This window comes from Sorex fumeus, unplaced genomic scaffold (genome assembly GCF_029834395.1).
Source record: "Sorex fumeus unplaced genomic scaffold, SorFum_2.1 ptg000007l, whole genome shotgun sequence".
NCBI classification, from domain to species: Eukaryota; Metazoa; Chordata; class Mammalia; order Eulipotyphla; family Soricidae; genus Sorex; species Sorex fumeus.
In genome coordinates this window covers 50,868,005-50,940,093 of record NW_026606064.1, presented here as the reverse complement: position 1 = coordinate 50,940,093, position 72,089 = coordinate 50,868,005, and the positions used below count along the sequence as shown (strand labels likewise).

At 43.0% G+C, this 72,089-nt stretch overlaps 1 protein-coding gene across 1 annotated transcript; it reads left to right on the top strand.

Annotated features, from left to right (window-relative positions):
- The first annotated feature begins 35,794 nt into the window (after positions 1 to 35,794).
- On the top strand, positions 35,795 to 64,355 carry FBXO28 (F-box protein 28). The gene is made up of 5 exons (XM_056131858.1): positions 35,795 to 36,076; positions 51,516 to 51,625; positions 54,650 to 54,788; positions 61,250 to 61,445; positions 63,254 to 64,355. Exons 1-5 carry the CDS (start codon positions 35,810 to 35,812, stop codon positions 63,646 to 63,648), a joined length of 1,107 nt encoding a protein of 368 aa, XP_055987833.1. The 5' UTR covers positions 35,795 to 35,809; the 3' UTR covers positions 63,649 to 64,355.
- The last annotated feature ends 7,734 nt before the right edge of the window (positions 64,356 to 72,089 follow it).

Here is a 72,089-nt window from a genome sequence, read left to right as displayed (position 1 = left end):
ATGGGGACTGGGGCAGGAGAAGGGGACAATTGTTGGGATCCTTGGGAGAGGGAGGTGGGTACACTGGGAGTGGGTGTGGTATTTGAATCATATGCATGTGGAACCATCATTAACATTGTTGTGAATCACAGAAGCTTGATCAATAGAAAAAGTTTGTAAAAAGAAAAGTAATAGAGCTAGAGCCATACTACAACAGGGAGGGCATTTGCCTTGCATACCGCTGACTCAGGTTCGATCTGCAGCACCCCATATGGTCCCCCAAACACCACCAAGAGTAATTCCTGAGCACAGAGCCAAGAGTAACCCCTGAGCACCACCAGGTGTGTGGCTCCCCCACCATGCACAGAGAGAGAGATAGAGAGAGAGAGAAAGAGAGAGAGAGATAATAAAATAAATAAAGTAGAGTTTGCTCCTGAACACAAAGCCAGGAGTTGCCTCCAAGTCCTGCTAGGTAAAGCCATCAAACCCATAATAAATATATGAATAAATTAAATAGAAACCTGATTAGATCATACCATATACAATGCTCTAATGACTTTTCACTGTTTTTCACATAAGACTATTCTTACAAAGACTCTCTCTCTATATATATATACAAACATACATATGTATGTATATATGCATATACACATATGTATGTATATATGTGCATATATACATATACAGAGACAAAATATAGTCTGCTTGTAATGCTCAAGGGACCCACAACTACTCCTGGTGACGCTCAGCTTGGTCAAAAGGACCAGACAATTCAAGGTTCAGTCCTGGTTCTATTGTGCTAGTTGGGCCCAGGATAGCAGCAACCCTTAAAATCTGCCTCCTCAAAATCTGACCTTCAGTGGTATTTCAGAAGATCCTGGAAGAACTGAAATGCAAATGAGAAGGGAAATAACCTGTCTGGGTATTCCTATACCTATTGCAATTCCTTCTGGGTCCTGAGAGGAATCTCAGCATTCAGTTTCTAATATTCCACTTAAATCCAAAGGCAATGCTGAGGGGATCTGATCCACAGGCAGAGCACACACCGCAGATGGTGAGGGTCTACTACTGGCACCAAGAACCACAACAAAAATCACCCACAAGAGAATGCTGCTGGTTGGAGGGGCAACATGGCTGTGACATCTGTTACCCACTGATCACCTTGATTTAGCTCATCTGGCTAGCTTAGGAGGATGTTCCCCTCCTCTGTCACCTCCATGTGCCTCCATCTGGAAGCTGCACCTGCACCTGGCTGAAGGGCAGTTGACAATGAATGACCTCCCCTGAACACAGAAAGATGATTCTTCAATGCAGGATATAGGGGTAGCTATGTCCTGGGGCTGCACCAAACAAGCTCTCTCAGAGGCAGATATTTCTAGTAACCATGAGCATGGTGAGATTTGATGAATAACAAGAGTTTAAGGCAATGGCTTCCAGAATATCCTGGAATATGCTGGATATGGTGGAAATGAACTGGAAGGCCATTCATCCATTCCACGAATATTTATAAAGCAGCAACTATTTGCACGGTGCTGTGCTCAGTGCTAGCACAACCAAATCCCTCCTATCAAGGACACTTCCGGCCAATGAGGAAGTAAGAAAAACACATATGCAAAATGAAATGAGCCTAGTCTGACCTCACTCAATGAGAAAGGAATGGCTGAGCTACTTTCTGAGAAAGGAGGTTCTCCCGAGCAATATTTCTCAACCTGGGCCTTATGACCCTTCTCATCCCTGCTGCCGCCCCCCTACACACCAAGGGTGCTACAGATGAAAACTCCACAAAAAATGAGCAGGTCACAGGGGGCCAACCAGTCGGCAAGAAGGAAACAAGCCAGAAGAGACCACAATTGGAAAAATGTTGAGAAACCCTGGTCTAGTGAATGGAAAACATTCATTTCTACATGGAACTTGACCACTTACAACCGAATCTCAGCTCTGCCATTTACCAGCCTTGTGACTGGAAGCAAATTACTTTAATCTCTGGCTGCCTGTTTCCTAATCCATAAGGATTAGTGACCTTGACACTCCGTGAGGGTGAGGGATAATGCAGAAGCAAAAGACCTTCTGCCTTGTTTCCAATATGATTAAATGCTTTGCTTTCCTAGCAAGGGCAGAGAACACTTCATATCTGTCATAAACCGCAATTATTAGTCACCCTGACTTAGTCTGCTCAAACAATAAAATCTTGGACAGTTTATGAAAAAAAAAGTGTCCGAAACAGACAATGTTTGTTATGTTGGCATCTGAAGATATGTCACAATTTTTGAGAACAGAATAATCCTCTCAACAAGCTTTTCCTCCACGCATACACACGCAAACGCACAATCGTCGGTAACTTGTGGGGTTTATGGCTTTAAATTCTTATTCTGTTTGCCAAGTCAGGGCTTGGGAAACCGGATTCTGCAATTCTTTGCAAGTCACTGACTGCTTAGGACTGAGTCCTTAGTCAACAGCAGCAGCACCTGCCTCTGGAAAGGATTAAGGGCTATGAAGCACTTAGCACAGTGCCAGGCTTTTTGTTCCATGCTAAAGTGGAGTCACGTGAGTAGGCTTCGAGGGAACTGCAGTTTTTGCTTAAACCTCCCCCAAATGAGTACGATTTGAATTGAAACGAGGGACTGGCATGAGGACAAGGTCACAGTGTGACTGAAGAACACTGAGCTCTCTTCGGATGGAGCAGAGGGTTCTCTCTGACTTGCAGGAGGAGTGGGAGGGGACAGGAGAAGCGCTCTGGGAGTCTCTGTTTTGAATTACACAAGGAAGGTCATGATCTTTTGCTTAATATAATACTTAGTGACATGTGCACATGACTTGCCCATAATTTCGTTCAAAAATCCCATTGTAAACCAGAGTCCCTGTTAGTCCTGAGTACATTTGAAGGTTTAACTTGATGTTGCAAGCTGCCTGAGGCCTTTGTTGAAACCAAAGCTCACTGCAGCTTCCTGCCCACTCCCTCCAGCTCCTGTAAACATCAATGGCTGCTGTTTCCGGGCAATTTGTTCGCAGGCCACAATTGAAGCTGTTTTGTAAACCAATTGCAGAAGCCACAAATAGCTTCTTTAGGATGTCCTAATAGCACTTTTTTCCTACCCATCTTATTTGAGGTCAAACCACTTCAGCTCATCACATGGTTTCTGCTAATGTATCATCATTTCTGTACTTGTTCTAGAACTCTGCCACTCATCTAAATACTGTTCAATCAAGAAACAGAAATCAGAGACCAGGAAAATAGAACTGAGCTTGGTTCTATTCCCTGCACCACATTCTCGCTGCTCCAGCACTTCTGAGTATAACCTCGGAGGGTACCCTGAGCATCACCAGGGTGGTCTTGGTAGTCCCCAGCCCCAAAGGCCCAAACTGCATCCCATCCTTGGCTCCTTGCACTGAACTGCAAGTCTGATTGGCAGAGTATTGCCAGAAGTGGCCCCCAGAATCCCTGAGCATCACTTGGGACGCCCCCATCATCCTTCATAAAGCTAAGTTTATTTATGAACCAATCTAGAAAATAATATTAATTAATATTCTAAACTATTTAACTAAATTATCCTTCTCTTTTGCTTGTACACTTTGTCTTCTAGTCTCTAAATTTCTTTATATTTGATTTTCTAATTAAAAAAATCAATGCATGAGAGAGGGAATGAAAACATTTATAATTTCTCAGTTAAAATCTTTGCTTTCCTAAATCTTTGACACACCCTGATGCTTCTCTGTCACATTTTCTGCCTGTGAAAGGAGCCATACACTTTGTAGTGGTGCTCTAAGAATGTAGTTATTTATCTATAACATTTTCAATTTTCTCAGTAGTTAGATTAGATCACTTAGCTGCATAGTACTGAGAAAAGAGACTTGAGTTCTTGTTCTGACCTTGACACTAGCTCCATTGACTCACTGCTCGCGCTCACATATGCCTACACTCGTGAAACTTGAGTTTTCTGATCTGTAAAATGAGAGATTGGTTTTGTTTGGTTGGTTTCATGGGTTTGGGGATCCATCTGGCTATGCTCAGGGCTTACTTCTGTTTTGAGCTCAAGGATCACTGCAGGGGTGCTGGGATGACAATATGGAGTGCCAGGGATCCAACCTGGTCAACTGCTTGCAAGGGGCCTTACAACCTCTGTACAATATCTTCAGCCCCTAAGGGGATTTCTTAATCTTCTTAGGAACTAAAAAAATTTTTTCACAGATTTTTTTAATCTGTAAAATTAGACTAAACAATACCTAGTCTAGTCCTAATGTCCTTTCCACTGTTAAAACATCATGATTCAAGGCCAGAGTGATAGTACAGTGGGTAGGGTGTTTTCCTTGTACACGGCCGACCTGGGTTCGATCCCCGGCATCCCATATGGTCCCCCAAGCACTGCCAGGAGTAACCCCTGAGCATTGCTGGGTGTGACCCAAAAAGAAAAAAAAATCATGATCCATCATCTCAAGTATTTCAGATCAGTCCAGATGCTCTAAGACAGCCATCATTTTCTGCAGGTCATAGCAAAGGTGGTAGGATGCTTCTGCCAGGCTCTAGGACACTTCTGCCATTTGTTATTCATTCTCTCTCTCTCTTTATTTAATATATTTTTTAATTAAATCACTGCAAGATAAACAGTCCCAACGTTGTCCATGATTTGGGGTATCAGTCTCTTATGTCATTTCCTCCCTTTTGGTGTGGCAGAGCATTGTGACTTGCTGCTGACTCCCAGAATCACAGCCAGGATAATGGACTCTCACTTGATGATTAGGTGCAACCTGCAGTGCAATCAGATGCCAGCCACCTGGAGAGCAGACACCATCCTTAAGCACACAGTCCCCAACAGAATTGCCTGCATTTCCTGCACTTCCAGAACCAGCCACAAGTTTAGGAGGCCAGGGCACTTGCGCTTCAGAACAACAGAAGCAGATCTAGAAAATTCGCCCCCACCCAACTTTATTTTAGTCACAGTGATTTATAATAGTATCAACAATAGAGTTTTGTGTATACAACCCCATAGTCCCTATCAGGATGTCCATTTCCCTCCATTATTGTCACATCAGCGTCCCCCTCGCCCCCATTTCCCCACTACAGTAAGCTCAGGTCTCTAAACCTCAGGTTCTGTAAGCTCAGATTCTGTTACTTTTGACCACGTCTCATTCCTTTACGATGTTTTTATACCCCCAAATTGAGAAAGATGATTTTTTTATCTACTGTTTCTCCTTCTGGCTGACTTTTTGTTCTGTTTTTTTTGGGGGGGGTTTTTTTTCTTGCTTTTTGGGTCACACCTGGCAATGTACAGGGGTTACTCCTGGTTCATGCACTCAGGAATTACTCTTAGCGGTGCTCAGGGGACTATATGGGATGCTGGGAATCTGAACCCAGGTTGGCCGTGTGCAAGGCAAACACCCTACCTGCTGTGTTATCACATGCTATCACTCCTTCCAACTCCATCCACATAGTGCTAAATTGCATGATTTCATCTTTTCTTACAGTGGTACCCAATTGTGTGTGTGTGTGTGTATATATATATATATATATAATAGATTTTTTTAATATATCAGTCATCTGTTCTCAGACACTTATTTCCAGATTTTGTCTAGGTGAATAGTGCTGCAATGAGCACACAAAAGCAAGTGTCTTTTCTTAAGAGAGATTTTTGGGTCTTTGGGGAGATGTCAAGAAGTGGAATTGTTGGATCATATAGTAGCTCAATTCTTAGTTTTTTGAGAAATGTCCATATTGCTTTCCTGAGAGATTGACCCATTGACATTTCCACGAGCAGTGGATGAGGGTTCCTTTATCCTCACATTTTCATCTACACTGGTTAATTTTTCTTTCTGATGTGTGCCAGTCTAAGTAGTGTGAAACAATATCTCATTGTTATTTTGATTTGCATCTCCATTATGATCGGGGATGCAAGCATCTTTTATATAACAATTGGCAATCTCTATGTCTTTTTTGAAGAAGTTCCTGTTCATCTCTTCTCCCCATATTTTATGGGGTTGATTTTGTTGTTAAAGTTTTCTAATGTTTTATGTATCTTGAATAGTAGCCCTTTGATGGTGATGGGAAAATATTTTATCCCAGTCTGTGGAGTGCTTTTGATTCTGGTGATCATTTCTTTTGCAGTAAAAGATATGGAAAATTCTTGGGCCACCCCAGGGGGAAAAGTATGCTGTCCCTCTGCCTGCTCCCCTTAGGTAGCTCGGTGGCTGCCATCCTCCAGAGGCCATTGGACAGTCAGGTTTGGTGATGAGACACGGGGGCCTCATGGGATGGGGGTGGAGCCAGCCCTTTCCTCCCCGTCCCAACAAGACCCCAAGTTGCCGCCCACAAATGGCCTCTCTGGCTCCTGCTCAAGCTGCTTAATGGCCATGATCCCAGAGACTCAGAAAAAAATCTTAAAACCCAGTGACTTTTGGCAGAAATGCGTCTGGACCCCACAGTAGGTTACTGTCACCGGGCCACCCCAGTGGGGGAAGGGTGTTGTCCTTCCGCCTGCTCCCCCTAGGCAGCTCGGTGGCCGCCATCCTCCGGAGGCCATTGCACAGTCAGGTTTGGGCCCTCAGTGATGAGACACGTGGGGCTTCATGGGATGGGGGTGGAGCCGGACCTTTCCTTCCCACCCCAACAAGACCCCAAGTCACCGCCCACAATCGGCCTCTCTGGCTCCTGATCAAGCTGCTTAATGGCCATGATCCAAGAGACTCAGGAACAAATCTCGGAACCCAGCAGGTTTGGGCAGAAATCTCTCCATATTTAATTGTTAAAATTTCAGAATTTCAAAATTGTGTGGCCACTACTGCGGCCATACAACATCATGTTATTCATTACCAGCAATAGAAAACAAATTGTCTACTATTGCCTTTTCAGCAGATCTGAGTGTTGGGGTAAAATCCCAAATAATAATGGTGGGTCTGATGTCGAAATATTGAATGTAATCAAAGTAGAGAGAGAGTAATTTGGAAATCATCTGCCTCACAGGTAGGGGGAGGGTGTGGGATGGGGGTATACTGGGGTTTTTGGTAGTGGAGAATGGGCACTGGTGAAAGTACGGGTGTTTCATTGTATGACCAAGACTTAAACCTGAAAGCTTTGTAAATGCTCTCACAGTTATTCAATAAATAAAATTATAAAAAATGAAAAAAAAGGTGGAATTCATGCCCAATTCAATCAGCCTAATCAGTGGCTGAATAAATAGCAGTACTCCTACATAAAAAAAAGTGCTGAATGAAGAAAAAAAAGATCTTGAAAATTCTTACAACTCTTTTGACTTAAATAATTTATTAGAATAACTCAAAGAACCCATGTAAGTACTATATTAACAATTACTATTCTGTTATAAGAGATAAAAATCAGGACAAGTCAAATGAAATGACACACAGGAAAATATAGGTGAGGGTGCCAAATAGCTTCTGTGTCTTCCTTCTCTGGGATCAGGATGTATAAACCTCCTCATCAATGTAGTCACTTTAAAACTCATCAGAGTTTCAGAGTCCAGAGTTTCATGACCGAAGCATGAGTGGTTTGAACACTAGTCATGAGAATTAACTCAATCTCCAACCCTGTGCCTATCTGGAGGTTCTGCTAAAAATTTCAACCCTCAAAGCTAGTAAATGTGGGTCAGCAGCAGAGCACTTTGCTTGCATGTGTGAGGCCCTGGGTTTAATCCCTTGCATTGCACATGCATGTACACACACGCATGTGCACACACACACACACACACACATACACACACACAATCTAATAGTTGGTCTTATGATCCTAAAATGGCTACTTAATATTAACTCAGATGTGTTCAAGGAGCCCACAATAAAAAAACAAAGGCAATCTTTTTGGTGGGGGGGAGAACACCCTTCAGTGCTCAGGGTCCTCTGAGTCTGTGCTCAGAGATCACTCATGGAGTGCTCCAGGAGTCATCTCTGTGGTACTGGGGAACAAATAGGGGTCTGTGGAATGTGAAGCAAGTGCCTTAACCCCTATACTATCTCTTCAGCATAAGAACAGAGCCAATTTTAAACCTTGGGAATTCTAAGGATTTAGAAACTCTCTCTCAATAACCACTAACAAAGACCAGACACAATCTTTATGATGCAATATTAGATTACAAAAGATTGTGACTTGCATTTTGCTAGGAGGACATACCTCTTACTGACATTGATTAAGCAAGAAACCAAGGGAGGGAAACATGTCAATAACCAGGTGAGAGAGTTTAGAAGTTGATCCTTCCCCAATTGAGCCTTTAGACAGCACCCTTGGTTGAAGTCTTATGAGAAATCAAGAAGAGATCCTAGCTGAGTTATTCCCACATTCCTGACTGGCAGTAACTTTGAAATAGAAACATGTGTGCTTTATTTTGCTAAACTGGGGATAATTTATTATACTGAAATTCATGTGACTGGCTATATTGTAATGTAAAGACAGTGTTGTCCTGGATATAATTATGTGTCCATTAAGGACATTTTGGTCAACAACAGACAATGTGTTTGACAGTGGTTCCAGCAGGCTATATCCAGCCCAGGCGTACAAGATGCTGCAGCAGCTAGGTTTGTGCCATTCAACTCTGATATCCACACAATGATGAAATTGCTCAACAACACATTTCTCAGAGCCTATCCCCAACATTAAGCAACTCATGACTATACAAAGAACCTGGGCAGTTAGAAGAAAGCCAATAGATTTCCTATAGAAAAGCTAGTTGTGAAAAGCTAGATTTGCTTCTATACAGTGGAGTACAATGTACCTGTTAGAAAACATGAAGTCATGAAATTTACATACAAGTGGTACTACATGGAAAGTATCATGCTAAGCAAAATGACTCAGAAAGAGAGGGACAGACATAGAAAGATTGCATTCATCTGGGGAACATAAAGTAACAAAATAGGAGACTAACACCCAAGAATAGCTGAGATAAGTACCAGGAGGTTCACTCCATGGCTTGGAGGACAGCCCCACATGCTAGGGGAAAAGGCAGCTCAGATAGAGAAGGGAGCACCAAATAAAGGGTGTTGGGAAGATCCTCCCAGGATGGGAGATGCATCCTGAAAGTGGACTATAGACCGAACATGATTGCCACTCAATGCCTCTTTTGCAAACCACAGCACCCAAAAGAATAGAGAGAACAAAAGGGAATGGCCTGCCACAGAGGTGGGGTGGGCTGCAGGGGTGGGGGGGTAGGAAGGATACTGCTGGGATCATTGGTGGTGCACAATGGGCACTAGTGGAGGGTTGGGTACTCAATCATTGTATAACTAAAACTCAAGCACAAAACTTTGTAATTCTACAACTGTCCCTCATGGTGTTTCACTAATAAAAAATTTTTTTAAAAAAGCTAGATCTACTTAAGCACCAGCTAGAGGAGCTAGGTGACTTCCTCAGTTCAGTTTTTCATTTTTTGGCTCAGGGGCCATAGCTGGTGGTGCTTAAGGGCTATTTCTGCCTCTGTGCTTTTGGGTCACTCCTGGAAATGTGTAGAAGACCTTGTGGTGCCAGAGATCAAAGTTGGTAAGCACAGCATAAACAAAGCCCATTGAACTATCTCTCTGGGCCCTAAATAACTTCCCTCTAGACCTTAAGTAGGGGCCAGAGTGGTGGTTCTGGGCCAGTGGCCTGTTTGACAGAAAATCATCAGGAGTGATCTTTAAGTCCCCATAGAATTGCTTGGGGTCCTTCCCTTTAAAACAAAACAAAACAAAACAAAACAGAAAGTAAAGACTTTTTTTTTTTTTTTGCAAAGGGAGTCGGGTTGAAGAGTCGGTCAAGAAAGAGCCTTATTCAATCCTTTGGAAAAAGAAGATGGGAGGCATCACCTTTCCCAATCTCAAACTCTACTACAAAGTGGTAATAATTAAAACAGCATGGTATTGAAATAAAGGCAGAGTCGCAGACCAATGGAACAGGGTTGAATATCCTGACACACACCCTCAAATATATGATCATCTAATCTTTGATAAGGGAGCAAGAAATGTGAAGTGGAGCAAGGAAAGCCTCTTTAACAAATGGTGCCGGCAAAACTGGACAACTACTTGCAAAAAATGGGCTCAGATCTCTACTAACACCATGTACAAAATCATATCAAAGTGGATTAACAACCTCAACATCAGACCAGAATCCATAAAATACATTGAAGACAAGTTTGGCAAAACCCTCCACGACCTTGAAGCTAAAGGTATCTTCAAAGATGACACATCACTGGCCAAGCAAGTGGAAACAGAAATAAACAAATTGGACTATCTTAAAGAAAGAAGCTTCTGCACCTCAAAAGAAACAGTGACCAAAATACAAAGACTGTCTACAGAATGGGAAAGAATATTTACCCAATACCCATTGGATCAGAGGTTCATATCAAGGCTATACAAGGCACTGGTTAAACTCTACAAAAAGAAGACATACAACCCCATCAGAAAATGGGGCAATAAAATGAACAGAAACTTTCTCAAAGAAGATATCCGAATGGCTAAAAGGCACAAAATGCTGAAAAAATGCTCTTCATCACTAATCATCAGGGAGATGATTAAACAACAATGAGATATCATCTCACACCACAAAGACTGGCCCACATCCAAAATAACAAAAGCAACAGGTGTTGGCTTGGGGAGAAAGGGACTCTCCTTCACTGCTGGTGGAAATGCCGACTGGTTCAGCCCTTTTGGAAAACAATATGGATGATTTTCCAAAAATTAGTAATTGAGCTCCATTTGACACAGCAATACAACTTCTGGAAATATATCTCAGAGAGGCAAAAGAATATAGTAGAAATAACAACTGCACTTGTATGTTCATTGCTGCACTGTTTATAATAGCCAAAATCTGGAAAAAAAACCCGAGTGCCCAAGAACAGATGACTGGTTAAAGAAACTTTGGTACATCTACACAATGGAATACTATGCAGCTGTTAGAAAAGATGAAGTCATGAAATTTGCATATAAGTGGATAAACATGGAAAGTATCATGTTAAGTGAATTGAGTCAGAAAGAGAGGAACTGACATAGAAAGATTGCACTCATCCGTAGAATATAAAGTAACAGAATGGTAGACTAACACCCAAGAATAGTAGAGATAAGGACAAAGAGGTTTACGCCACAGTTTGAAAGCCAGCCTCAAATCCTGGGGAGAAAGGCAGCTCAGATAGAGAAGGGAACACCAAGTAAAGGGTATTTGGAGGACCCGCTTAGGTTGGGAGATGCGTGCCAAATGTAGATTATAGATCAAACAAATGGCCTCTCAATGCCTCTATTGCAAACTACAACATCCAAAAGGAAAGAGAGAACAAAAGGGAATGCCCTGCCACAGAGGCTGGGTAGGGTGGGGGTGGGAGGATGGTGTGGGCATGGTGGGAGGGATACTGGGATCATTGGTAGTAGAGAATGGGCACTGGTGGAGGGATGGGTACTCAATCATTGTATAATTGAAACACAAGCACGAAAGTTTGTAAGTATGTAACTCTACCTCACATTGATTCACTAATAAAAAAAAAAGGAAAAAAAGAACTTTATTGACCAGCACTCTATATGTTGGAAGACAGTAGACTCAGCTTTCAAAGCCCCGGTCACCTACTAGGAAAGATTTGAACCTCCAGTGGCCAGACCCCAGGATCTGTGCTTTCAAATCCCCCATTACCCTGCTTCCAAATACCTGCATGCAAAAGCCAGAGGATAATTACCCAAGATCCCTTAGTATGAAAGAGTCCCCACACCCATCATATTTCTTACTATTATTTACTTAAACAGTATTATTTATATCCCCCCAAAAAAGATAATGTCTTGATAATTCAATAATACATGGTAACAAAATGAAAATAAAGTCATGTGAGGAAATCTGAATGGAAAGACTATAAGGATAGATAAAATAGAAGGAAAGGGACAGGAGTGATAGTACATCAGGTAGGGTGTTTGCCTTTCACACAGCCTACCCAAGTTTGATCCCCAGCACCCCATATGGTCCCTGGAGCCCTCCAGGAGTGATCCTTGCATACAAAGTCAGGAGTAATACATGAGTACCACAGGGGGTGGCCCCAAAATAAAAACAGAAACAAATGAAAATAGAAGGAAGTTAGAAGGATTTGTTTAATGGTCATTGATGGAAACCACAAATCTGACAGAAAGTCAAAATTCCAGAAGAGAAAGAAAAATGGATAATCAATTATGTGATGTACAGTGACCTCAGAAAATTAAAGCAATTAGTTGCACAGAAAAAGAAGTACTATTCTTGTCAGAAACCAGGGAAGGGAAGAAATTTTCTGCAGACTCACACAAAGGAAGTACTGTGTGTCATCATCATCGCTAGCCACTGAAATATCAATACAAGATTCACACAATGGCAGCCCACTTTCTGCTGATTCATCAACTGACACACAGATCTTAGAGAAAGGAGAGAAATGGAGTGCAATCCATAGCTTCGCTCCTTCCTCTCCACCATCTCTTTCATTTTTGTTTTTTCGTTTGTTTGTTTGTTTGGGGGCCATACATGGGGTTACTCCTGACTCTGTGCTCAGGGATCATTCCTGGCAGGGCCAGGGGACCATATGGAATGCTTGGATGGAACACATCCCAGGTTGGTCACATGCAAGGCATGTGCCCTACCAACTGTACCATTGGTCCGGTCCTCTACCATTTTGTTTTACATTGTTTTCCTTCTTAACTCTTTTGTATTCCTCCTGTTTTCGAATACTGTTTGGTGACTTGACCCATGGTGGAGTTGGGGGGTGGGGAGCAAGTTGGGCAACTTCAGGCTGTCCAGAAATATCAAATACAAAACCACTATAACAAGTATTGTTACAGAAAGGACCGGGGGTGGGAGCCCTGGGAGATGGCTCCTCCCCAGGGTGGAGCACACACATGCTTAAGGTCCTGGGTTTGATTCCTGGCACGAAGTGTGTGTTTGGAGTGGGAAGATGCAAATGGAGACAGCAGAGTATGAAGTTCCCTAAGTAAAATAGCCTCATTCACTTTCACAAACATACCCTTTCTCCCACCATGTAGGACCTGCATTCTGCATTCCCATCCATCAAATTTTATTTTATTTTTTGGTTTTTGGTCCACACACAGGTGCTTAGGACATACTCCTGGCAGCTCTATACACAGAGTTCACTCCTAGCAGTACTTGGGAGACCATATAGGGTTCTGTGGGTTGAACCTGGGTCCGCTATTTGCAAGGCAAGTGTCCTACCCACTGTACTACCATTCCAGCACACCCATCAAATTTTAAATATACTCTCCATGGTGTGAAGCAATAGTACAGGATGGAAGACACTTGCCTTGCACACGGACAACCCAGGTTCAATTCCTGGTATTCCACATGGTCTAAAGAGCACTGCCAGGAGTGGCCAATTCCTGAGTGCAAAGTCCAGGGTAAGCCCTGAACACTACCAGGTGTGGTCAAAAATTTGCTCTCTGGATACCATAGATTCCAACACCTATATCTCCTCCTGTAGCAGCTGCAACATGATGACCCTTTGGGATTTTTTGCTCTCAAATCTAAGTCCTGCAGTATAAGCTTCAACAGCCCAGCTGAAAAATATCCTGCTTCAAGAAGCTGATGGGCACATCTTGACTAACCTCTTGGAACGGTATTTCCTGGATCCCAATGACCTTATAAAATGAAGCTATTATATGTGTAGGGCAGACCTGTTAAAAATAAAATCAGGAAGCCAAATAATATAAAACAAAGACTTGAGTAATTGTTTTGGTCGGTGATCATTCAATCTTTAGTATCATAAACAGCCAAGCACTAGAAGAGAGGCAGGATGAGGTCAAAACAGTGTGGAACTTCTTCCCACAATGGCCTTGAGCAGATCAGTTCCAATGGTTAATGATCTCATTTCCACATTATCATTAGCCTGGACAAGTAATTCTCAAGGGTATAGAGTACCCCGGTCCATCCCCACCATGAGGACATCTCAGAACCTGGAGACTTACAAACAATCCTAACTAGAAATTACACTATGTTGTCTCAGCTTATTCACACTGGAAAAAAGGAAAAGGCATGTTTTTATCTTATTTTTTTATTTTTGGGGGGCCATACCTGACTGTGCTCAGGAGTCATCGCGAGTGGTACTCAGAGGGCAGTGCACTCAAAAGGATCCATTCACAGTGTGTTAGCCCATGTGACTTGTCTGCTCCAATCACCTCATAGCTTCCTTGCTTTTCCATACATTTCCATGGCCTATAGGTCTCCACAAGACCTGCCTCGGAGCGTCCCCCATATCCACAGATTCATAAGCACAAATCTGACTCAGGGCTTGTGACCTCAGTCCTTAACCTTCAAGACTTCATCTAAGACGCCATTCCTAGCCATGCAGTATAAAAAACATTCCTTGTCACTCTTTAGCCCTCAATAATACTATAATATATATATATATATATATATATATATATATATATTCACACCCAGCATTGCTCAGGGGTTACTCCTGGCTCTGGACTCAGAAATTACTCCTGGCGGTGCTTGGGGGACCATATGGGATTCTGGGGAATGAACCCAGGTCGGTCACATGCAATTCTCCCACTGTGCTATTCTCCAGCCCCATATATTGTCTTTTGTTTTGGTTTTTTTTTATTTGTTTGTTTGGTTTTGGGGTTTTTTGGTTTTTTTTTTCTTTTTGGGTCACACCCGGTAATGCACAGGGGTTACTCCTGGCTCTGCACTCAGGAATTACTACTGGCTGTGCTCAGGGGACCATATGGGATGCTGGGATTCGAACCCTGGTCAGCCACGTGCAAGGCAAATGCCTTACCCATGATGCTATCACCCCAGTCCCCCATATATTGTTTTTAATCGCCAAAAATTACAAAGTTATTCATGATTGAGTTTCAGATATACAATGTTCCATCACCAATCCCTTCACCCAGAGTACCCAGTTTCCCTGCTGCGACCCAGCCTGCCACTATGGTAAGCATTTTTTTCTTTTTCTAATTTCCCACTTTTCCCCCTGTGGTTTACAATACTATTGCCAGTAGGATATCGTGCATATCCCTTCACCTCCTTTCACTCCCAGTCGTCGTCCAGACTGACCGCTTCCCTCTGTCATTCTCATAGTGGTCCTTCCCTGACTATATTTTTTTTATCTTCCCTAACTATAAGGACTGAGGTTGGTGCATTTTATTCACTACTATATATCAGGGGGCTGGAGCAATAGCACGGCGGGTAGGGTGTTTACCTTGCATGTGGCCAACCCGGTCACCCAGGTTCAATTCCTCCAACCCTCTCGGAGAGTCGGGCAAGCTACCGAGAGTATCTCGCCCGTACAGCAAAGCCTGGCAAGCTACTCGTGATGTATTCGATATGCCAAACACAGTAACAAGTCTCGCAATGGAGACGTTACTGGGCCCACTAGAGCAAATTGATGAACAATGGGAGGACAGTGCTACAGTACAGTGCTACTATATATCAGGAACCTGAACTAGTACCTGGCACATTGAAGATCTCTACTATATTTCTACTGAATAAATGGAGAAATCCATTTATCTTTCCTTCTTTCATCTCCTATCTCGAATCAATGAAAATCTTCAAACTGACACGATCCAACTCCATCTTTGATTTCTTTCTCTTTGCTGAAGCCTGCAGCTTTTCTGCCCTTTCTCTCCTGTCAAACAGCCCCATCATTCATTTTGTTGCTCAAAATGTTTGCAGTATTCTTTGACTCCTCTTTCTCTCGCCTACCACATTCAATCCATCAAAAAATTCCTCTGTAGATCTAGCGCCAACATAAAGACTTTACTGCTAGACCAAACCAATATCGTCTTTGTCTGGATGGTTAAAATAATTCCTGACTTGTCTACCCCATCTACCCATATCACCCAATGCTCTCCCAATCTTACCTCTACACAGCACCCCTGATCTTTTCAATCCAGACCATATTTCTTTCTCCTGAGAAAACTACAGCTGACTCTGGGGAAGTCTTGGAATAAAATCCAGTTTCCTTCCCATTGCCGGGAAGACTCTGTGATCTCTCTATTACTTCTCACTCCAGCCATGTAGATTTCTTTCAGTGGCTCCAAATACCTGCTGGCCCCAGAATCTTTATATTTGCTATCCTCTTGGCCTGCATTAGTTTACTTTAGTTCATCAATGGGCTGGCCTCTTACCATTCCGGTCATAGCTGAATCCCACCTCCTCATTAATCATCCTAGATTATCCCATCTGAATTAAACTCCGCATCTAAAATTATTTTCCAGGGGAGTTAGCTATGAGGGAGACAACGCTGAAACAATGGTGGAGGGAAGTGGACATCCTGGTGGAGGGTGTGGTATTGGAATGCTTCTTGCAGGAAACTGTATCACTGACAGTATTGAAAATGTTGGTTCCTAAAAAAATGTTTTTTAAAATTATGTATACCCTAAAGGTTTTTAATTAAAAAAAAATTTTGTTGCCAGAATTATGGCCCAGTGGTAGAGCATTTGCCTTTCTATGTGTTAAGTCCTACGTTGGATTTCTGGCATTTCAAATAAATAAATAAATAAATAAGATAAGATAAAATAAAAGTATTCTGTCTCCTTGTTTATGTACTATTTATTCACTGTCTAACTTTTCCAAGAACACCATAAGAATCTACTTTCTCTTGATTGCCATGGACCAGTGAGTACAACAGTAATTGGCATCCAGGAAGTACCCACTAAGCAGATAAAGAGGTCAAAGGGGTAAAGTGGCTCCCCTAGTTCTGTCCCCAACATTGCTGGTTGCCCTAGTGGTCCCTAGCAATAAACTATCAGTCCTGTGCTGCTAGGGAGTACTCCCCCCAAAAAATAAAGATATATATTTATTTCTTTTAAATAAAAAGAGGCAGACATGTTGTAAGACATATACATATTCTAGACATTAAACTGGTTAACAGATTTATACCGATGAGGAACTATTTCACATCCAATATTAGTCATTTTGACTTTTCAATAGTCAAACTCTATAATTTAATAATAATATTCCTGAGAAAACATTCGAGAAATCTGAATGGTGGGTCCAGAGAGGTAGTATAGTGGGTAAGGTTTGCCTTACACACTGCCAACCCAGGTTCAATCACTTGCACCCTATGTGGTTGCTTCCCTGAGCCTACCAGGAGTGATCCCTGAGTGTAGACTCAGAAGTAAGCTCTGAGCACAACCAGGAGTGAGACAAAAAACAAAAAGAAAAACAAGAGAGGGAGAATAAACTTGTCATTTTCATTTACAAATACATCAAATATGAATGTATCATAAAGTGTAGTTTATGTTTTCAATTTTTTCTTTAATGCTGATTCAATAAAATTTATTAGAACAAAATAGGGCCAGAGAAACAGGAGTTAAGGCACTTGACTTGTATGCAACAGACTCTTTAGTTTGTTTCCTGGCCCCGCTTATGCTTACTTCAGCACAGCCAAGGGTCACAATTAGGAGTAAGCTCTGAGCACTATCCAATGTGGCCCAAACCACAGTCCCCTGAGGAAAGTTTTTCACACAAATCACAAAATCACAAATCATCCTGTTATTCGTCGATTGCCTCGAGCAGGCCCCAGTAACGTCTCTTTCATCCTAGCCCTGAGATTATATTCAAGGCTCTTTAGGCGAATGAGCCCCATCATTGTTACTGGTATTTGGCATATTGGGTACGCCACGAGAAGTTTGCCAGACTCTGCCATGTGGGCAGACTACATTCGGTAGCCTGCCAGTTTGTCCAAAGTAGGAGTGAGATAATAAGATGTCATAATAAGATGTCGCGCAGCCACAAATGCGGCCGTGAGGTTGCGGGAGCTGGTTTTTATAGTCTCTGAGTCTTGGCCGTTGGTGGCTGTGACCCCTGACCCCCGCCTACTGGAATTTGGAGGATCTGGGTGAAGGATGCTCGACCCCAATCTGAGTAGGCTTGGAGACCTTGGCCTGGAACCCGCGTGGCTTTGTCCCTCTGCCAGTACCTTCATGTGTGTGGAGAGTGGTCTCAGCATGGTGGTGGCTGGTCCTGGAGGTCTTTGGCTGCCGGAGCCCTGGTCCGGGCGGGGAGGAAAGGTCAACCCGCTCCCCTCCAAGGGGCCCTGGTGAGGACAGCCAGGCGCGGGGGCAGGAGACTGCACTGTTCTCTTCCGGGAGCTGGTTTTTATAGTCTTTGAGCCTTGGCTATTGATGGGATTACACGGCGCCAGGGGGCCAGTTGGTGGGTGTGACCCCTGCCTACTGGAATTTGGAGGATCTGGGTGGAGGATGCTCAGCCCCAATCTGAGTAGGCTTGGAGACCTCGGCCCCGGAACCCGTGTGAGGAAAGTTTTTAATGAAACAAAATAATATACACACTTAGATCATGTGGGCAAGATTCAGCAACAGATGCCTGAAGACAGGGCTTTTCAACTTGCTGGATCCTAAGAATTTCTTAGAATTCTTGCTAGTGACAAGCCATCTTGGATCTAGTGAGTTCAAGCCTCTGGAGGAGGTACCTAAGAATCTGTAACAAGAACTGATGGTTCAGCAACCCTTGATTAAGCAAGGAATGACATCACTGTGACCTTCAAGAGGCAAAGTATGCTTCAGCCCATCAATTGATTTACTCCATAACTGTATGTTCCTCATTCTTCTTCCTTCCCACGAAACAACCTCAGATGACCATTTTATTTGATAAATTTCTCATCTTACTTCTCGTATGAGCTCATGAGGTAGCAACCTTCTCAAGAAACACATGGTAATGCGAAGCCAAACTTGGGTAGCTGAGTGAATTATAGGTAGTGAATAGATTGAGAGATTATCTATGAGCTACGGAGACAGAAGGAAACTATATTTTTTAAAGTGGCACTAAAAACACAGTGATGATAGCCTAGGGAGAAGATAATAATGGGAGAAGGAATTAAATCAGATCACAAAGCAAAGCTACTTACAGGCAGAGAGAAAGGGTCCCAATTTCTTCACTGCCTCCCTGCGCTCAGCCTGGGTTAGAGTGACAGAGACTTTCGGGGACCCTGTTCAAATTTCCTCACCAACAGGGAGACATTACAGCAGAGAAAGCACTTGCCTTGCATGTGGCTAGCCCTGGTTCAATCCCCAGCACTGCATATGCCTCCCCCCACCCCCCACTGCCCAGCCCACCAGGAGTGATCCCTGAACACTGAATCAGGAGTAAGCCCTGAGCAGCCTGGACTTACCAGAAAAAAGCAAATTTAAAAGAAAAAAAAAACAGACCAAATGTTCTGAAGTTCCCCAGGGAGAAACGGAGTTCACTGAACCGTTCCCAATGTATCAGAACATGGAAGGATGTTTTGAGGGCTTGTGTGAAATGAATTGCGATAATGATGGTAGATAACAGGGGCTTCAAGAGGAAGAACGAAGGACAAAGTAGGTCTGACTTCGAGGGAGAGGGTGCAGTTCCTTAATGCCCTCCACTGGACTGGACAAGTGCCTCCCCTACTGTGCACAGTATGGACCCTCCTGGGAGATTAATTCCCTGGCTGCCCTGCTTTCCCGCTGAGTCTTGCACATCCACGCTGTGTGTCAGCCCAGAGCATTCTCGGTTCAGTTGGAGATTCTGGCTCATGTCATCCTCTCAGCAGTCCCTTCTCTACCTCATTCTTGGCTTTCTCTGATCAGTTCTGCCAAGTATTGTCTTCATATACCAGATCAAATGTCCTCAGAGAAGCACATCCCAAAAGGCTGGGCAGATAGATCAAGAGGGAATGTACATGCCTAAGATAGAGGAGTTCTGGAGTCCAGTCTTTGGCCTCATATGGCTCCCCTAGCACTGCCCTGTATAGTGCGGGTGCCCATGGCTGATCACTGAACCACCCAGACTCATCACCGGAAGTGATCCCCAGAACTCCTAAGGACAGACCTTGTGGGACAATTTGCCAAGCTCCTTCAGATAATGGACTGCTGGCTCTTCCTCCCTTGGAGGCAGTTTCTCTAGCTCTACTTCATGTCCTTCATCCCAGACTCAGATCAGCCTAAGAGATAGATGATCTGCACATAAAGCATGGCTGTGTGATGTTCAAGGACTTTGATTACTTGCACATATCGAGTGGTCTGCAGTAGGACCAAGATCAATGCACCCTTAAAGATATCTTCAAAAGGAAGGTAATTTTATCTTTCCTCCTGAACCAATACCACCTTGAGAAGCTCAGAACCTGAGCAGGAAGGCAACCCTTTAAAAGTGTTTAAAATGTTCCTCTCTTGGGCCTCCTGCTTTGATATTCATGTGATTTAGATGATGTTAGAAACCACTGGCGCAAGTTTAACCCCAGGACTTAGACTCATAAATATAGATAAGCAGGTATGTGTATGTTGTGGGGAGAGGGCGCAGTGCAGAGAGAGCTAGGTATGCAGGGGATAAAGCACTTCTGTTGTACGCAGATCACAGATAGTCTGCCAAGAGTGACTTTTGAGCACAGAGCCAAGAGTAGATATTGAGTACAGCCAGTGTGAACCAAACTCTCCCCCAAACAAAAAATTATTCCAGGCATCCCATCTCTTCAGTGTCTGCCATCTCATTTTCTTCCCTGTTCCTAACCTTTGACTCCCATTCCACGCCTCCAATTGTATAATACACCTCTGAGCCTTTGACATTTTCTGTTCTGGCACTTATTAAATTGACTTTGTTCCCTGACTTCCTCCTCACTTCCTAATCTGGCTCTGATATGCTCCTTTTGAATCTTCACTTCTGCTACTAGTGTCCTAAAACATACTCCTCTTGTGGGTGTGAGACACTGAGCAAGAGACTCTGAAGACATCAGAAATGCTGGATTTGGGGGGCAAAAGCAATAGTACAGTGAGTAGGGCATTTCCCTTGTATGATGCTGACCTGGGTTCAATCCCTGGCATCCCATATGGGCTCCTGAGAACCACCAAGAGTAATTCCTTAGTGCATAGCCAGGAGTAAGCCCTGAGCACCTCTGGGTGTGGCCTAAAAACAGAACAAACAAAACCAAAGAAAGAAGCCACTTGCCGGACCAGCTGACAATATTGGATGTGTGTTTCTATCCAAACTCTATAGTACTTTCTTCCTTTTTTTTTCACACCCAGCTGTGCCCAGGGTTTACTCCTGGCTCTGCACTCAGGGATCATGCTTGGAGTGCCAGGAAAATATATGTGTTGTCAGGGATTAAACCTGGGTCAGTCTCATGCAAGGTAACATCGTAACATCTGTGCTATCTCTCCAGCCTTCATCTCTACTCCTGTAAATTTGGACCTACAGGTAAAACTTACTTAGTCTTTAGTCTTGAATCAGAAATACTTTTGGTCTTGAAGCTCTGCGGGTCAAGATTAACATATTTTAGGGCCATATCACTGTGATCAGCCACTCTTTAACCTCACTGTTCTTGTTTAATTCAATTCATTAGCTGTTTCTTAGCATTGCAGGTCCTTAAATAGCACCATTCTAATCAATATCTTTTCATTATAATGTTAATGAGAGGGGAAGAGATTCAGTTCCCCCTTGGGAATTAGAGTAGACTCCCCATCTTCATGGGTTTTCCTCTGGGAACTCGAGCTTTCTTCAACATCCCAGAGATGTTGGGTTCCTCAGGGTGTTGCAGTTATTTAAGTATCAGGGTGAGTATACCCTGGGATGGAAAGGGGTCTCATCCAATGTGGGGGCCACTTTATCTCCTGTGCTACTGGGATAGGCTCTGGTCACCTGTGGCCATGAACTAGAATGAGAGGCTTGGAAAATGAATGGAATAATGGGCAGGATACTACCAAAAGTATCCTGCCCACCTGGCAGAGTCTGGCAAACTCCCCATGGCGTATTCAATATGCCGAAAACCAGTAACAATGATGAGTCTCATTCTCCTGACTCTGAAAGAGCCTCGAATGTGGCACTTTTTAAAATCTAAGGGCTAGGATGAAGGAGATGTTACTAGGGCCTGCTCAAGGCAATCAATGAACAACAGGATGACAGGGATACAGTGATGAATGAATATAGTGTAGTTTATAACACTGAATATAATGTTGACTATAACATTGTTTACCACGATGATGCAGGCACTATAACTCATGTTAACCAAACCATACTCAAGTGTGAGCCACTGGTGGTACAAGTCTAAGACAATGTGTTAATATCAGATTTGCTTACGGGAATAGAGAGATAGGGTAGCCAGTACACAGTGTTGCCTTGGTGGGGCAAATCCAGTCTAGTCCCCAGCACCCTAGATGATCCCCTGAGCTCCGTCAGAAATGAAACCTGAGAACACAGCCAGGATTAAGCCTGGATCAAAGCCAAAGACGGCTTAAAATCCAACCAAATAAACAAACTGAATTGCTTTGGGTTTGTCCAAAGAAATGGGTGATGTTTTGTGCCCAGAAATAAGGCATAAGAATTTAACTGTTGTTTACATCCATCTGATGAAAATGGCTTTTCAGCAAAATGATATATAATAAAATCAATTTCAAGGGTTAGAGAGGTAGTACAATAGATAGGGTATTTGCCTTTCATGTGGCCGACCCAGATTTGATCCCTGGAACCCCATACAGTCCCATGAACTCACCAGTAGTGATCCCTGAGTACAGAGCCAGGACTAATTCCTGAGCATTGCTGGGTATATCCCCCAAATAAAAATTTTAAAATTCCAAGAACCTATCCACAATGTTAACTGTATCATTATGAGCATGCCACAACAAATACTTGAGATACAAACATAAATGAGCTAAGTTTTGTCTTAAGAAGAATTAAAAACTCAAATTTGGAGGCCAGGTAGACAAAAAAAAATGTACTTAACAAAAAATGTTAGTATAGAAGCCAGAAAGATAGTAAAAAGGGTGTGACTTGTCTTGAGCACTGCCAACATGGGTTGGTTCTCAACACCCATATAAGTCCCTCAAGCCCTGCCAGAGTGATCCCTAAGTGCAGAGCCAAAGTGAGCCCTGAGGAAAGTCAGATGTGCTACACACAAACATACACATACACACACACACACACACACACACACACACAGAGCACTATCACACTATTCTCCTATTCATCAATTTGCTCAGGCAGGTTCCAGTGATATCTCCATTGTGACACTTGTTGTTACTGTTTTGGGCATATCGAATATGCCACGGGGAGTTGGCAGGCTCTGCCGTGTGGGGAGAATACTCTCAGTAGCTTGCCAGGCTCTCAGAGAGGGACGGAGGTATCGAACCCAGGTCAGCCACGTGCAAGGCAAATGCCCTACCTGCTAAGCTATCATTTGCTGCATGCATGGCAAGCACCTTGGCCCCTATATTGTCTCTGGCTCTTCAGACAATATAGGGGTCAAGGTGCTTGCCATGCATGCAGCAACCCCAGTTTGTTTTCTGGTACCACATGGGATTCCCCAAGAACTGCCAAGAGTACCTGTGAGCATGGTTGGGTGTGATCCCAAATCCCCCTCGACCCCAAACAAGAAAGCCTCTGCAGTGATCTCCCCACTATAATCTTTTCACATCAAACTGAAATGTGAGCATCTCCACGATGCTTTCCTTGACCCTGCCAGTCAGAACTTGCTCCTCCAACTTACATAGTCTCACACTTTTCATCTAACACTCTTCAAATCTCATAACACAGCTGAATCACTTTGTCTGAAGAACAATGCAGGAAATCCAACTTTTCTTTCCGAGTATACAACTACAGGAAGCTTTGATACAAGGAATAAAGAGGTACCTATTGAGCATGCCGGGCCAATGGAATCAATTCAGTGAATCTATGTGGTGATCAATATTGTGGCCATAATCATACCTTCTCAAAAGTAGCTAACATTATTTATCTTAGTGTCTTCCCAGGACCCTTTGTGTGTAGAAACCAATCAACACTTGCTGAACTGATTGTTGAGCAGGGCTCTCTTTCCCTTGAATCAGAGCTTTACGTGGAAAAAAATGTATCTGAGGGGCCCAGAGTGATAGTACAGTAGGTAGGGCGTTTGCTTGCAGGTGGCCGACCCGAGTTCAATTCCCAGCATCCCGTATGGAACCCAAGCACCGCCAGGAGTAGTTCCTGAGTGCAGAACCCAGAGTAACCCCTGAGCATTGCTGGGTGTGACCCAAAAAGCAAAAAAAAAAAATGCATCTAGGTTGGGTGGCTGGCAACGGTGTGTGGGGGGAGGGGCATGAGGAGGCGGGGTTTCTCAGTGGTGTTTTCTCAGTGATCAGTGCTTGCCTTCTAGGTGGTCTGGGTGGTTATCATGACAGGGAATTTCTCACCTAGTGAGCAGATAGGTTTTAAAAATCACAGTTAACAAATAAAAGTTACTAAAGATGCAGTTGAGAGGCAGAGCACATAATCTTAGGTGTGTGCTGACTGTGGGTTTGATTCCTGGCACCACAAAAACAAAACAAAAACACACTTCCTGATTTCAAAAACTTACCACAAAGCCACAACAATCAGGGCCAGCAAGATAATACAGGAGTTAAGTTGCTTGCTTTGCATGTCACTCTTAGATTCCCATCACAGCATACGGTCCTCCAAGCATGAACACAAGTGATCCCAGAGTAGGGAATAAGCCACGAGCATCTTGGATGTGCTAATCAAAACAAGTGGAATTTGCAAAAAACACACAGGCCCAAGGAAAAGAACAGAGAGCACAGATATTAAATCCTTAAACATGTAGTCAAATGTTTCTCAACAGGGTGCCAAGAATACTCAAATAGAGAAAGGCTAAGCTCTTCAAACAGTTCTAGGAAAATGAGATATCCACATGTAAAAAAAACAAAACAAAAAAAATGAAGTTGAACTATTACCTTATACCATCAAAAAATTAACTCCATATGAACTGAATATCTAAACAGAAACTCTAAAACTTTAAAGCCACTAGAAAAAAAATACGTGGGAAACATCACAAGAGAGTTTGCAATAATTTCTTTTTTTTTCTTAAATTTTTATTAGTGAAACTCCATGAGGTACAGTTGTAGACTTACAAATTTTTGTGCTTGGGTTTCAGTCACACAATGATCGAGTACCCATCCCTCCACCAGTGCCCATTCTCCACCACCACCAGTCCCAGTATCCCTCCCACCCCCATCCCCCCATCCCACCCTACCTCTGTGGCAGGGCATTCCCTTTTGTTATCTCTCTCCTTTTGAGTGCTGTGGTTGCAATAATTTCTTGGTGATGACACTCAAAGGCCAGGTGACAGAAAAAGAATAGATAAACAGGACTGCATCAAACTTCAAAACCTCTGTGCAGGTGCAGAAGAAATAGCTCAAAGGGCTGGAGACCACTCTTTACATGAGGGAGACATGGGTTCCATCCCCACCACCACATGATCTCCTGAGTACTACTAGAAGCAACACCCAAGCCCCAAGACAAGAGTAATGTCTCTAACCATTAATGAGCGTGGGCTGCCCCTCTCACAAAAAAAATAAATAAATAAACTTCTATAGATCGAAAGACACAATCAATACCATGAAAAGACAATCTACATAATAGAGAAACTATTTGTAGATATCATATCTGATCAAGACTATCTATCCAGAATATATAAGGATCTACTACAACTCAACAACAACTGATAACCCTATTAAAATCTGGGCAAAGGACTAGGAAATAAATTTTCCAGATGATATACAAATGGCCAGTATGTTTATGAAAATATGTTCAATATGACTAATCAGGAAATGCAAATCAAAACCACAGAAGACATCACTTCACACCCATTAGAATGGCTGCGATCCAGAAAACAGAAAATTGCAAGTGGGGAAGTGAGTGGAGAAATTGAGAGCCTGATATACTGTTGGGAACATAAATTGGTGAGCCTGTAAAATGTGCAGCTAATTTGGAAAGTGGTATGGCAGTTACTCAAAAAATTAAAAAACAGAATTACCTTATGATTCAGCAATCCCACTTTAGGATATATATCTAAAATAATTGAAGGCAGAAACTCAAAGAAATATTGGCACTTCCATATGTGAAGAGCATTACACATTACAGCAAAAAGAAAGAAATCGGTTCACTGATAAATGAATGAATAGACAAAGTGTCATAAACATATACAATAGAATATTCTGCCATTTTAAAAAAGAAATTAATTCTGGGGCCTGGAGAGATAGCATAGCGGGTAGGGTGTTTGCCTTGCATGTGGCCGACCCGGGTTCGATTCCCAGCATCCCATATGGTCCCCCAAGCACCGCCAGGAGTAATTCCTGAGTGTAGAACCAGGAGTTAACCGTTAACCCCTGTGCATTGCTGGGCATGACCCATAAAGGAAAAAAAATAGGTTAAAAAAGGAAATTCTAAAAATAAATAAATAAATAAATAAATTTTTTTAAAAAAGGAAATTCTAATACGTGCTGCTATCTTGGGGCATCCTATTAATTAAAATAAGCCAGTCAGTAAGTCATTTAACAATTGGTACGATTCTATTTGGGCTGGAGCGATAGCACAGTGGTAGGGCATTTGCCTTGCGCACAGCCGGCCTGGCCGAGCCGGGTTCGATTCCTCCGCCCCTCTCGGAGAACCTGGCAAGCTACTGAGAGTATCTCACTCGCATGGCAAAGCTGGGCAAGCTACCCGTGACGTATTCAATATGCCAAACACAGTAACAACAAGTCTTACGATGGAGACCTTACTGGGCCTGCTCGAGCAAATAGATGAACAATGGGAGGACCGTAACCATGACCGATTCTATTTACATGAGCTATCTAGGGTAATAAAATGTGTAAAAAAAGGAACATAGATTGGTGGCTGCCAAAGACTATCGACTGAGGTTTCAAAGTTGGGAGAAAGGAGTTGTTTAATAGACAAAGCTTCAGTTTTGCAAGATAAAAAGTTCTGGAGATTGCACAATAAGAATATACTTAAGTAGAGACTAATTATCCTCTCTCAGAAGAGAGCATAAAACGACTTGCCATAGCCATGCTGCTGGACCCTGTGCCAGACTTTCTTTCAGGGCACCCTGGAGTGGGATGGGTGAGGCCCCTCCCCGCCCCAAGGGACCCAAGCCCCAACAGCCGTAAACCTCCAGAACTCAACTGCCGCCAGGCTCAAAGCCACTCTTCACACACTTGGGCCAAGCCTCACCCATGAGTGAACCTATTCCTGGACATCTCATACTTCACACCACTCATATTCCAAGAGTAGCACACCACATTTGATGGGGTTTAAAGTAGAAGGCAACCAACCTTAGAAGGAAGCATATAGATATATGTATATGTATATGTATATGTATATGTATATATAAGCACACAAGACTCAACTCTTAGCAACATATTAGTAATCTCTTATAGAAGGGCTTAATGGTCCCTAGGTGAAATACAACAATCTTCACACACTCTCCTCTAAGGAAAGATTTTTGGAGCATTTTCAGCATTTTATTCATAACAAACAATACAAAATATATTATTTCAGTTCTGCTTTGGGGCAGGGGTTGGGGATGTTACTTAGGGAGAGGGGCACACCTGGCAGTGCTCAGGACTTACTCCTGGCTCTGTGTGCAGGGATCACTCTTTGTGGGGCTTGAGGAAACATATGGGTTCTGAGGATCAAATCCATGTCAGCCATGTGCAAGGCAAGCACCCTACCCACTGTATAATCACTCCAGCCCACAATATGAAGATACTTAGGGCTAGAGAGATAACACAAATAATACAGTGGGTAAGGCTCTTACCTTGCACATAGCCAACCAGGATTCAATCCCCAGCCTGGCACAGTTTGCCATATGGTCCCCTAAGTACCGCCAGGAGGGATCTCTGGGCACAGAGCCAGGAGTAAGCCCCAAGTAACACTAATTGTGGCAGAATAATAAACAGGAAAAAAAATGAAAATAGTTAAAACTACTGTACAGTATATCAAAAACAGTAAAGGATCAATTTTCTGCTATGTATTTTTTTAAATTAAAAAAACAGCTCATTTCAAGCCATAGAAATATTATGCATCAGTTAACATGTAGGAAAAACAATATCTGGTCTTAGTATCTCCTTTGTGGTGTGTGTGTGTGTGTGTGTGTGTGTGTGTGTGTGTTGCAAGGTATCTAACCTAGATTTCTGGCATGCAAGGTATGCATTTTATATTAAGCCACATCCTCAGCCCTTTACATTAGAATAACACATCCCTAGCACTTTACATAAGATGTGCCTTACAGAGGAAAGCAAGTTTTACTTATGTAAAGTGCATCCTCCAGCGGAGCTACACTTGAATACTTTAGATCACTCTTCACAATACCTTACTGCACCCAACCCAAACCCCAATATGCCCACTGAGCAGGGAAGCACAATAAGGGGGTCAGTAGCATGTGCAGGGCTTGCATTGCATTATATTTAATTGCCTCAAACGTCTTTAATCCAAAAGTCTTCAAAACTACTAAGCAGCTGTTTCAGTTGATCATATTAACTTTTTGACATAAAAAGAAAGTAGGCAATGATACTTGTATGGATATAAAACTAGAGACACACATTGTTCTTTGGAAGGGGACACACCCAGTGACACTTAGAATTATTCCCAGCTATATGCTGGAATGGGGTGGGGGGCTGGAGCTGTAGCACAGCAGGTAGGGCGTTTGCCTTGCACACAGCCAACATGGCTGACCCACGTTCAATTCCTCTGCCTCTCTCGGAGAGCCTGGCAAGCCACCGAGAGTATCTCACCCACACAGCAAAGCCTGGCAAGCTACCTGTGACGTATTCAACATGCCAAACACACTAACAAGTCTCAAAATGTTACTGGGCCCGCTCAAGCAAAATTGATGAACAACGGGAGGGCAGTGACAGTGGCAGTAATTATGGGCTGGAGTGATAGCACAGTAGGTAGGGCGTTTGCCTTGCACGCAGCAAACATGGCCAACCAGAGTTCGATTCCTCTGCCAAACACAGAAACAAGTGTCACAATGGAGACATTACTGGGCCCGCTAGAGCAAATCGATGAACAACGGGAGGACAGTGACAGTGATAAGCTGGGGATAGGGGTTTTACTTCCCATAGTTCTCTGGGGACCATGTGGTGCTGAGAATTTGCTGTCGCAAAGCGCATATGCCCTAACCTGTTGAGCTCTCTCTCAGGCCCCAATTTACAGATCTTAAATTGCAAATGCCCCCCATCCTTGAGACCAGTACGGGGGTGCTATGGTAGTTTGCTCATATCAAGCCATATTTAGAACCCAACACTTCTCCAAAAATTTCGAAGATTTATTTAGGTTACAAGGGTTTGCTTTGAATGGAAAGCATTAAAAATAAACATAGATTACACTAATTGAAACAAAGCAGCCATTTGTTTTTAATTTTTTCTCCATTAAAAAAAATGTGCGGAGAATTATAGGGCGCTGGTCCAATACAGAGGACAATTTGAACTAGCTGGCTGGCAGGAAGTGGTTTAAATTGTTTCCAAAGTTGCTGTTCTGTTGTTTAAATCAGTGGTCAGCCTGCCCTAAATGTTAACTAGTTGACCACATGTGGAGAGATAAGGCACGAGAAAGACTTTTCCCATGCCCAAAAACCTTTTCCCAAAGGCTTTTTCAAGAAAAACAAAACTACAAGTTATCTAATGGGTTTTTGGGAGTAAGTTAGGGAGTAAGAATTAAAATTGAAAAGCACTTTCATTGTGTTTCCTTTATAATAAGCATCTGCACAGTATGTTTTGTTTTCTTTTTTTTTTCCTTTGCTTGTTTGTTTTTTGTGGCAACACCCAGAAGAGCTCAGGACTTATTCCTGGCTCAGGGATCACCCCTTGGTAGTACTTAGGGGGCCATATCTGGTGCTGGAGATCTAGCCTGGGTGGGCTTCATGCAAGGCAAGAGTACTTTAGATCACTATACTAGCATTCTGGTGCCTCTCACAGTATATTTAAAGCACAACTTCATTTATAGAAATAGGATTTCAATTGAACCTATCAATAAAACATTTAACGCTATAATAGAAGATGAACTAATTTCAGAGGCTAGAGAGATGGTATAGCAGGTAGGGCTTTGGAAACAATTTAAACCACTTTTTTCTACCCCTGGTCCCAAACCCAAAATTAAAAAAAAAATCCAAGGATATTATTTTATAAGATTATAATAAATTATAATCTCTTAACCAATTTTTCTCATGATTGCAATGTTATTAACTTCCTTCCTTCTGCCACACCCAACTCAGAGTTTACCCCTGGCTCTTCCCTCATGAATTACTCCTAGTGGTTCTCATGGGACCTAAGGGGATGCCAGAGATTGAACCCAGGTTAGTCACATGCAAGGCAAGCATCTTACCCGAAGTACTATTTCTCAAGTCCCATCTCTTTAGCTTCTTTATTATTTATTTGTTATTTATTTCTTTTTGCTTTTTTGGGTCATACCTGGCAATGTAAGGGGTTACTGCTGGCTCTGCACTCAGGAATTATTCCTGACAGTGCTCAAGGGACCATATGGGATGCTGGAAATTGAACCCGGGTCAGTTGTGTGCAAGGCAAACGCCCTACCCACCGTGCTATCGCTCCAGCCCCTCTTTAGCTTCTTTAAATCAGGCATAAATAAGGCATAAATCTTTAGTCTTTGACCTTCATAACATACATAGTTTGAAGAATAGAGGCAGTTACTTAGATTTGTCTTCCTCAAGTACACTTTATGCTTATTATACTCAACACAAGCTATACAGGTTATTCCCCTATAATTCTATATTATGTTTGTTCTTTTCAGGCCATCACATTAAGAGACACATGATGTCCACTTCTCCCAAAACACTTGATGTTAATGTTGATCACCTGCTCAGTTGGCGTCCACCATATTTCTAAATTGTAGATATATTTAGCTTTAAACTTAATGTGTAACTTATGGAAAATTATTTGGGGCCTATGTAAATACTGAGTTTAATATCATGCCTTTACTATTTTTAGCTCTTTTCAATGGCTCTTAGTATTATTATTTTTAATTTTGGGCGGGAGGGTGGCACATCTGGCTGTGCTCAGGGCTTACTCAGCTCAGCATTTAGGAATAACTCCTGAGAGGTTCAGGAGGCCATATAGAATGCCAGGGATTGAACCAGGGTCAGCCACATGCAAAGCAAGCACCCTATCTGCTATTCTATCACTCTAACCCCCTCAGTGATTCTTCTTATCGATATATTTTATGTTTTACTTATAGGGGCCTTACCCAGCAGTTCTCTGGTGCTAATCCTGACTCTGAGTTCAGGAGAGACCATGGGCAGCACTCAGGGGGACCATATGTGGTAGGAGGTATAAAATCCAAGTTACATTGCAAGGCAGCTTCCTGAGCCCCTGCACCACCACAACTCCGCTCCAATAATTCACTGTCACTATCCTCCCGTTTTTCATCGATTTGCTCGAGTGGACCCAATAACATTGTGAGACTTGTTATTTGTTTGGCATATCGAATATGTCACAGGTAGCTTGCCAGGCTTTGCTATGCGGGTGAGATACTCTTGGTAGCTTGCCGGGCTCTCCGAGAGGGGCGGAGGAGTCGAACTTGGGTTGGCCATGTTGGCTGTGTGCAAGGCAAATGCCCTACCTGCTGTGCTATTGCTCCAGGGCCTGGAGCCACACTCAGAGGTGCTCAGGGCTTATTCCTGGCTTTGTGTTAGGGGTCACTCTTGTTGAGCCTGAAGGAACATGTGCCACGCCAGGGATCAAACTAGGATCTGCTGCCCCTATACTATCTCTTCAGCCCTAATTTTATTATTTTAAATTTTAAGATCTCATGTTTTTTAAGATAGTCATAAGTTTAGGAAACTATCACCATTATCATCCTCTAAAAAAAAAAAGATGGGGGTATGGTGCCGCCAGCAGGTCAATCTGTACCTGTGAGGCGAGTGCATCAGCAGCCTCATGGCGCCTTCAGACTTCCAGATACCCCAAAATTGCTGCTGTGCCTTTGGCCAGACCCCAAAAACTGGGGGCAAAGTTTACCAAGAAAGTAAACGGCCAAAAGTTAGGTATGTGGGAAACACACCCACAAACCACCTCCGGCTCAGCTATATAATTGGAGGCAAGGCCTCTTTGGTTCCTGATTGAACTGCTTAATGGACATGATCCCAGAGACTCAGAAACGAATCTCAGAACCCAGTGGCTTTAGGTAAAAATGCGTCTGGTCTCTGCAGTAGGCTACCGGTGCTGGGCCAACCCAGGTGGGAACAGGTTTCGTGCCTTGGCCTATTCCCCCTGGCGGCCCAGTGGCCGCCATCCGTCTGAGGCCACTGGATAGTCACATTTGGGCCCCCAGTGACGAGACACACAGGGTCTCACGGGATGAGGGTGGAGCCGGGCTTGTCCTCCCCACCCCAACGAGACTCCAAGTCATCGCCCACGAATGGCCTCTCTGGCTCCTGATCAAGCTGCTTAACAACCATGATCCCAGAGACTCAGAAACAAATCTCAAAACCCAGTGGCGTTTGGCAGAAATGCATCTGGACTCCACAGTACGTTACTGTTGCTGGGCCACCACAGGGAGGAAAGGGTGTTGTCCCTCCGCCTGCTCCCTCTTGGCGACTTGGTGGCTGTCATCCTCCAGAGGCCATTGGACAGTCAGGCTTGGGCCCACAGTAACGAAACTTGTTGGGTCTCACGGGATGAGGGGGGGAGGTGGAGCCGGGCCTGTCCTCCCCACCCTAACGAGACCCCAAGTCATTGCCCACAAACGGCCTCTCTGGCTCCTCATCAAGCTGCTCAGTGGCCTTGATCCCAGAGACTCAGAAACAAATCTCGAAACCCAGCGGCTTTTGTCAGAAATGTGTCCGGACCCCGCAGTAGGTTACTGTCACCAGGCCACCCCAGGGGGGAATGGGTGCTGTCCCTCCGCCTGCTCCCTCTTGGTGACTTGGTGGCTGTCATCCTCCAGAGGCCATTGGACAGTCAGGCTTGGGCCCGCAGTAACGAAACTTGTTGGGTCTCACGGGATGGGGGAGGAGGTGGAGCCGGGCCTGTCTTCCCCACCCCAATGAGACCCCAAGTCATCGCCCACAAATGGCCTCTTTGGCTCCTCATCAAGCTGCTCAACGGCCATGATCCCAGAGACTCAGGAGCAGATCTCTAAACCCAGTGGCTTTTGGCAGAAATCCCTCCAGATTTAAGTGTTAAAATTTCAGAATTTCAAAACCACATGGCCCTACTGCAGCCACACGACATCATATGTTAGTCATAACAAGCATAGAACACAAATTGTCTATTGTTGCCTTTTCAGCAGATCTAAGTGTTGGGGTAAAATCTTAAATAATGGTGGGTCTGGTGTCGAAGTAGTGAATGTGATCAAAGTAGAGAGAGTAATGTGGAAATCATCTGCCCCGGAGGCAGGGGGAGGGTGTGGGATGGGGGCATACTGGGATTTTTGGTGGTGGAGAATGGGCACTGGTGAAGGTATACGGGTGTTTCATTGTATGACTGAGACTTAGACCCAAAAGCTTTGTAACTGCTCTCACGGTGATTCAATAAATAAAATTATAAAAAATGGAAAAAGGAAAAAAAAAAAAAAAGAAAAGCCCTGCCCACATTAGCAGTTTTCTTCTTTTCTTCAAATCCCTCCACTTTCTCAAAACCACTTTCTAGAAACTTCTATCTCTATGTATTTGATGATCTATGTCATTGCATATAATAGGAAATTGTCACCAGTGGGAGATGTGGTTCCCACCAGGAATAGTAGGATTCCCTGTGTGGCTAAGTGCGGACAGAAGCACTCTACTGCTTTTTTCACTACCCACCTCCTAACCCTGGGAAGAGTCTGGGAAATCCAGGACTGATGAGAGCCTGTGATGAGTACCTGTAGGGTACAGACCTCACCTCCCACCATCCCCAAGAGGTGGTCATGAGACCACACCTGAGCTCCACTTGTTCTGCCCAGACAGGAGGTGATCCCAGCCACCTGATTTCTCAGGGATTCTTGGAACCCACTCTGAAGTGAAGAACTACTCTTGCAGGAAAGAAAACTCAGTCCTACATCTTACCCAGGCTTTCCAGGAACTTCACTTTTCCTCCTAAAAAAGAAAGAGATGAACTGTGACATAAAACAAGTTTATTTGGGAACTAGGGAAGATAAAGAGAATAAGATACATGCTCGTGGGAGAACATGAGTTTCTCAAGAGTGGAAAAAGTTCAGGGTAGTTTTTTCTGAGAAGTTGTGTTTGGATATTTTCTGTAACTGCCTTTGCCCTAAATTCTTTTTTTTTTCTTTCTTTCTTTTTTTTTTTTTTTTTTTTTTTTGGTTTTTGGTTTGTTTTTGTTTTTGTGCCATACCCATTGATGCTCAGGGGTAGCTCCTGGCTCAGTACTCAACAATCACTCCTGAAGGTGCTCAGGGGACCACTGGGCTGCTGGGAATAGAAACCAGGTTGGCCATGTGCAAGACAAGCACCCTACCTGCTGTGCTATCTCTTCAGCCCCTGTCCCAAATTCTTTACACAAGTAGGAGTTAATAGGGCTTTTCCTGAGCAAAAGCATGAACTTCTGGTGGTTCATTCTTGAGTTCTTTTTGCAGCCTTGGCCCATGCATTCCTGGTTCTTCTTCCCAAGGATCCAGCTGCCTCTCTGAGTTTTTCATCGTTTGTAACAGCTTTTCAGGCTTCTCAGATGGGTCTTCAGTCTTAATGGCTTTCATGCCTTCGAACTGGTTCCAGACTTCCCAAACCTACATTGCCAGGGCCCCCTATCTCTCTGCCTGCAACAGAATTCTACTTCCTATATATAAAATATAATATATGCTCCTTTGTGTGAAACTTCTTTAATTTTAATAATTATTTTTGTTCATTTGGGGGGACATCCATTGATGCTTAGGGATCACTCCTGGCAGTGCTCTGGGTGCCATATGTAGAATGAATATGAGCCAGCCATGAGCAAGGCAAGTGCTCTACCTACTAAAGTATCTCCCCATGCCCTCATTTTACATAATTGTAATACATTTTTCCTTTTGTCTAAATCAGTAATTACTATGACTCCTAAAATATAATGATGTTCCCACAGGCACCACTATGGAAACAACCACCCAGCTTCACAGCTTCGTGACTGATCTCAGAAGAGATGCCAGCCAAGCCAATGAAACTCTCGGGTTCATGGATCTTCGGGGTGAAAATTTTGGGGCGCCCTCAGGAAGGCGGCAAGCCCAGTCCCTACCCTGCGGAAGCCCTGGCACTCACATCCACACCCCACAATCATTGCCATACAAATGGCCCAACTTCACAGCTTCCCCACTAATCTTGGAAGAGGTGCCACTATCTCTTCCAAGCGAAGACAAGACAATGAAACTCATGGGTACATTGGTCTTTATGTTGAGAACTCTGGGACCCAGAACGGGTTGAATGATCCAGTTCTACAAATCCTGAAACACCCAGCTGCACATGTGGTCATGTGACACTTCCAAACTCTACAGCACTGAAATCCCAGGAGAAGCACAGCAAATTAGATGGGGAAGTAGCATAGAAACCCCCTAAGCTCAATAAGCAAAAAACGGTAACGTGGAAGGCTCAACTAGCAACGGTAAATCCTTGGAAAAATGACTTTAATAACCCCATTGCGAGAGATAACAATTTTCACAAACTTTCTTTTACTGAACTATTTTTCGATAATTCCATTTTGTTGTTACAAGCAATATCAATTCAACCATTGTGCGACCAAGGGGGCAAGCTTGGGGGATGGGTGGGAAACGAGACAGCAGTGGAGATGGGGCTGGTGTTGGAAAACTGAATGCCCAAAACAGCTGTGTTGTGAATAACTTTGTAAACCACGGTGTTAGAACAAATTTAAAAAAAAAATAAACAAACAAAATATCACAATAACTCTATCACACATCCTTTCTCAGGTTAGGGAACTGCATCTGGTAAGTTAATCCTATATGTCCTGGAAGGATTCCCCGGTTCTCCATCAAGTTCTTCGCAAGCTTAGATAGCAGCGCCTAGGAGGATCCCCTTGCCAGCTCGCTCCCAGCTGAGCCCACTTTCCCGCCGGCTCCCGCCCCCTGGGCTCCGCCCCCTGCCCCAGGTGCCCCCTCCGAGGCGGCGCGGGGAGGAAGTGACGTAGCGGAAGCGTCCGTGTTCCCCTTGCAGTGGGGGGAAGGAATCAGTCCCCGAAGATGGCGGCGGCGTCGGAGGAGCGGATGACCGAGGAAGGAGGCGACGGCCACGGCGACGACGGCGCCTCTCCGGCCGTCGGCTCTGCCCCGCGGCTGCCCCCGCCGGCCCCGGCCCCGGCCCCGCCGCCGGGCTCCCAGACGCCCCCCGCCCCGGCGCTGGCTCCCGACCAGCTGCCTCCCCACAACACGCTGGTGGCGCTGCCCATCGTAGCCATCGAGAACATCCTCAGCTTCATGTCATACGACGAGATCAGCCAGCTGCGCCTGGTGAGAGGTCGGGGAGGGAGGGAGCCCCGCGCCCGGGCTGGGGGGCGGCGGCCGAGCGGCCCGCGCCCCCGCCCACCCTCCCTCCCGGAGGCGCCCCGCCAGCCCCCTCGGGCGGCCCGAGCCGGGCCCCGCCGCCGCCCCCGTCCCCGTCCCCGGAGGCCCCCCCCCCCCGCGGGGGAAGCCGAGCCCCCTGCGTGCCGGAGCTCCGGGGGCTCGGCCCCTCTCCCCGAGCCCGGGAGGGCGTCCGGGACTTGGGACGCGTCTCTGCGGTCCCCCAGCACCCCCGGCTGATTGACCCCAAATAAAGTCGAACCCTGCAAAAAGAAAAAAAAAAGCCCTTCCCGCCCCCACCTCGCCCGATGCTCCCACGCACACCCCCTCCCCCGAGAGTGAAGTCAACTTGCACCATCACCCCCCAGCCGGGCTGGGGAGGCTTGGTTCTAGAAATTTCCTTCTCTAACTAGTGATCCTGACGCCCACCCGCCGGCTCTCTGGCCTGATTTATCCAAAAGAGTGAACTTGCCATTGGGATTTTTCACTTCGTACCCCGGGGAGGTGGGGGGGGGGGGGGGGGGCGCTAACAAATATCTTCTGTTCAGGCCTCCTGTTTTGCGTCCTTTCTGTTAAAAAATAATAATAATAAATGTATGGCTTTTTTTAAATGGCAAGGAAATTGGAGAAGGTGGACATTTTGGAGTGATTGCAAACTGGTTCCATGTGCATGCTGAATCGGTGGTGGGAATTGTTTATAAGAGGACAAAGACGTGTGTTTCTTTTTTTTTCTGAACGTGCTGTGTCTTGGTTTTTCTCATTCATCGCCTTGCCGGTTTTTTTGTTGTGTTTTTGTTTGTTTGTTGTAAGGCTCACACCACTTTGAAATGGAAAATAATTGTAGTTTTGAAAAGAAATCATAATGTTTTCTTTTTTTTTTTAAAGCCGTCTTTTCTATTTAAATTCAGGTTGCTAGTTCCCCCACAACCACCCCTAGTCAACCAGCAGTTCAACCATGTCAAGTCTGCTGAATAAGAAAATTCTTCGGTTGAAAAGTGAATTCTTTTTTCCTCCCAAAATGATCTGTCCCTGAATTCCCCAAAGTGACATCCTCAGATTTTCTGTCGAATCTTAAATATTCCTTCAAATTGTTATAAAAGATGGTGCATCAGGATTCGTCTGTTTGTTCATGGTGTCCTGGTGATTGGGAATAACATTAGAATTGTGTCTTTCACCCAGACAATAGCTTTGTCAGCTTGCGATGGTCAGATCTGTGTTGTAAGAGTGGAGGAAATTAGTTTTTTGTTCATTAGTCGTTTCACATTTTTTACAAAACTAAGAACATTTCTAAAAGGGAAGGGTGCAGAGGGAAATCAGCTCCTCTTTGAGGACAGAATTAAAACACATCTAGCAGTTTAATAATCTCTTACCAGTGAAATATTCTGTTACACCTTTAATTCTTAAGCAGTTGTGTATTCGATCCTTTTAAGGCCGCAAATACGTAGTTTCAAACAATGATTTTTTTCCCCTCCACCCCTCCCCCGCAAGAAGTCAATTGGCAGTTTTATGCCTCAAAGATTTTTGTTTTGTTTTCTCTTTCAATACTGGGAAACTATTTTCTTAATTCTTTTCTTTACTTAAGATTAATGAATAATTATCCACTCCGTTAAATGGAAAGAACTTGTGTAGGGATTTGAAAGTGTCTGGTTTTAGATTCATTGGTTTAGTGTCTTAAGGTATGATTCAAGAAAAGCGTTCTTTCTTACCACTAGATGTCAGCATTAATTTAATTATGATCTCTTTATGAAATTGGCAGTCTAGAGGCAGCGCCTGCTAGGTGCTTTACGTGCCTTTTCCATTTTAAGTGGCCATTTGCAGCTAAGGAATGATTTGCTTTCCCCCCCTGCCCAAAAATTAAGGAACGTTTAAAGTATGCTGCTATATGGCAAATAAATTATATATAGTTCCTTTCATTGTTGTTTTCCCAGTGGAATTAAGGCTAGATATGCTTGGAAGATAATTATATTAAGGACATAATTAGTTTTCATGAAGCTGAACATCATCTATTTGAATGATAAGTTAGATTTTGTAGTGCTCAGATATTTGGGGAATTTTTTCCTTTCCATTTTCTTCCATCTTGTTAAGGACGTCCAGTATTTTAAAAAAGAATAAAAGGACAACAAGCATGACTATTGTTAGCACCTAAAGTAGACGCAGGCACACAGTCCATGTACTTATATTATTGTGAATTTCCTTGAAAAGGTTTTCTCTAAGCTGAAATTGCTTAAAATAACAGGCTGGTTTTTTTTTTTTAATACATACACGTAATTTATTTGATGATGGTCTTTGCCTCCTGTTTCGATGAATAATTGAAATTTGACTCTCCAGCCTGGCTGTTTCCAGGGGATTATCCAAATGTCTTACTGAGTTGAGTTTTTTGAATGCTGAGTTTTTTGGGTTTTGTTTCTTCCTGCCACAGACTTGCACCAGATGTACCCAGAGCATGGAAATCCTGGTTACATAGAAATAGTTTTAAAAATATTTAACTCCTCCAAAGTATTTAAAATGATTTGGCTGAGCACAACTTTTGACATGACAAAACATGTACTTTAATTGTGCTGATGTCACCAAGGCTCTCCCTTGACAGGCATGAAAGTCTTTCAGACAAGTGGCAAAGGTTAAGAAGTGAGGTCCTACCTCATTGTTAGGGAGCAAATCAAAGCTAACTTGGACTTGTGAGCCCAGTGATCTCATCCACTGAAAAAGTGAGAGTGTGTGTGTGTGCGTGTGTGTATGTGTGAAAATATCTGTGATGCTAACCAATTTTTCCCCTTTGTGGTCCAAGTGAGGTGCCTATAAGTTTATTTGGGATGTATGTTTGGTTAAAGATTAAATTCAGAACTTAGATCTGAAACAGAACATCTAGGTAATAACAAAATACATAGGTCCGAGATACTTCTCTAGATAGTGTTTGTCAACCCTTTTTTCAGCTTGACCCATTTCTCGTCTTGATTCCTTCCCATGGCCCTTCTGGACCCCTTGGTATATCCCAGGAGCCCCGAAGGAGTATATTGCCCCTGATTGAGAAACCTTCTAGAGTACTCTGGTAGCTTGGTTTATTGCTCCATCTAAAATTCTTTTCACATTTTCAGGTTGATGAGAAAATTTCAGTTTGAGGGTTGAGTTGATTGGCAGGAGATAGGAATGTGATGTCATTTTTCTTTTACATAGGCAAGGTATCTTTCAGATCCTTTGCTCTGTCCAGCACTCACTTTTTAGTTATTTTGGGAACACCTCTACATTCTTAAATGCCACTTGAGTACCAGAGAACCCAGTTTAGAACACATAAAAATGCAGTTTTTGTTTCAATGCCTGTCATAACAATATCATGTGTCATGTCTCTGGAATACTCCATTATGTATTCTGAGAGAATGAGTCAAAACTGTCAAATCACACTGGAGTATCAAAATTCCAGAAATGTTAACAGTATTTTGTTTCTAGCAATACTATCATTGATTCCTCTTGGCCCCAAAGAGCTTCACTGTCTCTCCAGCCCCCAGGTTATCAATTTTAATAAGTTCTTCAACTGATTATCAGCAAGAAATTATATTATTGGGGCTGGAGTGATAATACAGTGACTAGGGCACTTATCTTGCATGCAGCCAATCTGTGTTAATCCCTGGCACCACATCCCCCAATCACTGCCTGGTGTGCCCAATCCCCCTCACCCCATTATAGTATTGGGGGTAAATTCATTCTTGCAGATTATAATCTTACTACAAAGGGTTGGTTCAATCAATAACCACAGAAGCATGGTTGAAACATAACATATACACCTACCTAGATAACAAATACAGATAGTTCATGCAAGAACACTGATAGTTAGGTTTTAATCCAATTTGTAAAAGTGGGAGAACTTCCATACCAGGAGAGAAGATATTTAATGAAGTAATTGAGAAAGGTGACTTTTCCTCACACCTAGTGTTGCTCAGGGGTCCATGCACCACCCAGGTCAATTCTGGGACTCCAACTTTTTGAACCATCTCCTTGGCTCCAGTGTCATGCTTTTTGAGAGGGAGCGGGGATGGAGATGCCCTCCAAGTACATCAGAGAACTGATATACCTCTTAGTTTCTTCTGCTAGAAAATACGTACCTTCAAAGTACTTCTCAAGTGTTAGTACCTCAGTAATTCAGTTGTTCTTCTCATAGCACCTGTAGACTGGGGATTATCTTTGGAGGAACCTACTTCCCACTATTTTTTCCATTTTTTATAATTTTGTTTATTGAATCACGATGAGAGCAGTTACAAAGCTTTCGGGTTTAAGTCTCAGTCATACAATGAAACACCCGTACCTTCACCAGTGCCCATTCTCCACCCCCAAAAACCCCAGTATACCCCCATCCCACACCCTCTCCCTACCTGTGGGGCAAATGATTTCCACATTACTCTCTCTCTACTTTGATTACATTCAGTATTTTGACACCAGACCCACCATTATTATTTGCGATTTTACCCCTATATTGAAGCCCCAAGAGGACAATATAGTCTTCATGAATCCTTATTCATAAATAATGTGATACTATATTTGTGCTTTTTTTTTTCTTTTTGGGTCACAATCAGCGATGCACAGGGGTTACTCCTGTCTCTGCACTCAGGAATTACTCCTGGCGGTGCTTGGGGGATCATATGGGATGCTGGGAATGGAACCCAGGTCGGCTGCATATAAGGCAAATGCCCTACCTGCTATGCTATTGCTCCAGCCCCTGTACTCAATATTTTTGAATAAATAAAATAGTTCTTAAAATGTTTTTCCCCTGCCTAGAGTACACAGCCAGTAGATCAGTGCCACTGTGTAATAGTCTACTCAGTACAGATTGTCACAGTATTGAAACATAAGTTAATATTTCCCACAAAGGTGAGACTGTATATGTATTTGTAATTTTTTTTTTTAATTTTCAGTTTACCCAAGATGCTTTAAACATTCTAAGACCATCTGAGTGACTGAAATAGAACTCTGATGAAATGAGATCAAAATTGAGAAGGTGAGGAGCTGGAGAGATAGTACCATGGGCCACGCACTTGCACACAATCAACCTGGATCCATCTCTGGCATCCTGTATGGCCCCCGGAGCTTAGAGCCAGGAGTAACCCCTGAGCATCGCTGGGTGATGCCCATCAAAAACCCAATAAGGGGATATAAAGCTCTAGTACATATAGTTAATAAAAATAGCCATCTTCAGGAGTGCCTTCATTATAAATAACATTTAGTTTCTGTGTTGAGGAGAACAGTGATAGAGATTGAGATGTCAGAAAGGCTTATCTAGCTTTTAGGGTGAATTTTATGTTACAGAAATTATAGATTTCTGAGGGCCGGAATAATAGTACAGTGAGGAGGGGGCTTGCCTTGCATGTGGTCAACTTGGGTTCTATCTAACACTCACATAGCCCCTTGAGCACTGCCAGGAGTAAATCCTGAGTGTAGAGCCAGGAGTTATCCCTGAGCATTGAAAAAAGAAACTTTAGTCCTACTTGTTTGTTCAGGCTGATATTAAAGTGACTTTATATTTTATTTGGGGGAAGGATGTAACCCGAGAATTTAAAGGATTCTTGTAATTCTCCTGGCAGATAATTGAGAGTTCTGTTTCTCTCTGCAAAGTGTTAGGTCACTCATTTTCAGCTGACCTGATCAGTGACTGTCAGCAAGGGTAAAAATAATTGAAAACTATCTGTTCTAGATAATCCACTCATGGCTGGAGAGATAGCACAGCAGGTAGGGTGTTGGCCGACCCGGGTTCGATTCCCAGCATCCCATATGGTCCCCTGAGCGCCGCCAGGAGTAACTCCTGAGTGCAGAGCCAGGAGTTGCCCCTGTGCATCGCTGGGTGTGACCCAAAAAACAAAAGCAAAAAAAAAAAATCACTCCAAGTAAATTTTTTTGGTGAAAAAAATTAAAATGTCTTTGTAAAAAAGGTGGCAAGCTATATTTTTAATCACAAAAGGAAGTTGAGTTCATAGAAAAGACAAGAACCAAAATAGTTGAGGTTTATTTATTATTTTGTAAGTATGATAGTGGGGCTCATACTCAGAGCCTCACACAAGGCAAACGAAACAGCACTGAGTATTCCCAGCCCTGTTGTGCATTTCTCAGAGGATTATGACACCTGTTATTTTTGCTAGATTTGTTTTACTTTGCACTTTTTTTTTTTTTTTGCCTTTTGGGTCACACCCAGTGATGCTCAGGGGTCACTCCTGGCTCTTCACTCAGGAATTACTACCTGGCAGTGCTTGGGGAACCATATGGGATTCCGGGGATCAAACCCGGGTCGGCTGCGTGCAAGGCAAACGACTTACCCGCTGTGCTATTGCTCTGGCCCTGCTTTGCATTTATATGCTTACCGTTTTACTTTATTTACTTTATGTGCTTTAGCTACAGATGGTGCTCAGTAGCTATTCTTGGCCCTTACTCAGTAGTGATACTGGCAGTGCTCAGGGAATCATAAGCAGTGCCAGAATCTCACCTGCATATATGTCAGGTGCCTTAGTTCCTCCCCTGTACAACCTCTCTGGCCCCTTATTCGCCTTTTTTTTTTTTTAATTTTTTTATTTTTGGAAATAGGTTTATTCAGAAGTCTAGAGAAAGGAAAGAAAGTCACCAACCTGGGAGTTAGTTATTATAGAGCTAAGTTCCACCATCTTAAGTAAGATATAAATACAATGATATTTTACCCCTAAATGTTTTTTGCAATGTACTCATGGTATTATTTTCATTTAACATTATGTTTTCTAGCCAGATTTCTGAATTTATCCCTAAAAGCTTTGGGAAAGGAGAATTTAAGAGATCATTTACTCTTTAATCTGGGATAGTTCTTCCACTTTTAAAATCCATACTGTTTTGAAGATTCCAAGCCAGGTGGCCTCTCAGATGTCAGTAATGCAGATTTATTTGATTATTTCCTCATAATTCACTTCTGGTATTTGAACTTTGAGAGTACATAGGAAGATCTCTCCTTTAAGTTTCATTTTGCAAGTCACTGAATAACAGGATGGGCTTGAATAAACCATTCAGAAGAAAAATACTTTCTTTTTGTGAAGTGCCCATGCCCAGCAGTGGTCAGGGCTTACTCCTGGGTCTGTGCTCAGGGATCACTCCTGGTAGAGTTCAGGAGGCTCTTCACGGTGCCAGTGCCTGGGATGGAACTGAGGTTGGTGCATGCAAAGCAAGGCTCTTTAAGCCTGTACTGTCTCTTTGGTCCCAATCACAGTTTCTTATGGCTTTCATTTTCACGCTGTAGAAACAAAAGATATGGTTCTAAGTTTCATTTATTTACTCATTTATTTTGAAGGAAGAAAAGGTTTTTTTTTTTTTATGAAAACTTCCTTAGAAGGATATGAACCATCAGAAGTGGCCCAAAAACCAAGAAAAGAAGAAAGAAGGATGTGAGGGGAGAGAGAAGGGAGAAATATGTGTTTGAGAGAGAACACAGTTTCCTCCAGAGTGGAAATGGGCAAAGAAACAGAGACAAAAGCAAATGAGAACATGGGTTTGAAGATCAAGCCTGTAGGTTTCTGTTAATCCAAAGGGTTAATCTTTGATGATGACTTCTGAATTAATTAGAAGTAAAATAATTGATTGATTTGAGAACTGTAGAGTACCAAAGGAACCCAGAAAATATTTTGTCTTGGAGCCAGAGCAATATTTTGTACAGCAGACAAGCTCGTTGCTGACCCAGGGACCCTGGCATCCAGTATGGTCCCCTAACCTGGCCGAAGTGATCCCAAGCACAGAAGCAAGAATAAACCCTGAGCACCAGCAGATGTGGCCCAAAAACAGGAGAATGAAAAAAAAAATGGGGGCCTGTTAAAATGTCTTCTTAATTCAAAGATACTAAATAGTTTCATATTTTAACTTTTTTGAAATCTGACTCTTTTGCTCAACTTGTATCTATATTGGCAATGTTATATTTTGCCTAGAAGTGCTTTTATTAAATTGATTTAAAAAATATCTTAAAGGCTCTCTGGCATCTTAAAATCAAGGAATTCTAACAGAAATCGAAGCTATCTGGGAAAGAAATGCTACCAGTTAAAACTAGGACAATACATGTGGTAAGACTGTTTCATTGTCAGAAGTCAAAATGTGGAAAATAAGTGAAAGATTAGAGATTCTTTACTTTTTTGGGTCACACCAGCATTACTCAGGGTACTCCCTGCTCAGTGCGTGGGGATCACTCCTGGCAGTACTTAAGGCAGTGTCTTGTCAGGAATTGAACCCAGGCTCCCTGTGTACAAGCATGCATTCAGCCCACTTAACAGAATAGGTGGTTTTCACAGATTTATGGCATATATGTTTTGTATTATTAATAAAGACCATTGTTCTGCAACAGTTTAAAAGGTTGCTTAACAAATGCAGGTGAAGAAAATTTATTATTACCACTAAATTAGAAAATGTTTGTTTTTTAAAAAAATAAATTGAGAAATACGTAATAAAGGGGGGGGGAAAATCTCTATCATATGAGAGTAGCAAATAACAGAGGGACCCACATTCACTCTAGATTGATTATTCCTTTTGGAGTTTTGTTCATTTTTTCCCCAAAAGCTTTGGACTGTTCCCAGCAGTATTCAGAGGAACCATATATGCTTCCAGGAACCAAACTGGGGTCAGCTGCATGCAGGGCAAGTGCTTTGACACCTGCACTATTTCTCTGGCCCATTTTGTGCATATTTGTATATTCTACTGAAGAGTTTTATTTTATTCTTGTAGGTCACAGAATGGGCCGGAGTGATAGCACAGCAGTAAGGCATTTGCCTTGGGCATGGCCGGCCTGACCGAGCCAGGTTCAATTCCTCCGCCCCTCTCAGAGAGCCCGGCAAGTTACTGAGAATATCTCGCCCTCACAGCAAAGCCTGGCAAGTTCCCCGTGATGTATTCGTATTCGATATGCCAAACATAGTAACAAGTGTCACAATGGAGACATTACTGGGCCCCCTGAGCAAATCAATGAACAACGGGAGGACAGTGCTACGGGTCACAAAATTGCTACATATATACTGACTTAATAATCAGGAAGATAAGACTTTCTCCCTTTGGCCTTGGGGAATTATTAAAACATCCCTAAACTAGAGGCTAGAGAGAGTACAGTGGGTACTGTCTCTCACATGCCTTCCTCATGACCAATCGAATTCGATTCCTGCTACCTCACATGGCCCCCGAAGCTTTTCCAGGAAAGATCCCTGAGTGAAAAGCCAAGTCAGCCCTAAGCACAGCCAGGTGTGGCCCTCAAACCAAAGAAAGCAAAATAACCCTAAACTTAAGAGCCATTGTAGTAATTTGGAGACGGGGTACTCAGTGGCTGCTCCCAGCTCGGTGGACTGTGTGGTGCCAGGCTTGGACCTGGGCCCCCTGCATGCATGGCATGTGCATAGTCCATTGTACTATCTCTACAGCCCAACTTTCAATGATATAATAGTCAGTGACAGTTGAAGCTTCATTTATGTTTCACATCTTTGTCTGGTACTCACCTACGGTGATTACATTTATCTCCATGTGAAGCTTCCAGAGCCTTATCCTCAGTCTGAACAATCATAAGTACTTACCCCCAAAATAAATAAGCTGCCCTAATTACAGATCTCTCAAGGATTCAATGATTTTTTTTGTGTGTGGTGATGGTGTTTTAAGTTATCTTTTTTCTTTTCTTTTTTTTTTTTTTTTTCACTTTTTGGGTCACACCTGGCAATGCACAGGCATTGCTTCAGGCTCTGCACTCAGGAATCACTCCTGGCAGTGCTCAGGGAGCCATATGGGATACTGGGAATCGAACCCGGGTCAGCTGCATATAAGGCAAACACCCTGCCTGCTGTGCTATCACTCCAGCCCCCTTAAGTTACCTATTTGGGGGGGGCTGGGGAGATGACTCAAGAGACTGGAGCACACACTTTGCATGTTGGAGCCCCCGGCTCAGTCCTGCCAGGAGGGTCCCCCCACAGTACTGTCCAGTGTCACCCACTAAAAAATACGTCATTTCTCATTCGCTTTTTCCCGCCTGAACTGTGGGAGATTTTCTACTTCATCTTTCACTGACCCATCTGATGTAGCCTCAGGAGTCTGCTTGCTAATAGTGTCTTCATTCCAGGCTTGGGCCTTTTCGTTTGCTGTCACCTCTAGGTTAGCATTTCTGGCTTCAGAGGCGAATATCACCTGAAATCATTCTTCGATTTTACCTGCTTGTTTATATTTTTGTCACCCTAGTCAGTACTCCTATTCAGTTGCATTTCTGTATTATTAAAAAGCAACCATGGGGTCTGGAGTGATAGCACAGTGGGTAGGGTGTTTGCCTTGCACGCGGCCGACCCAGTTTTAATTCCCAGCATCCCACATGGTCCCCTGAGCACTGCCAGGAGTGATTCCTGAGTGCAAAGCCAGGAGTAACCCCTGAGCATCACCAGGTATGACCCGGAAAGAAAAAGAAAAAGCAACCTATGGGCTGCTGAGCGAGCATGATGACTCACTGCATGCTTTTTATGTAGCTAGCCTGTGTACAATACTCGTATCTCATGGTCCCCCACTGGAAGTAGCCCGAGTACTGATAGGTGTGGTCCCAAGAGAGAGAGAAGTCATCAGTAATTAGATAATTAATTAGAAGCAAAATTCATGATAAAATAATGGGCCATACTTTCAAAATTATTACAGCAGTATTTTGTCTTGAGTTTTTTCTTAGATGAGGGCTGGGGGGTGTTGGGTCACACCCAGTGGTGTTCAGGGGCTGTTCCTGGCTCTGTGCTTAGGAGTGACCCCTAGCAGTGCCCTCGGGTTCATATCTAGTGCCAATGTGAACCAGGGTTGGCCACATGCAAGGCAAGCCTCTTATCTCCTATACTGTCTCTAGCTTTTTTAATTTTTTCTTTGAAAACATACTTTTCCAGTTTTATTGACATAATTGGCATATAGCACTACATAAGTTTAAAGCATATAGCATAATTGATGTAAATTGTGAAACGATTGCCACAATAAATTTAGTTGCATTATTTTATCTCAACTTATCAGAAGTCATAGAATCCACAAAGACCAGAACGTCCACAAAGACCTGTTTTCACCAAGTTATGTATGCTACATGATGCTTCACATCAAATAGTTTTTAACAAGAACAAAATGTAAGATTTGGGGGGTTTATAACTCCCACCTTTTGTTCTCTTGAACTACCGCTTTCCAGTCTTTGAGTTGATTATCTTTGAATTGATACTGACTTTCTGTTATGAGAGATGGCAGTTTAGCCTGCTCTGGACCCCTTATCACACAAAGACTTTCTTCCTCCAACAATGCAATAAAAATTTTGTTTTTTCCTCCCATAAACTTCAGGGTTTTTTTTTTTTCTTTTGGGCGGGGAGGGGGGGAGGGAGTACGGAGTACGACTGGGATCGGTCACATGCATGGTGAGCACCTTAAGCCTTCTATCTCTGCAGCCCCTTCACAACTTTCAGTGCCTGTGTTTATGACCTTGTGGTTATCTAGATAGAACAAGTTTCTCCAGTATGATCCAGGGATCTCAGAGAGTCTATAAAATCTCAGATATTTTTGTCTGACCAGTTAGCGCAGTTGGTTAGAACCTGGTTCTGATAAAAATCTAAAATGTTTTTAGTACAGTGCTAAGATATTACTCATATTTTCTGTCATTGTGAAAGCATGCTGTTGAGTTTTCCGGTGGCTAAAATTCATGTGATTTTTTTTTTTTATCATACCATTCTTACAGTGTGTTTTCTGGAATTTTATAAAGCAAGAATTACCTCAAAGTGTTGAATGGAGAGACAAATGAAAATTCTTGTGCATTCTATTACAGCACATTTCCAGGAAATTTGCAAAAATGGGCTAGATAGTACAGCTGGTAGGGCATTTGCCTTGCAGGCAGCTGACCTGGTTGAATCCCTGGCATCTCGTATGGTCCCTGGAGTACCACCAGGAGTGATTCCTAGCACTAGCCAGGAGTTAGCACAGAACGTCACCAGGTGTGATCCCAAAACAGACAAAAAAAGTAACTCTCTTAGAGCCAGACCAGAGAGACCTCAAAGGAAAGTGTAAACTTTGTGAGAGGGAGACCCATATTCAATCTGTGACCCCAAAACAACTTACTAAATATTTTGTTTTAAGAGAAGTTTTTAAAATATATTGTTGGTTGTTTTTAATTGAACAAATGTTGATAACAAATAGATTCATATTTTAAGATAATTTAAATTTTCTCAGCATAAATAGGGAACTTTGTGTTATGTTTTTGGCAACTAAAAGAACTCTTTTCCTTAGTATCTTTCAGTTGGCATACTGTGATTCAGAAAATAACTAGTATGATCTGGGTTCAATCCCTGGCATTCCACATGGTCCCCTGAGCCCTTCAGGAGTGATCCTTGAGTTCTAAGCTTTAATCCAGTTCATCAGATTTTTTTTTTTTTTGCGTCACACCCCGTGATGCACAGGGGTTGCTCCTGGCTTTGCACTAAGGAATTACTCCTGGAGATGCTCAGGGGACCATATGGGATGCTGGGAATCAACCCGGGTTGACCGTGTGCAAAGCAAACGCCCTACCCGCTGTACTATTGCTCCAGCCCAGAATTTTTGTTCTTACATTATCCCTATATTGTATTTTCCTATATGTGAAATATCCCTCTACATTCAGGGAAAAGCTAAAGTCATTTCAGATGATTCAACATCTTATTTTAACATGTATTTGTCGTACACTTGGGTTTGGATGCTCAGAGAGGTAGAAAATATAAGACCACCCTGTTTGGCCTTGATACAGATTTATCTGTTTGTTGCAGTTCGGTTTTGGTTTTAGTTTTGGGCCACACCCAGCATTGCTCAGGGATTGCTACTAACTCTGTACTCGGGTAGGGCTTGGGGACCATATGTGGGGAGCCAGGGATCAAACCCAGATACGCTGCATGCAGCGCCAGCACCCTACCTGCTACACTATCGCTCCAGCAGCCATCTCTTCCTGTACAGTGAGAATTAACATTCTGTTTGCTGAGTCTTTGCAGAATTCTTAGGGATCAAGGAACAGATTTTGTGTGGTAAGGTTCATTAAGATAAGGGATGTCTTGGAAAAATAAATACAAGAAGGAAGTTTTGATTTAATACAAAAATTAAACAAATAGTTTTAAGTTAGATTTTACCAGTGATTTGGCATTTATTGCTTTAACGTTCCAGTGATGTCAGGTATTGTTAACATTTTACAAATGGTTGATTCTAGCTTCAGTGGCTAACTTGGTGAAGATTGCATAAAAGTTGGAAATAAATTTAGCCGTTCTGGGGGCTGAAAGTCGAGTGTAGTGGGCAGAGCGCTTATCTTGCAAGTGGCCAACCCACGTTTGATTCCCCCGGACCCCTGAGCACTGTGAGTGTGGCCCAAACACACACAGTCCACAAAAAGCAATTAGGCATTCTGATTTAGGAGTCTGTGCTTTCATTATTTATAAGCATCATGTTCATTAAGAATTCAGAGTAATTGGGGTTCTGCTGTGCCTAATAGGTACTTTTTTAAAAAATTTTAAAGTAACATGATTTACAGTTATTCATAGTTGAGGTTTAGATAAATAGTTTTGCAGCACCAGTCCCACCACCAGTGTCAAATTCCCTCCACCAATATTGCCAGGTTCCCTCCCATATCCCCACCCCACCCCACTCCACTCCCCAGCCTGCCCTCTTGACAGCGACCTTTCTAAATTTGGTTATTGGCAATATAAAAATAAGTTATTGGCGGCTGTTGTGGGGGCAGACTTGAGAGGTGGTTAAGAAAGTTGGAGACAGTGGTGGAAGGAAGGTGGTGGGCTTGGTGTTGTAGTACTGAATGCCTCTAACAAATCAGCATGAACACTTTGTAAACCTTATTAGATCCTTAAAAAGAAGCATGAGGGGAATTTACATATGTAGGCCTTACCTATTCCGTGTAAACTCCAAAATATATTAACACAATTGCTTTAAAAATTTTATTAGTGACAAATGAGATATGACTAGTCCCATAATAAGGTCCACATATAAAATAAAATTTAATGTAATATACTTTAGATTCCAGAGTTGAAAACAAATATATGTAAATGAAAACAGCATTTTATTATATTAAATGGTTTTAATTTTCTTATTTACATAAGTCAAAACTATGTAGTAATTGCAAATTGGCTCTTACTGGATTATTTTCTGATCATTCTGTTTGCCATTTCTTAAAGTTTTGTTGGAATAAGAAATATAAAGTACCTTTGTTACGCGCCTAAGGGAATAGGTTGGGATTGGGAAAGAAACTGGGACATTGGTGGAGGGAAGATCACACGGGTGGCGTTGGAACACTAAATGCTTGAAACAACTGTATGATGAACAACTTTGTGAATTACCATATTTCTAATAAAAATTAAAAATAAAAATTAATCAGTTGTTAAGGGTTTCTTGATTTCAGTGTTGTTGACTCTGTGGTTTAGATACTTGACTCTGTCATTCCTTAATACCACCTCTGTACCTGAATCCCCTCACTCACAGGCCCTATTGCGTCTCTTTGGTCTCTTTCCTTCCTCTCCTCTCTTTCTCTCCTTTTCCTCCCTGAACTTTGGGGCCACCTACTAGGTAAATACTTCTGGAAAATATTACTCTAGTATGTAAACTAGCCATCATGGAACACTCCTTGGAAAACCAAGAATTAGTAAGAATTCTCATTAGGTAATACAGGGCTAGGGTGATAGTATAGCGGGTAAGGCACCTGATTTACACTTGGCCAACCCAAGTTCGATCCCCAGCATCCCATATGGTCCCCAAACACCACCAGGAGTAATTCCTGAGCATTGCTGGGTTTGACCCAAAAACAGCAACAGCAACAAATAGCTAGTTCTGGTAATAAAGGATATATGCTTTATAAGGGACTAGACACAATTTTGAAAGCATGTTTTTAGCTGAAGAAAACAATTTTTTTTGGTCTCAGATCATAAAAAACTGATACTACTCTTACACTGGTTTGCAGGAATGTTGTCCGTTGACCGTGGTAGTAAGTATATATTCAGAATATTTAACAAATAAGTAAAAGAGTAAAATATTCCTTGCCTACATAGAACACTAATTTCTCAGTGCAGTATTGCAAGAATTGTAATGAGGGGCTGGAGCAATAGTACAGTGGGTAGGGCGTTTTCCTTGCATGCGGCCGACCCGGGTTCGAGTCTCAGCATCCCATATGGTTCCCCGAGCACCGCCAGGAATGATTCCTGAGTGCAAAGCCAGGAATAACCCCTGAGCATAGCAGGGTGTGACCCCCCCCCCAAAAAAAAGAATTGCAACGAGCAGTACAGGTGTGTACTAATTCAAAGGTTCAGGCAGCAAAATGGGGAATAATACTAGCACAGAGAAGTTTCAGCCATCTGGTATGAGTCTAAGTTCACTGTTTGTTGTGCTTTATTTTATTTTTCAAACTTTTTCTCCTCTCTTCCCATAGGTTTGTAAAAGAATGGACTTGGTTTGTCAGAGAATGTTAAATCAGGGATTTCTAAAAGTGGAGAGGTACCATAATCTATGTCAGAAACAAGTTAAAGCACAACTCCCGAGGTATGTTATGGTGAGAGTGACAGTGATTTCTCATCGGGGGTTTCATTGTGGGTAGGGGTTGGGCTGTACCTGGCTGTGCTCAGCGTCTGCTTTCAACCCTGGGAGCTTGGAGGTTGTTTCCAGGGATGCTGGGAGGAAACTCTGTCGTGCCAGGGATCAAACTGGGTTTGGCAGGACACAAGATAAATCCCTAACCGCCGGGGCTGGGGCAATAGCACAGCAGGTAGGGCATTGTCCTTGCACACAGCCGACCTCGGTTCAATTCCCAGCATCCCATATGGTCCCCCAAGCACCGCCAGGAGTAATTCCTGAGTGAAGAGCCAGAATAACCCCTGTGCATCACCAGATGTGGCCCAAAAAGCAAAATAAATAAATAAATTCCTAACCGTCATATTATCTCATGCCCCAAATAACTTTTTTTAATCACTCTAAGGGTTTGCATGTTAAGGATTTCAAAGGTTTTTAAGCAGACGGTATGCAGATGACAATTGACAATTTTTTTTTTAACTGATTTGTCCTTCCAAATTTCTTCCTACCCACCAGTTCTCAGGGCTTAGTTCTGACTCCGTGCTTAGGATCACTCCTGGCCGTGCACCGGGCACCCTATGTGGTGCCCAGGCCTGCCACATGCAAGGCAAATGCCTATCCCATTGTATAATCTCTGGTCCCAGTTTGTCCTTTCCTTTGTACATTTTGCTGAAATTTCAGCTGGGCAGTTAGGCAGGATAATACAAAGGCCTTCATGTTGAGAAGGAAGATGTAAAACTAACTCCACCTATCCTGTGTGCACTGCCAGGTGTTCCCCTCCCCAGCCCTCCCCCAAAAAATTACGTTTTCAAAAATGAAAAAGAAGAAAAGTGGAAATATGTATGTTCATGAACTGGAAGATTTCAATTAAGATGGAAATACAATCCAAATTGGTCTATACATTCCGTGTAATCCCTGTCAAAATTCTACTTGCCTTTTTTGGGTTTTGACCACATTTAGCAGTAGGTGGGACCATGCAGTGTTGGAAGTCTGACTTGGGGACTTCCTTACCATTTGAGCCTGCTCTCCAGCCCCTCTTGTCTTTTTTTTTTTTTTCTAACTGAAATGGTTTAGATTTCAGTTGAAATATAAAAGACTCAGAATAACCAACACAACCACGAAAAAACCATAGTTGGAGGATTCTGCTTAACAAATTTCAAAACTTGCCTAAAGAACTAATAGTAATCAAACGTGGTATTGGCACAAAGATGTGCTTATATAAATTTGTGGAATTAAAATGAAAGAAAAGAAGAAAATTACTTCTAATTCAAGATTTAACAAGGAAGTCAAGACAAGTCACTGGATTAATAAAAGTGTTTTGGGGAGCACCCCGGGGAGCTTGGTCGGAGGACTGAATTCGTGCTGGCTTCCATCCCTGGCATACTTAGCTATCCCGAGCACTGCCAGGTGTGACCCTAATGGCCCGCCACACAGCTGGCCCCCAGCAGCACCGCTCAGGCCCAAGCAGCTAAGCCATGTTTCTCTGGGAGTCACTCAAAGCACTTTGAGCATTTGTTGGGAGGCCGCACCTGAACTTAAGAAAAATGTAGGCAGGGCCAAAGCGATAGTACAGTGGGTAGGGCATTTCATCTGCACACAGCCAATGCACATTCAATCCCCAGCATCCCATATGGTCCCAGAGCACCTCCAGGAGTAATTCCAGAGTGCAGAGTGAGGAGTAACCCCCGAGCATTGCCAAGTGTGACCCAAAAAGCAAAAAGAAAAGAAAAATGTAGGCAGCTGAGTTTCTAGATGTATGCAAATGACGGGAATTGCAGCCCAGGAATAGCTCTGTGGTAGAACTCGCACTTTGCAGTCCAATTTCCAGTATACATCTAGATATGTAAAACCAGGAATGACATTGAACCCCTGCTTCCTCATCTAGAGGATGAATGCAGACTATCCTACAGAGATGTACATAAGTGTCAGTACTGTGCCATTAATCTTAGCCGGGGGGAGCTGGGGCTCTGGCTGGAGAGTCAAGAGCACTTGCCTTGCATGTATAAGGCCCTGGGTCTGATCCATAGCACCCACAAAATGCTGTTTCCAAAAAAAAAAATGCTCCAGAGGCTTCGTGAATTTGTATTTGGTCATGGTTTCTTGGTGATGACACCAAGAGCAAACAAATCAAAATAGATCTCTCTACCTTAAAGGACTCTTCAAGAATAAGTGGGAAAATGGGTGAAAACTCAAGTGGCTACCAAGATATTTGCATCCAGATCATAGTAGCCAGCCATGCAGATCAACATTTGAAAACCCCAGTTCAGAGACAGGCAAAGGATCTAAGCATCCTGACAATTTGGCGGGGAGGGAGAGTGGGGGGGTGGTGTCAGAATGGCAAGCACCCACATCTGCCTGTTTTCTGGGCTTATTCCTGATTCCATGCTCAGGGGTCACTCCTGAGGGTACTCAGTGACGGGGCGGGGGTGGGGATCAAACCAGGGTTTGCAAGCACCTTACCCATGTACTATCTCTGGTCCTAATCAATGATTTGTTTTGTTTGGGGATCACACTGGCTATGCTCAGGACTTAACTCTTGGCTCTGTACTCAGGGATCATTCCTGTGGTGACTGTGGTGCCAGAGATCGAACCTGGTTGGCTGTGTGCAAGATAAGACCCCGATCCCTCTGTACTCGCTCCAGCCCCAGTCAGAAACTGATTTTGAGCAAAACATATGGTCTCATCTTTGTCCCCATGTAATTCTTTTATTTATCTGATTCAAGTAGGCTATTGGAACATATGCTACTGGAACATACAGAATACAGTATATACAGCCAGAAACAAAACAAAACCAAAAAATGTTTCAAGTATTTTATGAGTGAATCCTTGGCAGAAATTTCTGAATAGCAGTTCATTTACTAAGGTTAAATTATGACTGAATTGTAGATTTCTAAATTCACATGTAAAGGCTAGACTATTTTAGTCAGGCATTTGACTGTTTAACATTTTAACCTCGGCTCACACTACTCCTGTAATGGTTGCTTCTTTTAATCATAGGAGAGAGTCAGAAAGGAGAAACCATTCATTAGCTCGTCATGCAGACATCCTTGCTGCTGTTGAAACAAGACTATCACTATTAAATATGACTTTCATGAAGTATGTGGATTCTAACCTCTGTTGCTTCATCCCAGGAAAGGTAAAATGAAATTGATTACCTTAAACAGCTGGATTGCTCACTAGTCCCTGCGAACTGTATATTATTATAAAGCAGTTTTTGTTTTGTTACTTTTTTGGTTGTGGCTCACACTTGGTAGTGTTCAGAGCTTCATCCTGCCTTCTTTGCTCGGGATTAAAGTGAATTTTTTTGGTGGGGGTTGGGGTAGTGGGGATCATACCCAGCAATGCTCAGGGTTTATTCCCGGCTCTGCACTCAGGAGTTACTCCTCACAGTGCTCAGATACTGAGAATCGAACTCAGATCAGCCTGAGTTCAGCCTCAGGTCAGCAATTCAGCAATCGGCTATTGTACTATTGCTCTGGCCCCTAAGATGAATTTTTAAATATCATGATTGTTCCTACTTCTCTAAGATTCTGTGAATGTGTTTGTATAGTAACTTATATGAATTATATGTCACTTATTTGATCTTTATATTGAAAACTCTACTCAAATACACGCAAGTCACACTATAGTTGGCTGGGAATATAGCTTGGTAGTAATGTGCCTTGTTTATGTGAGGTCCTGGATTTGATTCCCAGTATCATCATAATAAGAAACCGTACTGTTCCTTTAGAAACCCATTATAAATTCAGTAAAAACCTTTTGAGTTTGCACTCTTAAGATACAAGAAATAAAAGGCGCAAAAAAATAGTACATGCAGCCCAATGGGCAAATAAGTTCCTACCACCTTGCATGTTCCCCCTGGGTACCAATGGGACCTCTGAGCACAGAACCAGGAGTAGCCTCGAAGCACTACCCATGTGACCCTAATACCAAAAACAAAAAGATAGCAGAGATAGGACAATGAACAAAATAATGTCTCTGCCTTCAAGATCATTATAATTTTGAGGAGGTGGTAGTGTAGGAGGGACAAACTGGGTTCTTGTTTTCTTCAGAAATATTTCATGAAGGCAACCTAAAAATTTCCAGATTTAACAAGAATAAGTAATTAACTATATAACTATACTCAAAGCCAAGAAACGATGCTGTTTAGCAGAAAGACAAGTTTATTGAGATCTGCTTGCTGTCACATGAAGTAAAACCCTAACATTCAGCATTCTGCTCATACCTTTAGCGTTATCTTTTTGAAATGAATGTGCTCAGGTGAAATCTGTGTGTATTGTTTTGTTTTCCTTTCTGTTGTATTTTGGACTTGAGGCGGCTGGGAATCCTATAAGGCATCTGCTTCCCTTGAACCACATCACCAGCCCCAGTCTTTCTCTTTTTGTCTTTTTTCTCTTTTGTGTCTATAACTTTATATATTGGAAGAATAGAAAGGGGCTTGGTCATTTTTCTGCTTAGTTGATGCTGACAAAAGAACCCCTTAGCATGGCTGAAATTCATTACTACTAAAATTTGAATGATCTCTTTTTGTTATTTTTGGTCAATAACAAACATTGGCATTATTTTGTTACATATTTTCTTCATTTTAATTTTGTGTGATATTGGGGGAGGGAGGGACCTGTTACCATTTTATTTGAAATATTCCTTGATGATCCTCAGTTCTTGCAGAATATTACAAATGTAGGATAGTATTAAAAAGTTCTAGTTTAAAATATGTGCCAGAGGTTTGTTGTTTCTTTTTTTGTTTTTTGTTTTTTTTGCTTTTTTGGGTCACACCCAGTGATGCACAGGGGTTACTCCTGGTTCGTGCACTCAGAAATTACTCCTAGCCGTGCTTGGGGGGACCATATGGGATGCTGGGAATCAAACCCGGGTCAGCCACGTGCAAGACAAACGCTCTACCCAGCCCCTATACCAGAGTTTTATTCACATTTTACAAACTAGAGGAGTTCCTGATAAGGTTATTGAACCAGTGATATAAGTTATGTCATGTAACTACATAGTTTTTATTACATACCTCATTGCTATGAGACAAATATTTAAGAAAACTCATCAGTTTTCATAGTCTCAAAGACAGTTTGGTCCTTTGTTAACCAGTAAATGTTGCTAAGTTTGTGACATCCCTTCTGGCTTGCAGTAGCATTGGGACCTTTATAGAAGCTGGCTCTCTATTCTTGGTTAGGATCAATGATAAGAAAATGTTCTTGGCAATTTAAAATGGAGTCTTAAGTCTGTCAAAAGAACTCAGATTGATCGGTGTTTTGTCAGTATTATGTGTGTAGGAATCAGCAGACTCTCCATGAGTGGCTCGGAATGAATGGTTTTGCCTTCATGGGCTCATGACCTGTCACAGATACTTAACTCAGATCACCATCGTTACCAGGGCAAATGAGTGGCTTGTTATTAAAAATTCAACTTTATTTACAAAGAAGACACAGATTAAGGTGAGAACCACAGATTCTCACCTTGACCCATCTCAGAAATTAGTAGTTAGATTATTGACTCATTTCTGTGGGGGTTTTTTTCCTTCCTTCTGTCTGCCATACAGAAGTCAAAGTTACTGCAGTAAATTCTCATGATCAGTGTGAGCGGTTCACACATCCTCTAGGGCATGCAAACAAAGAACAAGTAGTTGTTCTGGGAAATGTACTAGAAGAACACATGGATAGTCCCTGCTGTTAACTGTTCACAGGAATGGGTAGTCCTTTCTTTGTATTTTTTCCCTCAGTCCAGAGTCCAGTTGGGGATTATGTGTAGATAGCTTGTTCTTTCGTCTGGAATAGGTCTATTTCTTGAAGTACAGAGATCAGCTGTTTTGAAAAACAGCCTTCAATTTGAGTTGATTGGATATTTGCAGAAAGTTGTGTTTGTTAAAATTAGAATGCTTGCTTCAGCAGTGTATATACTAAAATTACTTAGGGTCCAGGGAGACATGGGAAGGCCCCGGTTTGACCCTGCATTGCATGGCAGGCGCTGCCATCTTTGGCCTGGGTACCCCCCACCACCATCAGGCCTAAGCAGCGCCACGTCTCCAGGTCAGGCATTGACCCAGCTGGCCTGAGCATCTCTGGGAGTGACCCTAGCATCCCTGAGCAGTGCTCGGGACACCTCCCTAAACAAGGGGGGAAATAAAAAGTAAAAATTGCCTGTAAACTGAAGGCATTCTTAAAAATCAGAATTATTTGAGGCCATTTCCACCATTTACTACACTGGTCCCAGAATCAGTACAATCCATGAACCATTTATGTCTTTGTTGGGGATAGAGGGCCCACACCCAGTGGTGCTCAGTGATTACTCCCTGCATGTACTTGGAACCGTGCAGTGCTTGGCTGGAACTGGGTCTCCCACATACTCTGCACACATACTAGTGCTTTGAGCTATCTCCCTGGTTCATGAAGTTTTTTTGCTTTGTTTTGCTATTTTGGGTCACACCCAGTGATGCTCAGGGCTTACTCCTGGCTCTGCACTCACCAATTACTCCTGGCAGTACCTGAGGATGCCATATGGGATGCCAGGAATTGAACCCAGGTTGGCAGCGTGCAAGGCAAATGCCTTACCCACTGTACTATCACTGTGGCCCCCATGAACCTTTACAATGAAAAAATATCAAGCACTACCTCCCTGGAGTTCATGGTGGCTACTGGATCGTGTCGTTCCCCCCCCCCCCCCACACCCCACCCCACACACACCTAGAAATAAAATGAAGAAAGAATTGATCTAATCAAGCACTACCTCCCCAGAGTTCATGGTGGCCACTGGATCGTCTCCCCATACACACATACACACACACAGAAATAAAATGAAGAAAGAATTGATCTAACCTCATTGTTTCCAGAGACCTCTTCCTCTGTAATACACTTTTTTGGGGAGTTGGCGGCGGGGAGGAGGCTGCCAGCAATTGTTGGGTGGAGCCTCACGTGGTGATGGTAGGCCAGCCAGGCCAGTGGTCAGTGTGAGAACATGATCCCGGGGGCTGCCAGCACAGCACCGTGATGCTAAGAACCAGGTGGCTATGTGAGGGGATGCTCCTTCCACCCTGTACTGCCTTTCCAGCCCTTCAAGGCATCTTTTGAGTTCAGAGAAGAGAATCACCAAACTGATCATGAAAACACTGAATAAAACAAAAGTATGCAGGGAGGTGGAGGGAGGGGGCACCTTTAAAAGAAGTTAGACAGGGATTTAGCTGCCTAGCTTTGGGGATTTGAGGGAGCAGAATATGACTGTGACTTCCCTATGTATAAGATAAATAGGGACCCAGGCTGAAAGGCTGGGGTGCATGCTTTGCTTGCAGATCCTTGCCAGGATTGGTCCCCAAACACTCCCTGTCACTGCCCTTTATGGCCTGACCAAAAAAGCTTTTGATAAGTACAAAACATAATACCATATAACTTACATAGAATTTGTCAATATAAAGAACCATTGGGGAGTGGGAACATTAATACATATTTTTATTAATTTTTTATTATATCATTGTTTCTTATTGTGTATAGATAACACATTTTTTAAATCTTTGAACTGATATATTGTATTAAAACTTGTACCTTTGGAGGTAGCGGGCACGTGCAAGTCTAGTGCCCTATCCACTGTACTGTCTCTGGCCTCCTAATTCTTGCTGGCACTGAGAACCAACTGATAGGGAATATCCTGTGTCATCAAGAATGGAAGAAATGTTTAAGACTGTGGGTTGTCGAAAAAATGTTCTGCTAGATTGTATGTTTCTGCAGAGGTACTTAGATGCCTGAGAAAAGGACAAGAGAAAACAGATTTTGAGATTGGGTAATGCCTAGATAAATTGGGTAATGGGCAGATAAATGTGGAAACATTCAAGAATGTTTGTTAAGCAGGTGACAAAATTGGTTGATTAACCTGCACCCAGTGAACTAAAGCCCACACACTGGAGGGCTTCAGGGGCTGGAGAGATAGTATGGGGGTTAAGGTAGCCCAACTGAATTCCATCTCTGACACCCCATATGTTCCCCTGAGCTCTACCAGGAGTTGAGTGATCCCTGAGCGCAGAGCCAGGAGTAAGCCCTTAACACCACCGAGTGTGGCTCAGAAACAAAACAAAATAATGCGGAGGGCTCAGAGAGATGAGTTACTGTCTCTGATCTGTGCTAAAATATGGGAAGTATTAAGAATAGCCACCCAAGATAGACGCTGAGGGACAAAATGCCTAAGGAAGTTGTGCTGTTATAGGAGATTCAGAAACAGAGACAGAGCAAGAACTTTGTCCTCCTCAATTCTCTTATGTCCTATATTTCTTTTTTGTTTTTTGAGCCATACCCTGTGATGCTCAGAGGTTACCCCTGGCTCTGCACTCAGGAATTACTTCTTCAGTGCTTGGGGGACCATATGGGATGCTGAAATCGAACCCAAGTGTATAAGCCAAGTGCCCTGCTGGCTGTACTGTCTCTCTGCCCCTATGCCTTGTATTGCTATCATAATCATTATTTAAACCAAAGAAGTTTTCTCGTGACCCTTGAGAGAAGGATAGTAGCATCTTTGGGGATCTCGGTTGTCGTGTGTCTTAGAGGGAGAAACCTGTGAAGGACAGAGCACGTGAGGTTGGTGGGAAAGAGGCTGTGGCCCAGGCACCATGGAATCAGATCCAGATTGGAACAAAGTGGGTTTGCGTGAATTCCCCCATCCTTATCCCAACCCACATACATGATTCCATTCTTTTTTTTTTCCTTCCTGAACATATTTTATTAGTAACATTGGCTTGCACATATATAAATGTTCTGGGTCTCCAGTGGTACCACATCTACCATGCAAAGGGGTTGCTCTCCATCACAGCCCTTTGGACCCGTACAGCCCACTCCCCACTCCAGATCAGTTTAAGGCAGAGTTCAAGGCTAGCCCCCATTTTTTCAGAAAAAAATAAGGACTCAGTGCTCGCCTCCATTGTTAGGCTTCTGCCCTGCCATAGCGGGTGGTTCTGGCCCTGTTGGGAAAGACTGCTCTGTGGGTTTGTTTTCGTTGCACAAAACACTTGTTTCTTCCATATGAGTGACATCGCTCAGTTTTTGTTTCTCCTCCTGACATCACTTAACACAATCCCCTCCTGTTTCATGAAAGTGTGAAATATATAAAGCTTAACAAGCCCAAAGCTTTATGTTCTAGGTGGCTTCATCCTTAGTGACTAGAGTAGGAGTTAATTATTGTTAGGTCTTACAGGAATCTCCAGACAGAACCGCAGAAGTGGTATAGAACTTCGTGCTTGCCTTGCAAGCCGCTGCCCCTGATTTGATCCCTGGCACCAAATATGGTCCCCCGAGCCCAGCCAGGGGCAATCCCCGACTGCCAAGCCAGGAGTAAGCCCTAACCTGGACCAGGGAAAGAGCTTTGTGGGAGACCGGATTAAGGCCTCTGCACTGCACGGTCCTCTCAAGCACCATCAGGGAGTGGCCTCTGAGCACCATCATTTGTGCCAACCCCTAAGAAGGCCGGAAGGAAAGCCAAACCATCTGTCTCTTCTCACTCTATTTAACTACTTGGTGGTGGTGGTGGTGGTGGTGGTGGTGGTGGTGGTTGTTGTTGTTGTTGTTGTTGTTGTTGTTGTTAACAGAAACTACTAATAAGAATTCCTCATTTTAGGTGATCGATGAGATTTATTATGTGTTGAGATATGTCAATTCTACCAAAACCCCTCAGCGAGCTCATGAAGTACTTCAGGAGTTAAGGGATATTTCCTCCATGGCCATGGAATACTTTGATGAAAAGATTGTTCCAATTCTAAAGAGGAAATTACCAGGATCAGATGTATCTGGAAGACTTATGGGCTCTCCTCCAGGTATCACAGGTTCATAATACATTTGATTTATAGTAACATTCAGGCTTTCATAATTTACCTCTTTTTCCTGATTAACCATATACCTTGAACTTAGGTCTGCATGAAAGTATCTGCAACATAATTTTCAATGACAGGTTGGGTTAAAGATAACATTTTGGTTCGCTGAAGCACTCCAGTTATTTGTCTCTACTTTTTTTGCACTCAGAACACTTGTGTGGCTGAACCTTTGTGCATACTCACAACTCTTGATGAATCGTTGCTTGGCAAATGTGTGTGCATGGCATGGAACAGCTTAGTGAAGTATCACACACAAACAATTGTCTGGCTGCTAAAAGTCAGGGCATGAGGCTACTTTGAACACTTTGGTGGTTACTCTGCAAAAATACATTGGCTCCTAGGAATCTGTACCCTTCTCTGAATTGTTCCGTATCTTCAACTCGCAGATACTCTTGATTCAGGGAGGAGAGAAGAATTAGTAAAATCTCTTAGCTCACTGGATTTACTTGTGGTTACCCATTGGTTCTCTGGTAATAATAGGCACAGACTCCTCAGCATTAATGTGTTTGTTGAGTGCCCGTTATACACACAGCACGTCTGTGTCCTCTTGAGACTAAAATTAAGTGTAATATGTGATGTCTGCTCTCAAGCATCTTACGGTCCTAAAGGTAAGACACATCCAGGCTCAAAATTAGATTTTTATAGACACGAGGAATATTTTAACAGCATGTCATTTAATAAGCCAAATAAATAGTAGAGACAGAATTTTGTTTGTTTTGATTTTGGACCACACCAGAGCTGCTCCAGGCTTACTCCTGGCGCTGCACTCAGGAATCAGTCCTGGCAGTGCTCTGAGGACTATATGCTATGCCAGGAATCGAACCAGTTCAGCCATATGCAAGGCAAACCCCCTAGCCGCTGTACCATCGTTCCAGCCCCTTTTGTTAAGAATTTTTCATAACCGTCATGTAGGAGAGAACCCACAATTTGACGGCCTCCCTGTTGCTGGGTTGGGGTACTGGGAGCCTTTGCAGGGGCCAGGATAAGGCTCGGGCAGTAATGCACATGCTTAGTATGGGAGAGATCCTGGCTGGATCCCTAGAACCACATCACACTCAAAACCCAAACACTGCTGAGTGGTGCCCTATTAAAATAAAAAGCCTTCATATGTAACTTAGTTTGTGCCTCTGATAGGATGTGATACTTCATATATAAGTTTACATGAAGTTAGTGTACAATAACATCCTGATTTCACAATTATTGGTTTGGGGGAACTCCCAAGAGGTGCTCAATGGGGCCCCAGGGTCTCTCCTGTGACTCTTAGCCAGTCGAGCCATTCGGTTCCTACTTGGGCCCAGGAATTCCTTCTGTTGCTTGGGCTGTGTGCTTGGGTGTGCCAGTGAGGCACACCACGGTTCATGTCCTAAACCCTAGGCCATCTCCCCAGCCCTGGTTTCACTACTTTAATTTTCTTACTAGATTCTGAAAAACACTTTATCATATCTCCAGTACATATATTGAGTCCATTAAATGCCTTTCATATGCTGGCCATCCACCTGTTCCCACTAGAACATGAAAATCAAAATTCAAACTCACAGGTAAGACAAGTATCAGATTGTTCCATTAGACTGCAAACACTGTGAAAGAAGAAAGAGTCCGAAATGATGTTTCTGATACCCGTTGTGTGGAGATTCTCCAACTCTGTGCTCGGGGGTCACCCCAGCCCAGACACTTCACTCTAAGTTTCATTTAAAAGAACCTTCTTCTTAGTGATGTCAAGTCATTGACCATCTGAAATGATCTCTCTGCAGTTCCAGGACCTTCTGCAGCCCTAACAACCATGCAGCTCTTCTCCAAGCAGAACCCCTCAAGACAGGAGGTCACCAAACTCCAGCAGCAGGTGAAGACAAATGGTGCCGGGGTGACAGTTCTCAGGCGTGAAATTTCTGAGCTTCGCACCAAAGTGCAAGAGCAGCAGAAACAGCTTCAGGACCAGGACCAGAAACTGCTAGAGCAGACCCAGATCATAGGTGAACAGAACTCACGACTGGCGGAGTTGGAACGCAAGCTCCGAGAAGTGATGGAAAGTGCTGTGGGCAATGCCTCTGGGTCTAGGCAGAACGAAGAGTCTCCCCGGAAGAGGAAAAAGGCAGCAGAAGCCATTGACTCTCTTAGGAAATCAAAACGTCTCCGGAATAGGAAGTAAATTGGAGTGTGGTTCTAGCTCCAGAGGAAGACCTTGGCTTAGTGGCTTAAGCAGTTCTTCATGTCAAGGCCCTGTGAGCCACACGGTGTCCCTTAGGCTTCTAGGCTCTCAGAACACAACTTAAACTTGAACGTTCATGGTTGGGACAGTCTTTCTCTGCTTCTCCTGGTGGAACTGATGCACAGAATCTTTTTACTTTGCAAAAGATTTGTATTAACCAGACTTGCTCTATCATGTTTTGAGGAGTTAACTTTTTTCTGTGCAGATAATGTTTAAAAGTTTGTTTCTGCATATATGCACATTACGTAAGGATCTTAAACGAACCAGTCTCGACAGACTAGAAGTTAAGTTCAATACAGAAAATGTCCTGTTCACTTGAAAGAAAAGATCTACTTTTTAATGGACAGTATCTTGTTTTAAAAAAAAAAAAGTTGACTTTTTGTTATAAGTGACCTTTGTCTGGAATGTCTGAAAAGTAGTAAATGCTTTTTGGTATTGAAGTAATGGGTAACTAAAATGGACTTCTATAGTATTGGCTGTAGATGGGCCTCTACAGTATTGACTATATATTTTTATAAACTACTGGCAAGGAGACTTACCCAGTTGTTCTATACATATTTCGTTCTTTTTTGGGGCCGTGTCCTACATTTGCATGAATGGATGCATGCATTGCCCAGTCAGCTCATTTAAAAAGCTCTTGCACTGGTTTTGATCTTGAACCTCTGTTCTTTCCCACATTGTAGAGCCGTGTCTCGGTTTATTTAAGTGCTTACCTTAGCATCTTCCACCACAACAGCTTGCCTCTGGGGGTGGGATTTGTTCGTCTGTCGTCCACTTTCACAGGAGCAAAATATGAAAGCCCTTTGCTTTGTCTATTCTCTGTAGGGTTCAGGTACACTGGCTAAGGCAGAACCCCACATTGCGAGCCTCTTGCGTATCAGTATCAGACCTCTGGGAACTAATACTGGTCCTTCCTCACCACTATGCATGGCTCTCTGATCAAATGTGGTGACCCTGTGGGGACCCAACTCGGGGGATGCAGTTTTGCCATTGGAAGCAAGTTAACTGAAGAAAATTGTTCATTCAACAGGAATTTTGATCATTTCATTTCTGGGGGGGTGACCTTCAGGGAAAGCTTTTTAATATTGATCTCAAGCTTCCCTTTTCCTGCAACTTTCAACAAAAGCTTTAATTTTTTTTTTTGCACTCCTGTATTGAGCTTGTAACTGGAAAAGCGTGTCTTGCACTGTTCAACCTTCGAAGTGGTCACTTTAACAGCCTCCAGATTATGTACAGTGGTTCTTTAACCCAGTTGTATATTTTTGAGACGTTCAGCAATTACTGTCCTAGTTTTATTTTAATGAACTAAATTATGTAGTTATTATTTGAACAAGTTTTATTAAACAACTGTTGCCTTGGGCTTCAGTTATTTAAAATAAATGTAGGGGTAATGTAGAAAACTATCCCTTCCCAGGTGGGAGTTTTGACACCTGTGTGAAATACAAGGTTTTGGTAAGTACCTTAGTTGAATAAAAGCACAAGGTAACCACTTTTCTTTTTAATCTGTCCAGTATAACATGGTTATGCATCCTTTAGAAACACTTCACCAAATGAAACTTTTTTTTAATCATTTTTAATATTGTCCTTACCTAATACTGTCCTTAGATTTTATTCAATTTAATGTCTGACTTTGAAACTCCATTTATAATGTAGTATGTTTTCAATGAAAAAAAAAAAAACATAAAGTACCATCCAAGTGTTTCATGGTTTGTTGGGAAGGTAATTTTAAAATAAACATTTTCCAAAAAAACATTTGTCAGCCAAGGTCATCCATAAAGGTCCCCGTCTGGATCTCATTTTCTCAGCAGGTCTCATTTTTGTAATTGTAGGATTTAGCCATATTATAATTTTAGAGGAAGCCTGCAGGAGTACCATGGCCTTTACCGATAGCCTGCTTTCCTGGTTATAGGAAGACTTTTTTAAGTAACAAAGTACATGTTTACAGGTTTATAAAGTACGATCCTTAGGCATCAAAAGGATATAACCTCAGATTATTTAAGAGTTGCTAATGGATTTTTATTTCAGTTATCTTTAAGCTACACCTAGATACCCTAAATCTCTCCATAGTCTCCCATTGTAAGTACTTCCAGGAGTATTTAACTTTCATAATGATTCTTCACACTTGTAGAAGATAGATTTTCTGTTTCCAGATCAAAATTTCTAAGCTTAGAATGTATACTTGTTACCACCTGTCCATAGATGAACTTCCATGCATGAGCATTCCATAACAGTAGAACAAAGCACTACAATTCAGTTGTTTGTTGTAAGTCTTAAATACTCAGATATCTAGGATTTTATGCCTTGACCGATTTGATAGCTACTGTACTTGCTTTTGGATGATGGTGATATTTAGAGTTCAACAAATCAGAAATTATTTGAATAGCTGAAACTGACATGAAAATTGTTGATTAACCTCCTTGAGACCCAGCCTGCCCTGGAGTATAGGACAGGAGTGTAAATGCTCTATGTTAATGTCCTAGCACATCAGTTGATAAGTATTATTCGTATCTGCCCGACTTTTTCAGGGGGGTTTCTCTTTTTGAAGGGGTCAGTCCCACCTATAAAGTGACTTGCCCTGTGGATGTAGAAACAGTGTGAAAAAGCCCTTTAAGAAATGGAGAAGACTGTCCGGTCCTGTCCCCATTGGACTCCCAGCATGGGTGGACTTAGTTTTCACACATTCAGAAATGTGAATTATTTCAAAACATAAGTTTATAAAACCTGTCATTTTTCAAACCTCTTTCTCAATATGCAGAGTCTGAAAACACAAATGTATTTCAAAGTCAGTCATACTTTTACAGACTTGGGGTGCCATCAGGTCTAAAGCCACTGATTTTGGAGGTGACTTTTTTTTTGGTAAAGTGTGTTTTTTGGGGTTTTTTTTTTTTTTGAGTACTGAATTTTACAGGGGCTTGCCTTAATCTCTAGTAGTTTCAAGATGTATGCGCTATTCTACTTGTTACAATGTTAGGATATTCTCTGTAGCCCCACAGGGGGTAAAACAGAGTATAAGTAATGCCTAATAAATAAGCTAAAAGGTGTCACTACGGCTGAATTTTGAGAGAAGATGGACGTATGAAAATAGGCTATGTGAAGCAAATGAAAATAATGGCACCTTAAGATTGCACTATTTTATGCATTATTTTATATGCCATTTCATAGCCTGCACTTTATTCTCCAAAGAAATAATGTATGATGTCCCAGTTGTTCCTTATTGTTAATAAACTTTTTCCTAAGACAGGGAACTATTCTATTTTACTATACTTAATTAGTTTCTTGGAGGGTGGATTCCTATTTCCTTAGCCATATTTTCTAGGATCTAGGAACTCTTTGTCTATTTCAAACAGTATATAATTTTAATTTAATGTAGTATAAAATCTCATACTTGGTGGTCAGCACATTCTTATAACCTGCTAGCAGTGAGTACCCATTTGTTGCGCTTACTGAATTCTCTAAAAATAACTGTTCTGTAAGATTTGATGCCAGGAGTGAAAGACATTCTGAAAGGAAACCGTACAGGACGCAGTATCTTGGAAATGGCTGTTTCTAATATAAACTCCAACCTGGTACGACATCCAGTTGTTTGGAATATGTACGATTCCCTTTAGTCCAAAAGAGGTTCTTAAGTTAAAACTATTTAAAAGTAAACTTGTGTAGCCTGCCACATACAGTGAACTATTTTCAAAGATTGCTTAAGTAATTGCAAAATCAAACTAGCAATTAGTTGACTTACTACCTGCCGTGATTTTATTTATAATAGCGATACATTTATATGATAAATAGGATAGGCTTATAGATAACATTGGCCTTTTCCAGCTTCCTAAGAATCTTTGCAGAAGTTCTGATATTCAAAAGTTATGCCCCAGTTTTTCCTGTTGTGTCCAGAAAGAACCAGGGAACTTAGAAGCATACTGATAATCTAATAGACCCATTGCTAAAAGTATACTTGGTCCATATTCAAAACTATACCAGAAGTTGAGAGTGCTTAAAATTCCTTTATGTGGTACTATGTGTGTTTACTTATGCTCATGAGCAACAATAAATTACTAGTTTACCTTTTGGAATTTTAATTGTTAAAACCTAATTCAATTATTGGAACGTGAAGAACACCTCCCGCTCACACAACAGGGTACAGAAATAAATGTGTTGTTACCAGTGCTACTTGTTGCCTTTGTATTTCATGCACAAGAGATTGTAGAGCTCATTTCTGATGCATCCGTATTCCCAGCTTTTGAAATGCTTTTCATGTGGTGGTGGTTTTTTTTATTTTTTTCCATCCTTATAAAGCACGTGGCAAATGGGACTTGGGCTAAGTGACGTGCACAGTGTTAATGCAAGTAGGTGACGATGGAATTTTTGAACCCAGACTACCAGCTTTCAAAGTCCATGTACTTGCTAGCTGTGAGCTGTGATATTCTAGGTTATGTTTTTGACAGTGATAACTATCAGTGATAGCACAGCGGTAGGGTGTTTGCCTTGCACGCACCCAACATGGCTGACCCGAGTTCGATTCCTCCGCCCCTCTCGGAGAGCCTGGCAAGCTACCGAGAGTATCTCGCCCGCACGGCAGAGCCTGGCAAGCTCCCCGTGACGTATTCGATATGCCAAACACAGTAACAACAAAGTCTCCAATGGAGACGTTACTGGGCCTGCTCGAGCAAATCGATGAACAACGGGAGGACAGTGACAGTGACAGATGTTTTTGACAGTGATAACTATCAGTGATCATTCCATCCACTAGAAGCCATGTACAAATCACTCATGTTAATGATAACACAGAAGCCAGGATTCAACTCAAAGGCACACCTGGCAAGAATTGATGCCCCAATTCAGACCCCCACCTGCGTGACGTCTGAGCACTGTTGGGTGATCCTATTGACCGCTAAGGCCCAACCCCAAGCCTTCAGGCCTGCATTATGGAAACAGGAGTCACTGGGAGTGTACCCCCAAGCACTGAGGGAGGAACCCACCCTCAAGATGAGTGGAATATAGAAATTATTTTTTTAATTAAAAAACAGTTCAGTTTGTGTGGGGGCTTAGTGGGGAGAGAGCCACATCTAAGGGCGCTCAGGCTACCCCAGCTTTGTTTAGGGTTTGCTCCCAGCAATGTGGTGCTCAGGGTAAAGGTGCTCTTCCTGGCTTGGACACTGGCTCCAGGCACGTAAAGCATGTGCTCCAGCATGAGTTCAGCACAAGGCAACTCTCATCCAAAATTTTTGGTGCACTGGATTCACCCTAGGCATACAAGTTGAAAAACACTCCAAAGGCTCCCATGTTAAATAGTCTCGGCAGAAGAAAAGGTCTGAGACCATGAACTACAGCAGTCCACTCTCAGCCTGTAACGACAGGTGGCTGAACATAGAGGACGGCAGGTAAGGCACTTGCCTTGCATGTGGTTGGCCCAGGTTTGATCACCAGCACCGCGTATTATCCCCTGAGCACCACCAGGAGTGATCCCTGAACACAGCCAAGAGTAAGCCCTGAGTACCACTGGGCATAAACCCAAGAAAATTGTTTTTAGAGAGTATAGAGGTTAACTTGGCCGACCCGAGTTCGATTCCTCCGCCCCTCTCGGAGAGCCCGGCAAGCTACCGAGAGTATTCGATATGCCAGACACAGTAACAACAAAGTCTCATGATGGAGACATTACTGGGCCCGCTCGAGCAAATCGATGATCAACGGGAGGGCCTTTACTTTTTACTTTATAGAGGTTAAGGTGCTTCCCTGCCCAGCACTACAGATGACCCCCTGAGCATCGCTAGGAGTAATTGCTAAGCACTGTGGGTGTGACCCAACCCCTCCCTCCCCCAAATAATATTAAGTTGGTCTTGGGGCCAGAGATGTAGCTCATTAGTATACCCTTGCATAGTTGAGCCACCCCGGGTTCAATCTGTAACACAAACAAGGGAGGGAAGGAAGGGCCTAAATGCTTGTTCCCTTTCTTAGAGAACTAGAGCGTGCTTTTAAGAAAGGACTTTAACCTACTGCCCCCACACCCGCCAAGAAACAAACATGAATTCCAAGGATATGTGCACCCTATGTCCACTGCAGAGCTTCATACAATAGCCAGGATATGAAACATCCCTAGCCAGGTATGTGAGCGGCAAATGCCCTACCCTCTGCCTTATCACTCAGGTCCCAGAACTGACTTCTTTAAGTCTATGAGAGGCCTAACAGTTGCCTTCCATTCCCAAAGCAATTTGAGATATATAAGACATCCTTACAAGATGAAGAATGAATGCCAAGGCCAGAGAGATTGTGCACAGCAGTTAAGGCATCGATTGGCCTAGCATGCGAATGAATGACCCTGGCTCAATCCTCAGCACCACAAGATCCGACAAGTAGGCCCAAACTACGACTGGGTGTGGCTCAAAAACAAAAAATAAAAATCAAGCGGCCAGGGTGATAGTACAGCAGGTAAGCAGGTGACATGCACTTGCCTAGCATGTGACCCACCTGGGTTCAATCCCTGTCATCCCATTTGGTCCCCTGAGCACTGTCAGGAGTGATGAACCAGGAATACATCCTGAGTATTGCCAGATGTGGCCCAGAACCACTGTCACTGCCACTGTCCTCCCGTTGTTCATTGATTTGCTCGAGTGGGCCCAGTAACATCTCCATTGTGAGACTTGTTGTTACTGTGTTTGGCATATCGAATATGTCACGGGTAGCTTGCCAGGTTTTGCCGTACGGGCAAGATACTCTCGGTAGCTTGCCAGGCTCTCCAAGAGGGGCAGAGGAATCAAACTCGGATTGGCAGTGTTGGCCGTGTGCAAGGCAAACGCCCTACCGCTGTGCTGTCACTCCAGCCCAGCCCAGCACCAAGGAAAATTAAACTTTAAAACCAAGAAAAATGAATGTGAAGTGGTTAACAGTATCCAGAAAGGGCCAGAGACAATACAGGGATTAAGGCTCTTGGATACAGACAGCCATGGTTCAGTCTCTAGCACCACACATGATGCCCCCAAACACCACCAGGGGTCGCTCCTCAGCACTACTAGCTGTGGTCCAAACCAAAAACAAAAGTGCCTAGCACATAGTAAGGAGGTAAGGGGCAGGAGCGATAGCACAGTAGGTAGGGTGTTTGTCTTGCAAATGACCAACCCGGGTTCGATTCCCAGCATTCCATATGGTCCCCTGAACACAGCCAGGAGTAATTCCTGAGTGCAGAGCCAGGAGTGACCCCTGTGTATCACTGGGTGTGACAAAAAAAGGGAAAAAAATGGTAAGGAGGTAATATATAATAAGCAGCAGTGATAATGGATATGATCGGGAGGATTAGGTATAATTAAAATAAAGTGCTATTGGCTGCATGTGCTTTTGTTGTCTTCTGCTTTATGTATATTTTATGCAGATAGAAATAGGTACAGGTAGAGATTCATAGGTTCCCAAGCTTATTTGGCCTACTGCCATCCCCTTTTCAAAAATAAAATCACTCAGCGCCCCCGCCCCCAAAATCTTCTAGAGAACAAATAAAAAGTGCCTCCCAACAGCACCCAAGGCTGCTACTGTCCCTGGATTGTTCCAGCAACCATCCCCCTACCCCCACCCCTGCATCACCTGCACCTGGAAAATACAAGTGTGGGAGGAGGAGTGGGGGGAGAGCTGCTAAGCAGGAACCTTGTATCTAGAAAAACTTGCCTCCAACCCCAAGGGAGAAGCTGAGATACTACCAGATAAACAGAAGCGAGGGATTCCAGCTCCATTCCCAGCCTGCATGAAATGCTCAGGAAGTCCTGCCCAGTGGCATGACCCCAGATAGTAACCTGGAGCTGTGTGGGAAGCAAAGACCTCAATAGGGGCAAGTACATGAGCAGTCATAAGGTATCGAGACACGCTTGAAACTGCACTTTAAAAAAATTTTTTGTTGTTTTGATTTGGGGGTCACACCCAGCGGTGCTTAGGGGTTACTCCTGGATCTCTGCTCAAGAATCACTCCTGGGGACTGGAGCGATAGCACAGCAGGTAGGGAGTTTGCCTTGCATGCGGCCTACCTGGGTTCAATTCTCAGCATCCCATATGGTCCCCCGAGCATCGCCAGGAGTAATTCCTGAGTGTACAAACCAGGAGTAACCCCTGTGCATCACCGGGTGTGACCCCCCCCCCCAAAAGAAAGAAAGAAAAAAATTAGGAATCATTTCTGGAGGGACTCGAGAGACCATATGGGTTATTGGTGCTTGACCCCAGATTGCCTTCGTGCAAGGCAAATGCCCTACCTGCACCAGTCCCTAATTTTTTTTTTTAATTTTTGGATCACATCTGGTAGGGCTCAGGGGTTACCCCATAGCTCTGTGCTCAGAGGTCATTTGTGGTAGTATTCAGGGAACTGTAATGCATGTTTCTATAAACTGTTTTTTTTCTTTGAAAATAGGATTTTTGGG

What these genes read in the sequence shown, in the direction of transcription:
- FBXO28 (XM_056131858.1), top strand. Translation starts at nt 35,810, where the DNA reads ATGGCGGCGGCGTCGGAGGAGCGGATGACCGAGGAAGGAGGCGACGGC. An exon ending in GTTAAAGCACAACTCCCGAG is followed by an intron (nt 51,626 to 54,649) that starts GTATGTTATGGT and finishes TTTTAATCATAG; the next exon opens with GAGAGAGTCAGAAAGGAGAA. An exon ending in GTTGCTTCATCCCAGGAAAG is followed by an intron (nt 54,789 to 61,249) that starts GTAAAATGAAAT and finishes TCCTCATTTTAG; the next exon opens with GTGATCGATGAGATTTATTA.